Consider the following 52,963-nt stretch of genomic DNA (forward strand, 5'->3'; position numbering starts at 1 on the left):
TACCATCGACATTTCCGGTGCAATATACTTTAAGTCGAGAATAAATCTGCTAAGAAACGTAAACAGTTTACAGAAATCGAAAATACGATTTTTAAAATAATATATGTCAATTTAACAAGTTTTAAACTACGTATTTTTTACACATCTCGCCCCCAATTACCATAACTATTGGTCAAGTATTTTATTACATAAAGAAAGGACATTTTTAAGTGTAAATAAGCCAACCATACAAACAATTAAGTGTAATACTCTAGCACATAAACTACAGAACTCAAATTTCCAGTTTTGGTTACGCGAAATTATTTCTAAAGAAGATACTTTAATTTATATACACGTTTTGATTAACCTACACTATACATATACACACAAGGGCAATTCTTAAAGGGGAAAAAATACATTACGGTGATAACAAATCTAATGTTAAAATCCACACTATTCATTTCATTTCGAATTTTCGCTCCGTGAGGTTTGAAAAATATTTTATTTATTATATAGACATAAAATTTCCAAAAAAATAAATACCATGTTCACAAAAAACAATGTAAACCACGTTACATCTTACTATATCTCAGAGGCACTTCTTAAATATAACACGCGGGTGGTTTTATATTATAACCCCAGCTAGTTCTATGTACCAACATGCTATGGAACACCAGATTACTTAAAAAACAGAAATCCATGTTATCATAAAATAATAGGTTCTGCTACTATGGAACACCAGATTACTTAAAAAACAGAAATCCATGTTATCATAAAATAATAGGTTCTGCTACACTTAAGAGTTAGGTGAATTCTACAGCGTGTTCGGAAGGTCACTGTGCAGTTTTGTAATCATATTTTATTCAGTCTATTTCAAGCCAGCAACTGATAGCAGTGTTTAGAAACAAAATAAGAAGGATCCAGGCCTGTATTGATGACAACGGGGTGACTTTCAACATTGTTTATAATTGTCATTCATATTTACCTCCTGTATTCTATATTAAAACATATCTGTTAATAAATATACAAGTGCACAGTGACTTTCCGAACACCTTGTAGACGGAAGCGGCATTTTGTAACCTGATTTAACAGGATAGGGTCTTCAGTTACACCAACACGAGTGTATTTTTGTCATACTTTATTGTTATTTGTACTTTTTAGTTGCTGGATATATTAATGAAGCACTAGTCCATTTTAAATACATCCTTCTTGTTTGTACTATCATTTGTTATATATATTAACGAAAAGTACCGTGTGACACTGAGGAGAAAAAATGTCACACACAACAATCACAATGTGGAAGATTAACCAATCTAACTGTATAGTGTGACTTGATGCACAAAAAGATATTATGACATAATTAAGACAGTTTGCCAACATTCCAGAAGTGTTATACATAACATGTTCAAAAGAACTTGTGTTCTGTCACGTACATTTTCCAGTATTTAAGTTCTGTGTTCCACAATATCACATTTCATTGCTTTATTTATATATTCACCAGCATTACAAACTACACAATACCGTTAGCTTTATTCCGTTCATCAACAGTTCCAGAATGTATTACATTGATTTACTAACATATAATATACAGCACCACGTTTCTTTTTACATTTTAAAATATATTTAATTGAAGATGCAGGATTCTTTCTCAGCAACATTTTCTATTCGTGTGCATATTTTCTCTACACAGTTGAACCATCTCAAATTATCATCTTACATATTCAAATGTATTGTAGGTATCATTTGCACAAGTAGTTACAACTTACCAACAAACTACTTTAATCTTTTCTGGTTTATTTACAAGTCACTCCCAAGGTATAACATGATTCTAATTTACGAGGTCTGTTCAAAAAATACGCGGACTGTTTGAATTGCGCGGCTCCAGTTGGTTCCAGGGGAATCCACTTGGTGTCGCTAGGTTCGCACAGATCAGCTGATTACGACGCCATTTCCCAATTGCAGATATCTTCATCTGTGTATCAGCTACGCGGTTTCAAGTGAAGTGCGATTTTTTCGTTTGGCGGATTTCAGAATGAATGACCTGAAGGAGCAACGACTTGCTGTGAAATTTTGTGTTAAACTTGGAAAATCTGCGACTGAAACTTTTGCTACGCTTAACACGGCTTACGGTGATGTTGCTATAAAGCGTACGGCATGTTTCAAGTGGCATGAACGTTTTAAGGATGGTCGACAGTCCATTGAAGATGATGAGCGTCCTGGACGTCCTTCCACGTCAACTGACGACCCACACGTATAACACCCTTGTGCGGACAAATCGACGTCTGACTGTCAGGGAGCTTGCTGAAGAGTGTGGGATATCAGTTGGATCTTGTTACGAGATTTTGACCGAAAAATTGAAGATGCACCGCGTTGCTGCGAAATTTGTGCCTCAGAACTCGTGAGTTTTTGGCCAAACACTCGATCACTATTCTTCCCCACCCCCCCTACTCACCTGACCTTGCTCATTGCGATTTTTTATTGTTCCCCAAACTCAAAAGACCCTTGAAAGGAAGAAGATTTGAGACGATTCCCGAGATTAAGGCAAATGCAACGAAGGAGTTGGAGGACATTACAAAAGAAGCGTACTGTTTCAACAAGTGGAAACACCTTTGGGATAAGTGTGTGCGTTGGGGAGGAGAGTACTTTGAAGGGTTCCCAGACCTGTAACTTCTAAATAAAGTACATTTTGTTTTATGACGTCAGTCCGCGTATTTTTTGAACAGCCCTCGTATATTACTTACTATTTTATCATGGAAGAACAATATTTACTTATTTTGTACATCGTCAAATCTACAAAGACCAAAAAAACTTATGTAATAACGATATAAACACAACCATGAAAGTACTTGTAATAATAAAAATGAGCTAATTCTCAACACGTACATATGAAGTTTTCACAACATACAGTGAAACCTGCAGCAGTTTAAAAAACGCGTAAGGCAACAAATTTCTCAAGCATCTCTTTCTATTAAAGTTCTGGTTATAAAACAGACAGAAGATGAACAAAACTGGAGAAACAGTAAACAGATAATGAACCTGAAGGTTCTATCAAGCCCATATGTGATCATCTTCTAAGTACTAAAAACTATTTTCATTAAGCCTGAGTCGCTAATGAGTATGTGCAAACTTTCTCCGAGTGGTAATTAGAAGCAATTCATGTAAAAAAGTTTGAATATTTGCAAAAGGAAATATACACAAGAAATGAAACTACATAACCAAAAATAAATTGACAAAATCCCCACAATGAATTTTACCAAGACATCTTTAGAGGAATGTTGGGATTAGAAAATAATAATAGAATACGAAACTTTGTGACACATTAAAATATACGTATACATGTTAAACAGAAAACAAGCAACAATTCTGCCACAGTATTCAAGAATATTTCCATTAGCTCTAACTTTGGCAGTGATGAAACTTAACACTAAAATTCATTCTTTGATACATGTAAAAAACATATTCAACTTTTAACAAAGTACTTTGACAAAAAATATAATTAAGTTTGTAACTTATTGAATAGAGAAAAACTACACAAAAATGTTCTTCCCATACTTTATTTGATGACAAATAAATGACATTAACAAGTAATGATGGTTGTAAACATCTTCCTCACTTAAGATATTTAAGTCTTGAAAAAGAAGTATTTCAGTGAAACATTATGGTCTAAAAATATACCAGAACAAGTTCTGAGGTTTCTGGTAAAATATACCAGAACAAGTTCTGAGGTTTATGGTAAAATATACCAGAACAAGTTCTGAGGTTTCTGGTAAAATATACCAGAACAAGTTCTGAGGTTTATGGTAAAATATACCAGAACAAGTTCTGAGGTTTATGGTAAAATATACCAGAACAAGTTCTGAGGTTTATGGTAAAATATACCAGAACAAGTTCTGAGGTTTATGGTAAAATATACCAGAACAAGTTCTGAGGTTTATGGTAAAATATACCAGAACAAGTTCTGAGGTTTATGGTAAAATATACCAGAACAAGTTCTGAGGTTTATGGTAAAATATACCAGAACAAGTTCTGAGGTTTATGGTAAAATATACCAGAACAAGTTCTGAGGTTTATGGTAAAATATACCAGAACAAGTTCTGAGGTTTATGGTAAAATATACCAGAACAAGTTCTGAATGTACTCACAGAGAAAATTAAAAACACAAGAGGATCACTTCCTTCTACATAATATATGAAACTGCAACCTGCTAACCTTCCTTTAGTTCATATTGTCAACCACACAAAAATAGAATAAGGTTTCACAGCAACATCAAACAAGTAAAGGATGTTATTACAAACAACGGGTAAAGGATGTTATTACAAACAACAAGTAAAGGATGTTATTATACAATATGAGAGATTTGAAAAACAGCAATAAAACAAGACTTCACACATACCAAACAATGGGTAAAGGATGTTATTACACAATATGAAAGACTTAGAAAAATGCAATAAAACAAGACTTCACACATACCAAACAATGGGTAAAGGATGTTATTACAAACAACAGGTAAATGATGTTATTACAAACAACGGGTAAAGGATATTATTACAAACAACAGGTAAATGATGTTATTACAAACAACGGGTAAAGGATGTTATTACAAACAACGGGTAAAGGATGTTATTACAAACAACGGGTAAAGGATGTTATTATACAATATGAAAGACTTAGAAAAATGCAATAAAACAAGACTTCACATATACCAAACAATGGGTAAAGGATGTTATTACACAATGTGAAAGACTTCAAAAAATGCAATAAAACAATACTTCACACATACCAAACAATGAGTAAAGGATGTTATTACTCAATATGAAAGACTTAGAAAAATGCAATAAAACAAGACTTCACACTGATACCAAACAATGAGTAAAGGATGCTATTACACAATATGAAAGACTTAGAAAAATGCAATAAAACAAGACTTCACACTGATACCAAACAACGGGTAACGGATGTTATTACACAATATGAGAGATTTGGAAAACAGCAATAAAACAAGACTTCACCCTGATACCAAACAATGAGTAAAGGATGTTATTACACAATATGAAAGACTTAGAAAAATGCAATAAAACAAGACTTCACACTGATACCAAACAATGAGTAAAGGATGCTATTACACAATATGAAAGACTTAGAAAAATGCAATAAAACAAGACTTCACACTGATACCAAACAATGAGTAAAGGATGTTATTACACAATATGAAAGACTTAGAAAAATGCAATAAAACAAGACTTCACACCGATACCAAACAATGAGTAAAGGATGTTATTACACAATATGAGAGATTTGGAAAACAGCAATAAAACAAGACTTCACACTGATACCAAACAATGAGTAAAAAATGTTATTACTCAATATGAGAGATTTGGAAAACAGCAATAAAACAAGACTTCACCCTGATACCAAACAACGGGTAAAGGATGTTATTACTCAATATGAGAGATTTGGAAAACAGCAATAAAACAAGACTTCACACTGATACCAAACAACGGGTAAAGGATGTTATTATACAATATGAGTAACTTAGAATATAACAATAAAACAGGTTTCACAGTACTACCAAACAATGAGTAGAGCAAGTTTCTTATTACAGAAGACTAAAAAAAAAAAAGTATAATTTTTACTTTTGTCTACTTTCTCAATTTTACAATAAAATCCCATGTCCAAATGTACTCTCAAGACAACTGGTATGGGTATTAAAACTTTAATTAAAATAAAGTACAGGACAATGTTTAGACCTTCTTTGTTAACACAAAGATAACCTAACCTTTATCTTAATTAAAGTTTTAATACCTTGAGAATACATTTTTACTTCAAGTGGGTTTCTCGTCATCATGAATCAGACATCCAATACAAAGTGTATAAGTGAGAAGAGACAGGAAGGAACTCTTTTGAACCTGTGTAAAGAACAAATGTTGGTTTCAACACTGAGGGTGGTGAGGCAGAGCAATGACATATACGTACTATGCAATTTAAACATCAAGATTGTAACAAATCAAATACTACTTGTGGTACACAGCAACTAAATAAAACATAAAGAACACTGACAACAAATACTACTTGTGGTACACAGCAACTAAATAAAACATAAAGAACACTGACAACAAATACTACTTGTGGTACACAGCAACTAAATAAAACATAAAGAACACTGACAACAAATACTACTTGTGGTACACAGCAACTAAATAAAACATAAAGAACACTGACAACAAATACTACCCTCTTACACACATTTTGTTCTGTAAAGGTTTCTTTATCAGGGTAAAAATTCATTCTTCTTGCAGATGATAACTGAAAGCACAATCCCAGAGATGAAATTGCACCCACATCAAATTGCGCCCAGGTAGTTTCTTTAAGGATACTTAATAAAGGCCTCACTATAAGACAAGTAGCATCAGAAAACTGCAATATATACCAAAAAACATTTACTGACACTTTTATGTATATTTTATAGACAGTATATTTCCACCACTCCCAGTGCTTCATTCAGGTTGGTCTGCTTAGATGTGTTGAGAATTCTAACTGTCATATATCTCAATACAATCCTGAAAATTAGTTCATATTAGATGAAACAAAATGAAACTTTATTTTGCTGCTTTGGATACTGCATATTAACACTGTTAACATAAAATGAAATGCTCTTAACTATAGACATTTTAAAACAACTAATGAAAAACTACATGGTATATAAAGTGCAGGACAGGTGAATAACATAACCACTGTGGAAGTTTCAAAGACTTAAATCTTTAAGAACATTTGATGTTTTGAAATTGTGTGATCAAAAGTGCTTCATGGAAAAGAACTGTACAGTTGCCAAAAAGCCATAATAATTTTGTTGTTGTTGTATAGTATACATTAGAACATTTAATAATAATATATACAGTATTCCAAACTAGTTTTTAGCTATAAGGAATATTGGAAAATTAATCAATCTTGAATTACCCATCTGTAATACAAATATTCTTGTAATCTGTGATATCTAACCAGTGACATATAATAAATATTATACACACACATAAAACAATATTGGCACCTATGTTAAATCATAATGCAATAAACGAATATTTTTATAGGTCAAATTTATAAGGTGAAATAAAACCTATTATAAAACCATAATTCTACCTTCTTTAAAGTATGAAGTTTTCTCTGAAACTGAAAAATTACTTTTACATTGTTATAACATTTAAATACTTATGGTAATTTGATTAAAACCAATGGAAACCTATAATTTAATATTCATTCACATATTACTTATTTCACAAGACCTTTATTGCATAATAAACACATCTTTATTTGTTAAGTGATTTTCTGTAGTTCAAATGCCTAAACTTGAATGAAGTGAGATTTGCTGTTTTTAGGAAGGTATACATGAATCATTTATGTTTGTCTACAAATAAATTATCTTAAAACATATTAACAGTTAAACAGAAAAACGTAAAAAAAAACAACCTATAGCCCAAGGTTACACCTTTTAAAAACACTTGAGTTTAAGTTGTTTTATTTCATTTCTATTAAGACTTCCTGAACCTACGTGTTTCTCTAACAAAATGAATACTTAAAGATAGTCCCTAATGTTTATTGTGTAGATCATATATCATTCTTGAACATGTTATCAAACCTAACACTAACATGTTTACTGTTGTAGTTCAACACAAGACTCACTTCTAGAACAAACTTGATTTTTAATATTAAAATATTTTGTACAATTTTACTTGTATCAACCACCAAATCTGAACATGTGCAAACAACAGAAAAAAGATTCAATAACATTATATTACATTCTTTATGAAGAAGGTTATACAAACACTAACATTTTTATATTCATTATAAGGGTTTAATTAATTAAAAGGAATTTATTCATTCTTCAAGAACCATTTACATAATTATAAAAATTGTTCAACAAAAGGAAACAAACAGAATAAAATACACAAGTAAGGATCCTTATCTTGTACGGACTGAATGAATAACTTCTGTCCTACTGCAACTTGATCAGTACACTAAGGTGGCATTATTGCCACAGTATAAATGTCCAATAAAACAGTAAATAGAAACACCTGCATTCAAAAGTGCTTATTATGAAACCATAAACCTGAAAAAAAATCTGTCAATACTGCTAATGCAAAGGAATGTTGTTGTAACATTGTATCATTCACACACACAACACCATACACGTGTATTTAACAATCTGTCTTAGAGAACTGTTTAACTAGAACAAAACTTCTCTAATTGTTGAAAATAAAATAAAAAACAAACATTGAGCATCTTGGTAGTATATTAAATAAACACTTTTGGACTGAGATTCTATATGTAACTTGTTTTCTGAGGTAAAATGATGAACCAAAGAGACCTCTTAAATATTGTACTCTTAAAAAAAGTATGCTTATTTTGTGTATCATAAAACCCTCTGAAGTTAGATACGGTAAACAAAACAAAATGTTAAAACCAGTGCATGATGATATTGAGGTAACCCAGTAAATACAAAAGTTAAATGCACAAATTTTTCTACAGCTATTGGTCAATGTAACATAAAATATGTACATCTAACTGATGAAAGTTGTACTGTAATAACTGGAGCAGCTCCTACTACATAGTATTCCAATTTATCTCTACATCAGATGATAACAATCTCACTGAAGGCACAGAGTTTGTAGGTGGGAAAACTTCAACCCTCCTCCCTGATTATGGAGAACTCAAATGCTGGACATTAGACAAACTGTGAGCAAGTAAGTGTTGGTGAGGTAGTAGATGGATTCTTCATACCTGTAAATACACTAACATTTTACTAACTACCTTGAAAACCCAAGACAGTGTAATTGATGGTTATGAAGATAAACTTACCAGATTCATTTCCAAAGTCTGATTTGTACAGTAACAACACCCTTTCTAGTACACAGCTAGCAGAGAGTCTTGCCTCAGAGTCATGATCCCAACATTCTTCAATAGTGTTACATAAACTTGTTATACCCTGGATAAACAAGCCATGGAATTTACAATTACTAATGGAACGTTGAACAAGTCAATATATAATATTCACAGTTAAGTATACTCATGGTAGGTTTGTGGTGATCAGATGTCAACTGCTGTAATGGTTAGTGGCATGTATGATCACCTAAGTGCAATAGTTAATTTTTTTTGATTAATTAAATACTAATTACTAACTACTTTTTAATCTTTGTTTCAGTTGCTAACAAGTTGCCATCTTTATGGAAATCCTTACAAGGATTATTTGATCCTGAGTCTTCTTGATGGAAAATAAAACATGCATTCATGTAGATGATGACAGTTGAGACAAGTGATAAAGGCTAGTTAGTTATCAGTAATTAGCTTTAGGGCATACTGACAATAATACGTGTGCAGTGTTTTGTTCTCACTGAGGTGAACCTACATTTACATATGGTTTAAAGAATACACAACACTTTTGGAAGGATCTTTGACTAGATGTTCTTCAAATCCCTCTCAACAATAACACCTCATGACGAATTCAAAGTAGCATGGGGTGTAACCTCAATGAGTATATCCCCAATGGCCTTTGAATGAAAGAGGAATTCACTGTGTTTGGGAGTGGACGTTTCCACCAGTATGTTACCAAAACGAGGGTTTTTGACTAACTTTGGAGCTTTAGTCTCTTCTTAATAAAAAAGGGAGACATATGCCCTAAAGAGGTTGAAGATTGCTGCTATGAATCTTCAAGACACAGTCATTTACCTATGGTCTGTTTTTTCACTATTTTATTTTTATTTGGGGGATCCATAATAAAAAAAAGAATAATTTGGTGCCCACTGACCTCACCCACCATGAAGTCCAATGAGGGGATGCACTGAAATGCCAAACAAGGACACTGCAGCAATGTCAGGGTTTCATGAGCACTATACCCAAACACCAGCATCAGACACAATATCCACAACACCCACTGAGATTTTTCAACACTGTAGTACTTGGTTGACCCTAGTCCAAGTGGATAAGCTGACTGACCTTTGGGGTGGGGGCTACCACAAGGCCATCTGTGTACAGGAATTCAAGGGTCGCCATGCACGTCAAACATGTGGGTGGATGTTTAGATCCCAAAGCAGGTCCCTTCAACATGTATAGGAATCCACACTGAGGGCTTGATAAAGCATTAGACACACTTCAGGAATGCAATCTGTAGCTCAGCTTTCTTTTCAATGTATGCTGTGACATCCTCTGTAATAAACTTGGTGTAACTGACAGACACATGTTGTTTTACTGAAAACACAATCTCAATAGAGTAAAAAAATACAAGACTTCTTAATCTTTGGAAGTGACTATTTTCAGAAATGGCTCAAAAAGTCAGTTTTTTTTACACTGCTTTTTCGATAGCCAATTTGTAAGACATGATGACATGTAAATAACTTCAGACATACAATTAAAAATACTCAGGCAAATCACTGGAAGGGGTTATTACACAAAAGGAAACTGTATGAAAACTAAACTAAGATAGTAATGCATTTAATATCACACAACTAGTTAGATTTAAACAGAGATATCAGTTGCCAAAACATACTGTATGGTTATTTAATGTTTCAGGTAATAGGAAATTGTGAAGCAGCCTCAGTGTTAACACAGTTAGAAGAGAGAGATTCTGTTTGTTTTCTTAACACTTACAGGGTGTTTTTTCAGTGTTAACACAGTTAGAAGAGAGAGATTCTGTTTGTTTTTCTTAACACTTACAGGGTGTTTTTTCAGTGTTAACACAGTTAGAAGAGAGAGATTCTGTTTGTTTTTCTTAACACTTACAGGGTGTTTTTTCAGTGTTAACACAGTTAGAAGAGAGAGATTCTGTTTGTTTTTCTTAACACTTACAGGGTGTTTTTTCAGTGTTAACACAGTTAGAAGAGAGAGATTCTGTTTGTTTTCTTAACACTTACAGGGTGTTTTTTCCATGACGTTTTCAACTTTGGCCTAGCTTTCTTTTGTACTACAATTTCCTGCATGTCTTCAAGAGTTGGGTGCTGACCAACTTCTTCTTCATATGGGGGGGTGTATTCCCCCACAAGGTCTAGGAAAGATTAATTTAAATGAACAATTTACCATAATTTAAAATTGAAACACAAATAACCAACTTTATGATTAGAAATTGGTTTCTTACTCGCATGCAAGTTTTTCACATTGTCAGAAAATGTTTTTCAGTAGAAATTTTGAATTCCTTGACTACTTCTAAAATTTAGATAAAATATTAACCTTTATTGTGCTATCAAACATGTCAGGTACTAATAAACAAATTTCATAACCTGATCAAATTAGTGACATTTCGTAAAGCCAAAACAACACATACGGAAAATGTCAGCAAGATTATAGTGTTTTCAGGAACCAAACTTTTATTTCCATATAAACTGGATGTGTCAGCATATTCACTTACCATCATTGATACAGCATCTCGATAACAGCTCCCATAAGACTAGCCCACAAGCATACATATCTATCCTTAGAAATGCATCCCTGTTAAAACTGATGGCCCCTTCTAGGACCTCTGGAGCCATATATCTTCTTGTCCCAACCTAGAAATAAGTAAGTAATTCTATTTTATTGCATATATATATACTCAAAAAGAATACACTCCTATTTAAACAAATACCACATACAATTCAGAGCTATATTGTAATGGTTAGGAATCAATGGGTTTTTAAAAGAGTGTTACAATATTAAAGTGCTATAATGTACTGCCATCTCCTTAACTCCTCCTACACTAATTACATACATTTTCCTTAGTTTATTCTAACATGTCTATTTTGTTACACTTAACTTTGAAATTTCAAATTCAAGGTTTAATAACCTGGATGTTTAAGTGGTATTTAAGATGGCAAATGAAATGATGAAATACATAAAAACAAATGTTTCACTAATCAACAATTTATGCTCCTACATTGTAGTTTACAGGCTACCAAGATATTAATAGACTATGGATTACGTGCTGTTGAAATAATTTTAGGCTTGTAATGTTATACAAATACAGCTAACTTTTGTAACACTCAGTGATGACGAGAAAACTCACTTGTAGAGAAAAATATGTATGTAAAAACGGCTAGTTTGGCTGAGAAAATTCGTATGTAGAGGAGCGAACAACATTTCGACCTTCTTCGGACATCGTCAGGCTCCTCTACATAAAACTTTTCTCAGCCAAACGAGCCGTTTTTACATAGATATTTTTGTAACACCGTTTCTAATGTACCGAATATGAACATAAAACATTTTACTTTTGTACACAAAATGTTTATCTATTAGGAATCTGACTATAATAAAAAATCTATTACTAGTGTTAGTTTCTTGAATTTGTCATTTGCTAGAACATTGTAAATTGTGCTTTCCATTATTATTGATGAACTGCCACAAAACAGTTATATCAAGTAATATCTGATAACTCAACATGTGCAGGTTAACAGAATGTAATATTTGTTATTACATTTTAAGTACAGGATAAACACATAAAATAGTTTTTGATTACTAAAAGATTTATGTGAACAAAGAATTCATCACTAATTGTCCCTTATATAAAATATACAATTACACACAAAGTGATTAATAATGAGTTATTTATACTTTATAATAATACTTATGACGTTTAGAGTCTGTTGTATTACACCATACAGTAATCCAAATTCATTTAGACATGTGAATAACATAATGAAATTTCATCAAATTTGTTATTATATGGGCATTCACATTACAAGTTCTCTTTTAAATATCACTTCTCATGAAAACGAAAAATATATCTTTAACACACACATGTATATATGATAACCATAAATTTTTAAGCCATAATCAAAACACATTAAAATTAAACAAAATATGCTGCATATTTTTAAAAAAGACCCTAGGGTACAAGTTACAACGTGGGATTATAAAATGTATCGTAGGTTTGGAAGTGACTGTGGAAGTAGGGCCCACGTTGTGGTGGGGACACACAATCTATGAGTATTAACCTCCAATTGGTAGGCTCACATAAGAAAATTAGAAATTAGGAGGGTGAGACGTAGGTGCTCAAGCCCACAACTACATCACCCTTCACTGCCTGCAGACAGTTCTGGAAGGTGACTGTTCTCCCAAGTTAAAATAAGAATAAGATAAAGCATAAAAAGATGAAAAATAAATAAATAAAATAACAAATGAAAATAAAAGTACAAAAGTCTATTACATAAATACAAAGAAAATGAAATAAGAAAAATTTTACTAAAAATTATTTTTAGTTAAAAATAAGGTCATTTAAGAAAAAAACAAAACAAATGGTAGTACCTTAGTTTCCTTAGTTGAAAATAGCATTTTGGATTAATAATAAAAATATAAAAACATGTAAAGTCAAAGAAGGTACATTCATTGTGAGAACAAAATGTATCAGTGATACCATTGTAGTCCAAAAATGGTTAAACCATAGTTTGTGCCACTTTAGCGAAGTCGAATTTTATAAAGATGCAACAACAGCATACATCAGACATTTAAAGTATAAAAAAACAATATATTATGTACAATTGGAAACTAACTGAAACGTCTTGGTACAAGTCATTCTAAGTGAACAACCACAACATATACTAGTCATTTAAAGTATAAAAAACAATATATTATGTAAGTTGGAAACTAAATGAACCCTCTTGGTACACATAACTCAAAGTGAACATCAAAAAACATTTTTAAAAATTGCATTCAAATTTTAATTAAACTGTTTTATCATCAATGTACATAAATAAAGTTGTCATAAAAACATGTAAATCAATATTATACAGATTTTATGTTCCTAACTTTATAAAGAAATTTCTAAAACAACTCTTTTAGTAAGAAGATATTGTTTTCTAAATAATAACATGAAAATGTGATTTCTAATTTTTACAGCCTTCACTATTATGTTTATAGTCATAATCTATAAAATCAGGCCCACTTGTCACATCCTCACTTTCATAACACTGAGTAACTTACAACATGTGTAGTGAGATTATTAGCAACACGTGATTTAAAGTACAATAAACCAAAGTATAAACTAACTAAACTAAACTAACGTGGCAGGGATTCAGTTTAGAGAAAGAGAAATCAGAAGAGTTCTCTCCCCAACTGGGGTGTTCAGGAACTTTGTAGTTCCTCTTCGTCCCCTTACATGAGATATGTTTTAAAATATCCGTGGGATTTTTACTTTATTTTTAACATTTCAAAAAATGGAGTGGTGTATTTGTGAGTGAGAGGAAGAACGGGAGAACTGGACGAAAGCAGCGAAAGTGAAGTGAGCCAGACCTTGGCTCGAGGACGTAGTACACTGGCTGCTGGCGAATTGATTTTTGAAATTTACTGTGATTGATTAGATATATTTGACTGGGTAAACGGCCCTTTTCAGAATGAGGCTGGGACCTACAGGTCCGATGCCAGAGATTTTGCTGTGGGGAAACGGGAGTACCCCGAGAAAACCCACATTCACGGCCTGGGCGCTGAATAATCTACCCAGACCGTGCCCGGAAGTAGCTGGGAAAAAAAACAACAACAAAACTGATGAACTATATTGGTAGTATACGTGGAAACTGTTAGCTGCAGTCTTGTAGATCGGGTGGTAACTTCATCATGAACTTGTTTCCACACTTGAAGCCCATTGGTGCAAGTGAGAAACGTGGTAAATTTAAAAAGTATAAACTGTTCCAAGCTTTAAGCTATATAGACTGTTGGTTTGACTACCTTGCAACAACCAAAACCACTAAATAAATCTGAATTATCATATTTTTTCTTTCTAGATTCTAACAAAACACTACTGTTGTTTACTGTCAATAGACAGATAGAGAAAATTATATTTTGAAACTTTCACATAAAGAAAAGTATTTTTAATCTTAATATCTCACAAAACAGTCAATGTTCCAGCTCCATGTACTCAGAGAAAAAACTTTAGAGCTCAAATTCTGTTAACAACTGTAACTACATAACAAGTTATAGTACGAGAGCTCTGATGTTTACAAGGTCAGTCAGCAAGTAACAAAGTATGCCTGTTTTCTTGTATATTTTATTAGTTGGTGTAAGAAACACTCAACACTTTATACTGTTACATTCAACCACAAAATCTGTAAGACAGAACCAAAACATAAACTTGCCAAAACATCCAGTTGTAAGAAAATGCATTACCTGGCCATGAGTATCTCCTGAGGACTGCTCATTCAAGAAAACCAGGGCTAAGCCAAAATCTGCAACACATGCTGTCATGTCATTCTTTAATAGGACATTTTTACTTTTGAAATCTCTGTGTGCTATAGAGGGTTTGTAGCCTTCCAGCTTACTTTGTGGCAGTTCTTCATGCAAGTGCATGAGACCTCTTGCAATTGAGTCTGTGATGATTAGGAGTTCTTTCCACGAAACAACATTTGCCTTAAAAAAAAATCACTAATGCAAATGAAACATCTCATTACACCAAAATTAACTACCTGAAAAGATACTATGAGTTTATGGTAACAGCATAGTTGACTGGATATCAACCAATGTCAAAACTGGTAGCCTATACAATTCTCTAACAAAATCTAATTATTAAATAGTAGCTTTTTTCTACATTTGGGTTTTTTATCTGCTATCATTTACTTCTGTGTTTGTAGTGACCACAACATAATCCTGAGTATTCTCTAAGAGAATTTGGTGAATTATCCCCTCAACTGGAGCCCACAATTAGAACTTGAACTTATTTCAAGATCCAATGGAGGGGAAAAACTATTTATAATATGTCCTATGAATGTGGATTTCAAAACATTGGAGAATTATAAAAGAACAATAAAAATTATAATTCATAAAACTAATTAGTAATTCAGTGATTACAAGTATTACTAACCATGACAACCATTACCAGAATCTGTGATGATGAGAAAACCCACTTGTAGAGAAAATTATACATTTAAAACCAAAAAATCACCTTCACACGTTTTTGAACACTAGAAATTAAGTAAACACAACATAACCACAGAAAACACCCAAACACTAAATAATGAAACAAACAAACAAATGCAAAATTAAAGAAGTCTTACTTATACAACAACTAAAACCCAAAATAAACCAATACAAAGGAACACCTTTATACCTATATTAATAAATATAATCAAACATCTAAGTAAGCACGCCCTCTACATTCCTACACTCAGTTACACAACCTCCTTCAAACATGTGGTCAGCTACCGGTCAGTTACCACTTTCATTCTTCGTGAACCTGACGATGACCGAAAAAGAAGGTTGGAACGTTGTTCACTCCTCTACTAGTGCTTTCTCTACTCATACCAGCTGTTTTTAAATATATAACCATTACAAGATTTCTGTTTTACATATTGACAAAACTATTCGTGTAATACTAGTAACGACAGGTAACAGCAAGAAAAGGACTTTCATCAACAAATAACAGCTGTTGTCCATTATTTCAATGAGTAAATGTTAACCATACATTTTCTAAAATAGAAAAAAATTATGCTATTATTTAATAACATTGACAACATGCAAAACTTCATGAGGGTTATGGTTAGTAGCCTATAAAATCATGCAAATCTAATATTAATGAGCTGATATTTTTAATTATTATATGCTCATTTATGTACATTATGTGTTTGACTCCTAATCTAAAATGCTTGTGGAAGTCATGAGAAGGACTTTGTAAGTTTACACGACATTAAGACTTGAATCAACTATATGAATTATTTGTTCACTTTAATTGGGTATGTTATATAAATATAACAGAGTTATTTCTGCTACGGTCTCTCATATCTATGTGTCTAAGTTTGTTGAATTTAACTGGGCATGTTATATAAATATAACAGTTATTTCTACTACAGTCTCTCATGTCTACGTGTATAAGTTTGTTGAATTTAACTGGGCATGTTATATGAATATATCAGAGTTACTTCTACTACAGTCTCTCATGTCTGTGTGTCTAAGTTTGTTGAATTTAATTGGGCATGTTATATGAATATATCAGAGTTACTTCTACTACAGTCTCTCATGTCTACGTGTATAAGTTTGTTGAATTTAACTGGGCATGTTATATGAATATATCAGTGTCTAAGTTTGTTGAATTTAACTGGGCATGTTATATGAATATATCAGAGTTACTTCTACTACAGTCTCTCATGTCTACGTGTATAAGTTTGTTGAATTTAACTAAGCATGTTATATGAATATATCAGAGTTACTTCTACTACAGTCTCTCATGTCTGTGTGTCTAAGTTTGTTGAATTTAACTGGGCATGTTATAAGAATATATCAGAGTTACTTCTACTACAGTCTCTCATGTCTATGTGTATAAGTTTGTTGAATTTAACTGGGCATGTTATATGAATATAAGAGTTACTTCTACTACAGTCTCTCATGTCTGTGTGTCTAAGTTTGTTGAATTTAATTGGGCATGTTATATGAATATATCAGAGTTACTTCTACTACAGTCTCTCATGTCTACGTGTATAAGTTTGTTGAATTTAACTGGGCATGTTATATGAATATATCAGAGTTACTTCTACTACAGTCTCTCATGTCTGTGTGTCTAAGTTTGTTGAATTTAACTGGGCATGTTATATGAATATATCAGAGTTACTTCTACTACAGTCTCTCATGTCTGTGTGTCTAAGTTTGTTGAATTTAACTGGGTATGTTATATGAATATATCAGAGTTACTTCTACTACAGTCTCTCATGTCTGTGTGTCTAAGGTTGTTGAATTTAACTGGGCATGTTTTATGAATATATCAGAGTTTCTTATACTACAGTCTCTCATGTCTACGTGTACAAGTTTGTTGAATTTAACTGGGCCTGTTTTATGAATATAACAGAGTTACTTCTACTACAGTCTCTCATATATATGAATTGATTAAACAAAAGAAACAAAAAATCAGAACCTTCAAAAAATCGCTCAGTGATCCTCTTTCATGGTAAGCTGTAATTAACCAATATTCCAGCTGAAAGCCATCTCCTCTTCTTTCTGCTGCAATAAAATCTAAAATGTTGTTATGCTTCATCTGTGGAAGCTGGTAAATCATCTGTTCCATCTGCCAAGAGCTCTTGTCCTGAAATCACATTAATAATAAATTAAATCCTATACACCATAAATGAATGAATGTTGAAATGAACCACTACAACTGTCACAAAAAAATGGATACTACATGCAAGTATACATCAACTTACACTGTTTACCTGCTTGAAGCAACACTTCTCTGTATAAAGAATCTTTAAATATGTAACTCAGGGCTTAAAGCTAGTAAAGGCCCAGGAGCTAATGAGCCCCAAGAATTGGCAGGCCTGTAAAAAACGTCTGCTAGGTAGCCCAAATGGTTCCTTAAAATCAAAAGAGCTAATAAAAGTTTGACTCCAATAAACTGGTCCAAGCATTTGCCAGCTAAGCAAAACTTAAGACAAACGACCAGACCTTACCAAACTTCCGAACACTCATGAGCCATGTATAATCCACAAACATTGTCATTATGAATGCTTGTGCAAGCTAGCCATGCTGGTATATGTCTACAGCATGTATAGCCTATCATGTCTAACAAACAGGAAGTACACGTGTACATATCATACTTGGTTTGTGTATCCAGATAAAGTGTTTCAAATGGTTCACAGCCTTTGTAAAAGCTGTTGTGATTAAGGCACTCCCAACTCAATTACCCTATACAATAGGGTGCAAGCTGATGAGTGGTTAAGCCACAAATAAAGCAGCTCACCATTATGTCAGGATATTGTAATTCAGGGGTCCATGGATGTGATGTGCTAGGCAGTTTATGGTTCTACAGCTTACAAAATTGACATGTAAAAATGTTAGCATGCATGCAGTGAGCACCAGGAAAACATTCTAAATACTAATTGAGGCACAATTGAATAAAATAGCTGTAAAATCTAAAGATTAAATTATTATTTCAGTACTTTTGGTGACAAAAACATCTGATGCTTTCAAGACACTTTTGGCCTTTTCTAATACAATAAACATATTTTTGGCCTATGTTTTAACAGACATGATTTCAGTTAAAAAAACATAAAATTCCAAAATAATGAAATTTCCGTAACTTCTGTGTTATAGTCTGATTTATGTTAAATGCTTTCCAAATGAATAGGACTAAATATCCAGCTATGACTAGCCAATCATGAGGTGGTATTTTGAAAACTATAAGGGGTGCATTAATTATTGAATGAAACTTTGTAAAATGGACAGCAACTGCCTGTTGTGGAGCAACGTGTAAAGGACAGTGTTTCGAAAGTCTTCCGCCTTTCATCTTCAATGTATTAATTGCTATGGCAACAGATTTCACGTTGGCAAGAAACACATGTACGTAGAACAACTATAGGACGTTTATGCTAGCAGACTATTAACCCTTTCACAATGGGCTTATTATAATGTGCATGAGTTCGTCTACACATTTGCACACATTAAGTAATTGCACTGTAATTTTTGTGTATCTTAACAAAACTTGGTAGACTTTTAGTAAAGATTACAAGCATTTAGCACACAAAAGTCAGATTTTTTTTCATGTAATATTTTTGTTAAAGATTTGTTTGTGAAAAGTGTGTTTTGTTATTAGTCTGAGTGCAAAATTATTTCATGTGATGATAAAAACAAATATTCTTCATCCCAAAATCTCAAATATTATTTGTGTAATCTCTAAAATCTCCTAAATACATTTCAAATGCTTGCTTTCAGTAAAACTTTATATTCTATGTTATTTTCTATATTCTAATTATGTGGAGTCTATCACTTAACCAGCCTCGTAACCATTATAAAAAAATTACAAAATATAAATTATGCTTTTTCATGCTAAAACAGAAAACAAATATTTATTTTAAGTAGCTTAAGTCTCATAATACTACGTATTAACATATATATTTATTACTTTGACCTTTCAGTCATGTCTATCTAACATTACATAGCTTGCATTGACATGGTGTCTATGCTCTCAGGTCACAATATTCAATAATATAAAACTCACCTTTAGTCTTTCCTATATACTAGTGAACTAGTATTTTGTAATATACAGTAACATTTCAATTACACACATATATTTATACAGATTATTAATATTTAGAAATAAATTATTAAACTTATTTTTCTTAAAATATAGAACAATAAATCAAGAAGTAAAGCAAACAATTATCTCTTCTCATTACAACCTTTATGCTTGGTTGTTGCTGGATATAGGTTGCTAAGCCTTTTGAAATTTTAGAGCAAACAATTATCTCTTCTCTCTACAACCTTTATACTTGGTTGTTGCTGGACATACGTTGCTAAGCCTTTTGAACTTTTAGAGCAAACAATTATCTCTTCTCAGTACAACCTTTATACTTGGTTGTTGCTGGATATAGGTTGCTAAGCCTTTTGAAATTTTAGAGCAAACAATTATCTCTTCTCTCTACAACCTTTATACTTGGTTGTTGCTGGACATACATTGCTAAGCCTTTTGAACTTTTAGAGCAAACAATTATCTCTTCTCTCTACAACCTTTATATTTGGTTGTTGCTGGACATAGGTTGCCAAGGCATTTAAAAACTTTAGAGCAAACAATTATCTCTTCTCAGTACAACCTTTATACTTGGTTGTTGCTGGATATAGGTTGCTAAGCCTTTTGAAATTTTAGAGCAAACAATTATCTCTTCTCTCTACAACCTTTATACTTGGTTGTTGCTGGACATACATTGCTAAGCCTTTTGAACTTTTAGAGCAAACAATTATCTCTTCTCTACAACCTTTATATTTGGTTGTTGCTGGACATAGGTTGCCAAGGCATTTAAAAACTTTAGAGCAAACAATTATCTCTTCTCATTACAACCTTTATACTTGGTTGTTGCTGGACATAGGTTGCTAAGCCTTTTAAAATTTTAGAGCCAACAATTATGTCTTCTCTCTACAACCTTTATACTTAGTTGTTGCTGTCATAGGTTGCTAAGCCTTTTAAAATTTTGTACATGAAAAATATCAAATACTTTTAAATTTTATATAAACAGTTTAATAACCAAAAAACCATAAATAATTACAATGATACCACAGAATTCCACTATCATTTATTAAACTTAGTAACTACGATTTTTAAAAATTTAACTAAAAGAACATGGAAACCTTTTCACAGACTAAAACGGTGGGGAAACCACTCTGGGGACATTTTAAGCTGTTGGTTGGTTATTCACATGCCTTACGCTGTAGTAGTACAAAAGGAATCTTTTCAAAAAATAAAAAGAGCTGAACAGGGCCACAGTACAAAAGCCACCTCTCAGCAAAATGAAAAGACATGAAGTTGTTATATTACATTCTAGCTTGTCAATATTACTACTCTGAAATTTTATTTCCTAATTTGTATGAAATTATAGACTTAATATTTTGGTATGACAAACATCTAATTTTAAACAACGCTGCATTCAACATACGAAGCGACTCACAAAAATCTATATTTAAATGTGTTCTTTTAATATTTACTTTTAAATCAAGTTTGAATTATAATCTACAATTTAATTACAAACTTTCTGACATAAAATTTTGAATGCAAGTCAACAAACACAATGACATAATCTTTAAACCCAGAAATAATCAGTAACATGTTCAGATTCACATTTTCATCTTAACATACCTTAGAGCAGTGGTTCCCAACCTTTTTTATGCCCTGAACCCTAAAAAAATTTTAATATGTTCTCGCACCCTTCACAGTAATTATCTATTTAAGAATAAAGGTGAAGGTGGCCAAAACAAATTTTTATAATGTTATCTCGCAACCCTGGTTGGGAACCACTGCCTCAGACAATATTGCACCACCATCTTTGTTATAGTAACCATTCATTATCCCACATACATTCAACCCTGTAACCACTTTTCCTCTTTTTTACACACTTACAGTCCTGCTGCATTTTGTCGTGTTGAAATCTGTTTCAAATCATTAACATTTGGTTCTATTCATTTAGGAAATTCTTAACTATGGGCAATTTTGTGTGATTTGGGCCACTTTTACGCTGTGCGTTTTCCATAACTTTGAATATCTTTTGGCAACACTCATCTGTCAGGGGTAGACTCTCAATTGTAAGTATAAAGTCAATTTGCAACAATAATTATTTTAATTAAGAAAGGACACTACTTTAAAAGGAAACAAAAGAATAGATTACAATGGTAGTGATGGGTATATTTTCCTTTGTTATTTATTTTGATTGTTATCTCTATTGACACAAGTCATGGGTCAAAAACCATGCAGTCACTCTTGTTGACTTGCATTTAAAATTTTACTGAACTATTTTATGAATGTATGCCAATAAGTTTGATACGAGATTGAACATTTTAATTCAAAAGTTATTATGATTCTTTAGTTAATTTTTTAGTTTAAAAGTACAGAAAAGTAAAAACACCTAAATATTGATTTGTGTGCATCACACGGTATAATAAATACAGCATTGGATCACACTTGATGTTTGTGATGTCCAAATATAAAGTATATAATTACGAACTACAAGCACAAACTACCAATGCTGACAAGTTGAATAAGAACCTCCTATATTTTATATTTGTTGAAATATTGCTACATTTACTGACTCAAACACAGTGGACACAATCATCTGGAATGTTTCTGTACACCTACTACTGTTTCTGATGTGTGAAAAAGCAACTAAAAGCTTAGAATGTCTCCTTATAGGATTTTTTTTTTTTTTTTCATTTGGCAACAAACTTTCTTTTTATGCTAAAATTGAAATGGTAGGGTAAGACTTAAACTTGAAAGCTTCATATGTTTTTTTAGATGCAAATACAGCTTATTTACTAAATTTGATAAATTATGGTGAAATTCTAAGGTACTGACTTATGACTTTTGATTATTTCCAAATATACATATAAAAACCTAACAACATTATTTTGTTTCACATACCCTCCATGTGGAAAATTTGATAATGCTTAGCAACCTACTGAAAGCAGCTAACAAGTACAAAGTTCATAACTAGAAAAGATAACTATTTGTGACACCTTTTTATTTACTGTTCTGTGCTTAAAAAAAATAAGTAGAGTTTAAGAACTTATTTGTAAATAATATATATAAATATATATTATCATTGAAATGTGACTATTATATAAAATACTAGGCCATTAAACCAGAGTCAAGACAGATCACTTTGTAAAGGCTAATATTACATTCTTTGGTACAATAACATGAGTGCACATGCAATGTCATTGTAACTATTGTTATGTTAGCCATGCACAGCTGAAATGCCCATATAATAAAAATAATAAATATATATAAATGTACATTGTTATGGGATTTAAGCTATTTCGACTAAACATTTGTTTTATAATTCATATTTATTCTAGAATGAAAAAAAATATGGAACATATTTATTTTCTAAATTTTTATGATGATTATGAAATTGTTCAAATCAACTGAACCCATAAAGATTTGACAGAAGATAAAAAATAGTCGTTTTTTTTCTTACAAAATGCATGATACTTATCAGGAGCTTATAAAGACATGATACTTATTTGGAGCTTATAAAGACATGATACTTATCTGCGGCTTATAAAGACATGATACTTATCTGCGGCTTATAAAGACATGATACTTATCTGCGGCTTATAAAGACATGATACTTATCTGCGGCTTATAAAGACATGATACTTATCTGTAGCTTATAAAGACATGATACTTATCGGTAGCTTATAAAGACATGATACTTATCTGTAGCTTATAAAGACATGATACTTATCAGGAGCTTATAAAGACATGATACTTATTTGGAGCTTATAAAGACATGATACTTATCTGCGGCTTATAAAGACATGATACTTATCTGTAGCTTATAAAGACATGATACTTATCGGTAGCTTATAAAGACATGATACTTATCTGTAGCTTATAAAGACATGATACTTATCTGTAGCTTATAAAGACATGATATTTATCTGTAGCTTATAAAGACATGATACTTATCTGTAGCTTATAAAGACATGATACTTATCTGTAGCTTATAAAGACATGATACTTATCTGTAGCTTATAAAGACATGATACTTATCTGTAGCTTATAAAGACATGATACTTATCTGTAGCTTATAAAGACATGATACTTATCAGGAGCTTATAAAGATATGTATGTGAAATTTCAAAATTTTCTGATGCATAAAAGTATTTTAATATTAAAATTTGTGTATCAAATAGTCAACATTACAAAAGACAAAAGGAACAAGAAAAACATTACTTGAAAAATCTTATAATTTAACAAAAAATTTGATATTTTGCACACAAAAGCCTTTTAATGTTTACTGATAACTTTGAAAATTTTCTGAAGATACACTTAGTAATGATAAAGTTATAGAATGAAAACCATAACAATGACAAAGTGAGTATGAAGGTTATTCACTGCTGAAAGGGTTAGATGATGAGGGAAACAACTATACCATGTTTGAGAAACATGTATGAAATAATAATAACTTAGGTGGTCTGAAAAAACAAACAGTGGTAGTTTGAACTGTGCTTTTTCTTTCACAAAATAGGAACTCACAACAAAATAAACTGAGATATGTTGACAAGTTTAGTTTCTTTTAAGCAGCATCTGCTATTTCATTCAGCAATTTTCTGATAACTGTCAATACAGACTACATTTTACACTAATCTGAATGAAGGATCCTACAAATATGTTTTGTGGGTCCAGCTTGTTTCCTAAAAATAATTAAGCCAAGATCCCTGTTACTGCATAGAGCCTTATCTCAGTTAAAAATCCTTAAAGAATTTATCTATACACTTTGATTATATGTTTTGTTTTACACATCACTATCTGAGCTATAACTTTATTATCCACACCCAATATTGAAGCAAGGAAAGTTACCTAGTCAACACTAACCACTGAACACTCTTTGGATACTGTTTAGCACTGAAAAATGAAACTGAGTTATTATAACCCTGTGGCTGGAAAAGTATTGATGTTTGATATGAATCATAACATGCTGCAGATTGCCAATCTAACATTTTTAAACATCACGTCATGTCAAGCCCTTATGTACTTCGAAAAGATCAAAATACGTATGCAACCACACCATAGATTGTGAATAGTTTTAGTACTACTTAATACAACATTCAAACCTAAAAAATTTAAAGACAACAAATTTATGTAATAAAAATTTAAAAATAATTTGTTTCACCTTAAATACCATACCACACCAAACTTAACTGATGTTTTCAAAATATGTTCAGACTAAATGTTTACTAAAACATTTATCTTTAATTAGTGTTACTTTTCCTCAATTCCTCAAGTTTCTCTGTATAAAAAAATAATTTACACAAAATTCACCAATACTGCATACACATATACTGCCTAGACCTGGCCAATTGGTAGAATTTGCTGAATGACTGATTGTCAGGATCCTTAATCTATAACATTCAATTAATAATTCCAACATAAAATCAATAGCTATCAAGTATAGTAACAAACAAAAACACTAAACTTTTTAATTAATTACACTATTTCAGTTTGAGATGTTGTATTAACTCTCTTGACACGGGCTCGGTCAAGTTCACCAACCACGTGTCCTCTTTATACTTGTTCAAAGACTTTATACATTTGATACTAAACATTTAATATAGTGTGTATATCTTCATGAAATTTGACAATCTTTCATAAAACATAAATATTTTGCAACAGAATTTTTTTAGTGAAGTATTTTTGATAAACCAAAATAAATATTTGTTCAAAAATGTATCCAATATTTGTGTTGAATGAGTTTGTGTGCAAAGTGATTTTCATGTTAAAATAAAAAATACTTTTCTTCATCTCCCAAATTCTGTATTTCATTCTTAAAATCTAAATACATTTCAGATGTTTGTTTTCATCGAAACTTTACATTTTATCTGTTATTTTCTCTACCCTAACTCTATAAGTGGTTGGTCAATTTGACTGTAACTGACAACTGTCTGTTCGGAACACAATGTAATATATCATTTGACAGATGAAAAGCTTGGTTTTCTATTGGTTATACATAATATGGAGCTAAACATAAAGAGAGAACTATTTAAAAACGGAATGTGACAAGTGGGGCCTGATTTTCTATTTGATAGGTCTGAAACCAAATAAAATTAAAGGCTATAAAAATTATGGTTTGTTTGAACACTATTGATTTTATAGTGAGTAATTCACACTTAAGTTTGTAGTTACTGGAGGGGTGATGAATGAGACAAATGAGAAAAAGCGTCACACGAGAGGAAATTTAGGATTTTTTTAAAATACTGCCTAAAAGAATTATAATAATAAAACTTATATACTATTAAAATATGGATTATTAACTAAAACTTACACTATACTAACTGGTAAAACATAAACACACTAAACCTTGTGTCGCATGCAGTAAAGGATATCTGTGGTGATAAGTTTAACATAAAATGATAAATCACAATGGCTATATTTTAAATAGGTGAACAGAAACAGCTGTTACAACTCAGTAGCTTAGTTAACTGGTACAAGTGATTACCTATGAACAATTAATACGAATTAAGATCACAACAATAATCAACTAAAGTTAAGATAGCTGATTATTCAAGTGACTGAAACATTGCTAATAAATATGTTTGATGTTAACTATGTCTTGATGCCTAGTTTTTGTAAACACCAATAACAAAGTAGTTAAATTAAATTTTGAATGCAAGTCTCTCAAATGTTGTGACATGCACACTCTGACCTATCTATCAAAAACATTAAGCACAAATATACATTATAGGCCATCTGTGCTCTGCCCAATTTTAGCCTTTCAATGTTTTGTGGAAAGAATGGATTGATTTGATAGGGGGTCATTCCATGTCAAATCATCCAGATTTTGGAAAATTTTCCAGGTGACCCCCTCAGAATGCCTTGAAAAAATTCACGTGTTCATCTACCCATATAATAAAAAACTGCCAAAGATTAGATCAATATCTCTAATAGTTTCTGATTTACAGCTCTGTAAAATTTAATTACATTTTCAGACAACTTTGGCTGCTTAAAGCTGCAAGAGTAATGGTGGTAGAAGATGAAATTTGCTACACTTACTGAATTAATCTCACAAAATTCAAAAATGGCCTCAAACCAAGCTTATCTCTCTTAGAATTTTCATAGTAAGGCTGTAAAATCACCTGAAAACCCAAAATCATAAAAAACATTGGTTTATTCAATAAGCCATAGCTCTAAGAATAAATAAAATGCAAAGCTGAATTTTATTTTCAAATATCCTATAACATATCAGTTGATAAATCAGCAATTGTTGTACTTAAAAGTCTATTAGATCTCCTGTAAAAATATGTAGTTGCATGCAACTTATGTTTTAGCTAAAAATAGCCCTACTGCAGGCCACAGTTTGACCATGTCACCAGTTATTCAGCCTTTTCATATTTTTACCATATATTCTTACATCTCTGAATATGATCTACAAAAAAATTCAAAATGGTGTTCAACCTACTTTTTGAGTTATAATTTTTTAAATTATCCTCTGACCATACGTTTTTTTTTTAAAAAAAAATTAAGTTCAGGTGTGTTACTTTGTGCAAATATATCTATATAATTTTGAAAAATATAAATATCTGTCAGAATTTTATGAATCCCACTGAAATATACTAACCAGTCTTTTACAATGTTAAATAATGAAGTTGCAAGAAACTAGAAAGAATTAATTCATTTCTGAACAAGTTTATTAGTATAACTAATTAGATCTCATGGCAATGCAAATATATTGTGTATGCATTACAGTTATGCAGATATGGCTTGAGTTTAAGATTCATAATATAATAAATACAAAGGTAAATCAGACACAAAAAGCAAAGTGCTACAACAGGGAATAAGTGAGAAAGATTATAGCCACACCAAACTGAAATAATTGTGACAATGAAATGTTTCAAATACTGCTTTGGCGATAAATTAATGTTAACAACATCAAATAAACATTGCTTTGTTCAGACAGCTTGAATAAATTTCTGTAATTTGAGTTTGATTATGTTGAGATCACTTTGACTTAGAACATAGTGGCGAGCACTACTGCCTTGCACAGTAGGTGCACTTATCAGACAAATATGTTGGAAACGAATCCAGCTTTTATCTTTACGTGACCTTGCAGGCCATGAAAACAGCTCGTTCCTTGATTTCTTCATAAATGACACTAACACATTGGAATGTTCATCTGATCTATCTTTTATGTTTCCCACATACCGTTCATGATCATATATGCATGCCACATATTTCCCTGGCTGATAATTGTCACTGCTATCATTAGACCCTATTTGAGCTGCTACAGCATCATTTTCACTGCTACTACCAACAGTTACAACTGTGTACACATCATCTGATAGTATTCTCATACAATTGATTTGTATATAATACAACCTTGATTTTTTTTTTAAGATCATGTTCAGAGATGTAAGAATATAGATAAAGGCTGATTAGAATATTTCAATGGGATTCATAATTTTTTTCAAAATTATATGGATATATTTGCACACATTAATACACCTGAATTGAAGCTTTTTTTTTTTGTCAAGTAAACAACGTATGGTCAGAGGATACTTCAAAAAATTATAACTCAAAAAGTAGGGTGAACACCATCTTGTATTTTTTTTGTAGATCATATTCAGAGATGTAAGAATATGTGGTAAAAATCTGAAAAGGCTGAATAACTGGTGACATGGTCAAACTGTGACCTGAAATAGGGCTATTTTCAGCTACATCATAAAAAGTTGCATGCAGCTACATTGTTTTTACAGGAGATATAACAGATTTTTAATTACAACAATTCTTGATTTATCAACTGATATGTTACAGGAAATTTGAATACAAATTTCAGCTTTGTATCATATTAAGTCTTAGAGCTATGGCTTATTGAATAAACCAATGTTTTTTTACGATTTTGAGTTTTCAGGTGATTTTACAGCCTCACTGTGAAAATCCTATGAGATAAACTTGGTTTGAGAACATTTTTGAAATCCGTGAGATTAATTCAATCAGTGTAGCAAATTTCAGCCTTCTACCACCATTACTCTTGCAGCTTTAAGCAGCCAAAGTTGCCCAAAAATGAATTCACCAAAAATAAACAAAAATTAATTTTACAGAGCTGTAAATCAGAAACTATTAGAGATATTGATCTAATCTTTGGCAATTTGTCATTATATAGGTAGATATGCACATGTGAATATTTTCAAGACATTCTGTGGGGGCACCTGCAGCCCCCTGGATGATTTGACATGGAATGACCCCTGGGTCTTAGGATTAATTTCCATTACTACAAACTAACTAGCCTTGTCTTTGTTACTACAATGGTTATCTGCCACTACTTTTAATTTTCAGTTCTTCACTAAAGTGAAGGTAACTGACTAGCAGAACTTACTGTAGATTTTGTTTTGTTGTTGTTCTTAACTGCTGACTGAAATGAAGGAAACTGGTAGCACTCATCACTAAATTTGTGTTTTTGCTTCTACACATCATAATTTGTGTACACTATCACTTTAATCAAATAACCAGAAATTACTTTGATTAGTTTGAGACATTAATCAATTTAATCATACTTTCAAATAATCAATTAATTTAACCACAATTTGATATAGATTTAACCATTATGCAATACACTTGAAACCAAATAGGTCAAACACAAGAAAGCAATATTTTATACATAACTAAACTGATATAAATGGATTGTGTTTATCTTACATGTTATACATTACTTCTGTATTCATTAAAACATCTGCAAACAATATCTTATAGATCACTAAACTGATATAAATGGATTGTGTTTATCTTACATGTTATACATTACCTCTGTATTTATTGAAATGTCTGCAAACAATATCTTATAGATCACTAAACTGATATAAATGGATTGTGTTTATCTTACATGTTATACATTACCTCTGTATTCATTAAAACATCTGCAAACAATATCTTATAGATCACTAAACTGATATAAATGGATTGTGTTTATCTTACAAGTTATACATTACCTTTGTATTTATTTAGGCATTATGCAAACTTTAAATATAAGTTTATAGATCACTACTATAAGACTGATTTTTATATTACAAAGTACCATGAGTACTTCATTGTTATTTATAATACAAAGTACCATGAGTATTCACTGTTTTTATAATACAAAGTACCATGAGTATTCACTGTTTTTTATAATACAAAGTACCATGAGTACTTCACTGTTTTTATAATACAAAGTACCATGAGTACTTCACTGTTTTTTATAATACAAAGTACCATGAGTACTTCACTGTTATTTATAATACAAAGTACCATGAGTACTTCACTGTTATTTATAATACAAAGTACCATGAGTACTTCATTGTTTTTTATAATACAAAGTACCATGAGTACTTCACTGTTTTTTATAATACAAAGTACCATGAGTACTTCACTGTTTTTTATAATACAAAGTACCATGAGTACTTCACTGTTTTTTATAATACAAAGTACCATGAGTACTTCACTGTTTTTTTCCTTTTGGAAACAGAAAAGTAAGTGCCAAAGTACTCAAATTAGTAAAATAAACAATCAGAGAAATCAATACTTATTACTTTTATATAGCATAAAAAAATACAAAAATCACGATACAGTTAGATTACTTCATATGATGAAGACAAACTTCAGACTCAAACAGATTACACTTCTTATAATTAAAAAAAGGAAAAGATGAGTTTTATTTTTGGTTACTAGTAACATTTTCTCTTCACAAAAACGCGATACCATGCTGGAAAGTGATAAAAGTAAATCTTAGAAAACTACACGTTACTTTTGTGTACTTTAAAAGAAATATATTAACTTATACTCTAACTTTGGTACATATTCTTAGTGAGCAAAATGGAAGTAATACGTTATATTTGAAGAAACTACAGATTTATAAATTGTGTTCAACACAGAATTGTGCATATCGAAAAACGTGAAGCAACATAATAAACTGCCAATACAAATACACAAAAAAATTCTAGTTGTTGTTAATAATGTCACAAACTAACTTCAAAAGAAATTTGTTTTTCATAACCATAAATGATCAAAGCTTCTTTGTAGCATAATACAAGTTTTTTTTATCTATGTTTCATAACTTACTGATACTAGCAACTACATGAAGCTTTAGAAATATGATATTTATAAACAAAAGCCTTATCTATAGAAAGATTATACAAGCATGTCTAACTTTTATAAGCTAAAAAGATCTTACTTGGAAAGGAAATATCTTCACAGCAACAAATTCATTTAACATTTGTGCTTTCCATACAGCACCAAACTTTCCTTGAGCTTTAATCTCCATGAGCTGGACTGGCTTCAGGCTAAGAGGTGAAGGGGAAGGAAGTGATGGAGGACCAACAGTGGGAACTTCATTGAAGTAAACCATTTTACGGCGTCTGTAAGCCCAGTAGGCTGCAATGAGGACAATAGTAGTTCCAAGCAAAGGTGCAAGCGTATATAACAATGTGTTAAGTACAGGATTTCTGCCACTAGCTATTGGAATAGGAACACTGGTACTGGATCTCACAGCTGGAAAAATGTTCGTTTTTTTTTGTTTTTTTCTTACAGAAGTCAGATGACAACAAACACACAAATCTCTGTCACAACTGTATTTCAAATTAATTAGGAAAATGTTCTGGATATCTCAGTGAAGCTTCCCATGATAATTTAGGGTTTTATGTACAGTTTTTCTCTTTGAATTATCTAATTATACGACATCCCCATCAGTTTACTTTAAATAAGATTAGCCATTAAGTAGGTTACAAAATACAAATATTACACTATTAGTTTAGAAAACTTCTGTCATTTGTTTTCTCAAACTGCTTCACATTTTAATAATAAATAAAATGTAAACACACATTTAAGATGAGCTATAACTGATATGTTCATAAGTGCATCTTACATCTAACTCTTCTGTTTATTATAGACAATATAATGCATTAGTGGTAGCATTTTATTCGAACATTCCTTTGATAAAATATTGAGAAATTGTTTCTTTAATCATAAACCAAATATTACAAACTTATTTGTACCATGGAAAGATTGTAGTTAACTACAGAATAAGTCTTTCTAGATCCCAAATCTGCATGTGTTCTGAAAATTCAAGTAACTAATTCTATATTATAGCACTGCAATAATGCCTTGTTCACTGCATCTGAATGGATGACATAATTTTGGAAAAAATATTTTGTATTTAAGTTGTTATGAAATGAAAAGGTAACTTTTAATAGTTACCTTAGTGATTATATACTTGATGCCACCTTCATGATATCAAAGTAAAATAAACAGGACTCTCAATTAATGCTATTATTATCTCAATTTTACTGTTACTTTACTCAAGATAATTCACAAATGCTAGTCAAATAAAAGATTAAATGAGTATGTTATTTCTGAAATTCAACAGGAAGCTAAAGCAAATATTTAAGTTACCTAAACAAAACTATCTAGTTATAACAATCACTGTCATCTCACTAATCAGAATTTTTGTTTGAAGTACAGGAAAACAACAAGAGCAACACAGTTATAACAATCATTTAATGTATGATTCTACACTACTATTTTACTGTACTTATGAGCTTCAAGTTACAAAGAAATTAAATACTGAAACTTAGAATAATATTAATAAAATTTAAACTCCAACTTATTATAAATAGACTTTCAAAATAAGAATGAAAATCCATAATGTAGCATATATACGTAATAACTTGTGCCTGTCAAATATTAACCGAAACATACACATAAAGTTTCATATGGTGTGAAATCTTAATTAGAAGTCAGTTCTAAACCAAGAATACAATTAATGTGAAAGTAAATTAGAGAAATAAAAAATATTTTAACTCTTTTCAATGGGGTAAATGATTTACAAGGACCATTTAACCCAAAAATAACCATCAATTTCCATATTATACTTGTAATATGTTTTGTGCACCTTCGTGAAATCTAGCAAGATTTCATCAAACATTAGAAATATTTTACACAATAAGAAAAAAATTTTTTAAATTGGATTTTGGTTATGTATTTATACTAAAAATCTGATCATATTTATGGAATCAACATGGACTATTCACAACAGAATGACTGAAAATTGTGACAAGAATTTATCTTAAATAAATTAAGGCTTTGAACTATCTACACATATTTACTTAAATTTGTTTTACTGTCATTTGAACAATGTCTAACTAATAATCCTGTCTTACAAGATGTAAACCTCTCAGAAAACATGAAGCTTGTGTTACCATACTGAATTATTTAATATGAGCTACCTGTGACCATACCTAGTCAAGCATTATTATTTTCTGTTTAGTTATCTTACCTACTTTAACCTTATTTAACCTAACAAGTTTCTAATTTTCATCTTTTATTTTTCATAATAGCAAATTAAAAATACATGAGAAACGCAAAATACAGTATTAATCTTAGATGTTTGTTTTACGCTGTCATTTGCCAATGAAATTCAAGCCTACTGTTTTTACATTGGTTCTACTAGTACACTAAATAACTTTTATTTACTTATATAATGCATCTAACAACATAATGACATGCATAATGCTAATAAAACATCCTATAACTATTACAATTTAAACAACCTTCATACTATGACATAAGAGCTTTAAAACATTAGTCTTAACATTGTGAGAGAAAGTTCCAACCTGAAGTTTAAATAAGAAACACTACATACTGAAAGCAAAGAAATGTATAACATCATTTATAGGTAAAAACAGCTGGTTTGGGTTAAGAAATTTTTACATAGCGGAGCGAACCCAAACCAGCCATTTTTACATATATATTTCTCTAGAAGTGGGTTTTCTCGTTGTCACTGATTATTACATCATTTGTCTTTTTATTGTTTATAAATGGTATAATATAAATCAGAGAGAATTATTCCAAATTTGTGAAAGGTTACAAGGTTACAAATTTGACAAAAAACACAAAGACAACTGGACGTTTCACAAATATTTCATTTATTAACAACAATGGTTTCACTGGTAAATGTATCATTAGGTAGAGGATGACATTAGATGTACTTGCACGTAACAAGTGGGTTTGACTTTCTAGTCCATAAACAAAGACCAAAGTTACTCTTTATCTAATTAACACATAAAACAATAAAAATGGTGTAACCTGGGTGTTTCAAAAGATGGACCTTTTTTCTTCATGGTATAAACTTGGCACAAAAACACTGTTAATAAATCAAATTTTAATATAATACCTAAGCTCTTAATTTTATAAAGAAATATTTTTTTAAATCCTCAATCTCACCCTAATATAAGAATTCTATCATTTGTTCTCTAACTCTTCCCTCTGCTTTAATTTATTTACCACACCTCCTAAAAGTATACAAAAATTAAATGTAAATTATTCATTATAATACTGTTCTTGCTCAAGCAAAACATAATTTTCATAACTTTCGAGCTATTTAGTTACAGAGCCATGAAATAAAAAATCAGACCCATTTTGTCATGCCCACCTGTCACATCCTCTTTCACAGATTACCAATACTTCTCTCTGAAGTTTAATACTATATGGTTGATAAGCAATGAAAAGCCAGTTTTAATCTATCAAGTGATGTATTATATTACATTCTGTATACAAAATTGTCTATACTGCTTCCAGTTCATTTATTCCCATAGGAAACACATTAATGAGCTTAATTACATTTTTAACAACTATTTTCATATATTTAGAAAGCTAGAAAAGTTATTATAGTAATAAATATTGTCTACTTTTAATATTATTATTCTGTGTTCTTAAGTGCATTATTTAAGTAAATAAAAATTGAGTTTTGTAGCACCGTTAGTATAAAAAGTAGGGTTGAGTTTCATTAACAGCAAAACAAAAATTCAGCTAAGTATTATATTTCTTGAAAAAATTAAAAATTGAGTTTTGTAGCACCGTTAGTATAAAAAGTAGGGTTGAGTTTCATTAACAGCAAAACAAAAACTCAGCTAAGTATTATATTTCTTGAAAAAATTAAAAATTGAGTTTTGTAGCACCGTTAGTATAAAAAGTAGGGTTGAGTTTCATTAACAGCAAAACAAAAACTCAGCTCAGTATTATATTTCTTGAAAAAATTAAAAATTGAGTTTTGTAGCACCGTTAGTATAAAAAGTAGGGTTGAGTTTCATTAACAGCAAAACAAAACTCAGCTCAGTATTATATTTCTTGATTTTCAAATTATTTTCTACTTACTATTATAAGAAAAAATGAAATTTAAAAATCAGATAGTTATTAAATTACACATGATAAAGAAAAATAATAAAAACTTTTCATAACACATGCTCACTTCCAGCCTATCCCTCAAGTAATTCACTTCAGTACTGTAACCTAAGTTACACATTCACTAAGTAATTTACAATTTAAGCAGCAGAATTATTACTTAGACATATTTCAAGTGGCAATAAAATAATAACATTCAAGTAGAAACAGATTCATACTGCTATGAAATTTAAATTATTTTTGATAAACAAATGTAGTTTGACATTACAATCTTAAGTCATTCTAGAAATAAAAAAGTAATTTATATTTATTGACAAAGTCACAACAGATAAAATACAAGAATAAAGTTAGATATTTATTAAGCACAAAAGTTACAACTTTTGAAAAGTGTTTTTAATCATAACATGAAAATCAGTTTGCACTCAGAGCAGCCACCACTTTGAATTTATAAAGTTTTAGTGAAAGTACTTCGTTAAACATTATGTTGGTTTTGTCTGCAAAAGCTTTAATGCTTACTGAAAGTTTGCAAAGTTTGGAGGATACACAGAACACATCAGAAATTATAGTATAAAAAAACTATAAAAGTTAACTTGGGGTCATGAATTTGGCCACTTTGACCATGTCCATGATGAGAAAGTTAAATTTTGAATGTAATTCAATAGAAGTAATAATGTGCAATTTAACCTACCAGCAGCAAGATGTTTACTGAATATTCTTACTGAATTTTGCTTCATTCTTAAGTAAGTAAATTAAATAATGGATATCCAGTGGTTAATAAATTCAAGATACATCAGACAAAATCAATGGTGTACATGTACTGAAAAGCAGAAGTCAAATACATGAAGGAATTTGCTATTTTACTTTCTACAATGTGACACTAGTTTGAATGTTTTTATATATAAATGTCCACAAGATATATATATATATAGTTAAATGTGTGAGTATGTATATCTTATTCTTGTGGATATTTATATATACATATAATGTAACAATATTAATTCTCTACAGTTAAATAAAGAATAGCATCATTCTATACACCTACCATCTTCACTGGTTGAAATAATCGGCATTCTGGTCATATTGTTGTTGCACATATCACCTTCACAACAGCAAAACACCAAGTTTATATTTGGATCTTTCTTAGTCTTTGTACACTGTGATCCTGCAGTGCAGTCATGTTTGTTACCTACCCAGCATCCTAAAATGTGTAACAAATATAAAACTAGCTACATAAAGTTGTACAAATCTTGCAACACATATTATATCTTGTTCCCTTCGAGTCACATACTATCAAAACTTTTGTCTAAAAAAACTGACATTTCAGCCCTATTATTGACAAAATATATAATTTTAATGTAACAACACAATGAAAAAAGCTTAATGCAATAATATGCCCTCTTTCTATTTCATAAGCATTTAATTTCAGGTATAGTTGAACATCAAATACATCAAGCCAAAAAGTTAAAAAACACCTATATTTTATTATCTCTAAAATATTAATGAATAACTAGTGCATTACATGTGGTTTTAACACCTGAACTTATACAATAATGTACATTACTAAAATTAAACATACCCAATTATATATGGATTATATATGGTTTTAACACCTGAACTTATAGAATAATGTACATTACTAAAATTAAACATACCCAATTATATATGGATTATATATGGTTTTAATACCTGAACTCAAAGAATAATGTACATTACTAAAATTAAACATACCCAATTATATATGGATTATATATGGTTTTAACACCTGAACTTATAGAATAATGTACATTACTAAAATTAAACATACCCAATTATATATGGATTATATATGGTTTTAATACCTGAACTTATAGAATAATGTACATTACTAAAATTAAACATACCCAATTATATATGGATTATACATGGTTTTAATACCTGAACTCAAAGAATAATGTACATTACTAAAATTAAACATACCCAATTATATATGGATTATATATGGTTTTAACACCTGAACTTATAGAATAATGTACATTACTAAAATTAAACATACCCAATTATATATGGATTATATATGGTTTTAATACCTGAACTCAAAGAATAATGTACATTACTAAAATTAAACATACCCAATTATATATGGATTATATATGGTTTTAACACCTGAACTTATAGAATAATGTACATTACTAAAATTAAACATACCCAAGTGTATGTTTAATTTTATCCATACTAGAAATTGGCATGAAATAGAATTCAAAGTAAGTTATTATTTTAACTAATCCTACAAAGAGACTATTTAATTGGTTTACTGAAAACAGAATTTGAAGTTATTATTTTAACAAATCCTACAAAGAAACTGTAACTGGTTTACTGAAAATAATGTTTGATGTAAGTTATTAGTTTTCAATTACTAAAACAAATTAATCAAAGCTCTAAGAACTGATGCATGTAAAAAAGAAGATAAAAATCCATAATGCATCATATGCATTATGTATATGGCTCACCTTTTAATTTAATACTGAAACCTTCTGGTTTTATTTGCCAGAGTACGTAACACTGATTTCCTTTGTCAGGACTTAAGGACTTACAATCCTCTGTTCCATTGCAGCCAAAACCAAATCGGCTATTCTTGCAAGCAGTTTCATTATAATATTCACAATTCATAGAATCAGAAACCGTTGTTGCTCTCACAGCTAAATGAATATAAAGTTTATACAAATAACTTTATGTATTATTCAAGTTATAATATTTGATATTCACATGATGGTGTAAAAACTTAGTACTGTTGAAACTTTCCAAATAAACTGGTGTGGTACTAGTTATCCAAAAAACCAACTATTCTTGAATATTTTAACACCCTGAATAAAAATAAGCTACAGAACAAAACTCTCATGTAAATGAGTTCACACAGACTAAAAAACAAGTCTGGAATTGTTACGGACATTCCAGGACTAAAACTTATCAATCACTTAGAGACTTCATCTTACCATCTGATTAATAAGAAACACACGTATTACTCCAACCTACTGTATTTACTTAAAACACAAGTATTACTCCAACCTACTGTATTTACTTAAGAACTATTACATAAAAGTATTAGTTCATTGGAATAAAAAATATTAAAACTATTGAGTATGTAGAAATGTTCTATGAAAAGTAAAAAACAACAAATTTTTAAAGAAAGTAAACTGATAATATACAAATGGTCCAAAGCAGGCATTTTAAAATACAGCTTTCAGCTATACAGTTCCACATCCTCATATTAAATTGGTGAAATGAGTTTATTGTACTAGTTCTTTTGCAGAAACTTACTTGAGGGCTATCGGCACTGGCTGGTTATAATTTTGAAGCAACAGTCTAGATGAAATATCATTAACAACACCCACAACTAGTCTGTGGACTACTCTAACTGAATAGTGGGATTTGACTAGTACTCTTCCAATGCATCTGTGGCTTGTTTGTTCTTAAATGCTCCCTTACAAAATGGGCTATATGCACTCTGTCTACACAGGGTACTGAACCCTGAATGTTGACCAATAGGAGAACGGGCAGTGTGGCAGTAACAGAATGGGACCACAGATTGGCACATTAATCACTGTATTGTGATAACTTAATTTTTCTCTGCTTTTACTTGCATCAACTACCAATTCTGTTGAGTAAATCATCTCACATATGCATGTAGCTGGAAACTTCACACTCTAAAGCTAATTAAAACACACAAAGCACCTATACTTTACTAATAGGCTTCTAAAACAATTGAAAATTTGTGCATTTTTCAAAGGAATAATACAAAAAGTATATACTATGTAATGTACTACCATAAACATACTTAAAGATCTCTTTTACACACAGTCATCATGAGAAATAGAACATTATACGATATCCCTTCAGTGTTCTTCAATAGTGTTTCATTCTAGTGCTAAACAGATGGAGGTTGATGGTAAAAAATGAATATTTTTGCAAATGAAAAATAAAATAAACAAGAAGTGGAGTCAGGAGAATGCATACTTCCACCACACAACAATTATATTCAGATCCCAAAAAATTAGAAATGTTCATCATTATTAATAGAACTGCCAGCACTGAGCGATTTACAACTTATAAAGATGATAGTGGAGTCAGGAGAGTGCATACTTCCACCACACAACAATTATATTCAGATCCCAAAAAAATAGAAATGTTCATCATTATTAAAAGAACTGCAAGCACTGAGCAATTTACAACTTATAAAGATGATAGTTAGACACTGTTCAAGGAGCAATAAAACAATGTAATTATAAATAGATATACACTATCATGAACTTACAGCTACTTAACATAAAACAATGTAATTATAAATAGATATACACTATCATGAACTTACAACCACTCAACATAAAACAAAATAATTATAAATAGATATACACTATCATGAACTTACAACCACTCAACATAAAACAAAATGTAATTATCAATAGATATACACTATCATGAACTTACAGCCACTCAACATAAAACAATGTAATTATAAATAGATATACACTATCATGAACTTACAACCACTCAACATAAAACAAAATAATTATAAATAGATATACACTATCATGAACTTACAACCACTCAACATAAAACAAAATGTAATTATCAATAGATATACACTATCATGAACTTACAGCTACTCAACATAAAACAAAATGTAATTATAAATAGATATATACTATCATGAACTTACAGCTACTCAACATAAAACAAAATGTAATTATAAATAAATATACACTATCATGAACTTACAGCCACTCAACATAAAACAATGTAATTATAAATAGATATACACTATCATGAACTTACAGCCACTCAACATAAAACAAAATAATTATAAATAGATATACACTATCATGAACTTACAACCACTCAACATAAAACAAAATAATTATAAATAGATATACACTATCATGAACTTACAGCTACTCAACATAAAACAATGTAATTATAAATAGATATACACTATCATGAACTTACAGCTACTCAACATAAAACAAAATGTAATTATAAATAGATATATACTATCATGAACTTACAGCTACTCAACATAAAACAAAATAATTATAAATAGATATATACTATCATGAACTTACAGCTACTCAACATAAAACAAAATAATTATAAATAGATATATACTATCATGAACTTACAGCCACTCAACATAAAACAAAATAATTATAAATAGATATACACTATCATGAACTTACAGCTACTCAACATAAAACAAAATAATTATAAATAGATATATACTATCATGAACTTACAGCTACTCAGCATAAAACAAAATGTAATTTTAAATAAATATACACTATCATGAACTTACAGCCACTCAACATAAAACAATGTAATTATAAATAGATATACACTATCATGAACTTACAGCCACTCAACATAAAACAAAATAATTATAAATAGATATACACTATCATGAACTTACAGCCACTCAACATAAAACAAAATAATTATAAATAGATATACACTATCATGAACTTACAGCTACTCAACATAAAACAATGTAATTATAAATAGATATACACTATCATGAACTTACAGCTACTCAACAAAACAAAATGTAATTATAAATAGATATACACTATTATGAACTTACAGCCACTCAACATAAAACAAAATAATTATAAATAGATATACACTATCATGAACTTACAGCTACTCAACATAAAACAAAATGTAATTATAAATAGATATATACTATCATGAACTTACAGCTACTCAACATAAAACAAAATAATTATAAATAGATATATACTATCATGAACTTACAGCTACTCAACATAAAACAAAATGTAATTATAAATAGATATATACTATCATGAACTTACAGCCACTCAACATAAAACAAAATAATTATAAATAGATATATACTATCATGAACTTACAGCTACATAAAGGAATGTAGCTTCACGTTACAATCTTAAATCATTTTAGAGGGTTATGAGGTTGGTCAAATTGACTGATTCTGTTTTGATAGATTAGAGAAAGAAACAGATAAAATACAAAGTTTCTCTGCTAAAAACATCTGAAATGCATTTATCAGGTTTTAGGAATTACACAAAGAGAATTTGAGATTTTTAAGATGACAAAAAGTATTTTAGCCATAACATAAAAATGACTTTCCACAAGTATTATTCAAAACAAATACTATATATATTCATGGATAATTTTATATTTTAGTTTATTAAAAATACTTAACAAAAACATGATTACTTTGTCTGTGAAAGATTGACAAATTTTGTGAAGATACACACTCTATGTTGAAATTTAGAAATATTAAGTCTAAAAACACTAAACAAGCACAGAGATGTCACATTGTCAGTGAAAGTGACTAAGTCCATACTGAGAGAGATAGTACATTATATATTTATATACATTATTACTATTTACAATTAAGTTCTTAAACTCCAGTTATTTTCTTAAAACATAGTAAATAACGTATAGAAAAACAACTATTTATTGTAGCTATGAACTTCATATTCGTTTGTTCTATACCTTTAGTTGGTAAAAACTTCATCAATTTTCCAAATAGAGAAAGTTTTTTTAGGTTTTTATATATACGGTTTTAAATAACCAAGAGAACTTACTGTAGAACTCAACTATAATTTATCAAGCTTAGTAACTAAGATGAATTTGCTTCTAAAAAAAATATGAAATTTCAATCTCACTAGTCTTAATCCAACCACTTTGAATCTAGCATAACAAGAAATAGTTAGTGTTTTGCCTAAATATTTCAAAAAAGGCTGAGAAAGCCACAAGGGAGACATTCTGAGCTTTTGATTAGTTATTCACACAACAAAAATAGAAGCAGATGTACGTAAGCATTTCTAAAAATGGAAAGAGATGGGTGTTGCCACTTGTTTGAGTCAGTAAATGCAGCAGTATCTCAACAAAGAGAAAAGATAGGAGGTTCTTAATTTATATTCTATCTGAGCAATATTGGTAGTGTGAGTTCCTAATTCGTAACTATATATTTTATATTTGGATATCACAAACATCTAGTATGCACAAATGCTGTATTCAACATCCCATGTGACATACAAATATCAATACTTAAGTATTTTTTACTTTTGAATTAAGAAATTAGCTAAAGGATCATAATACAATTAAACTAAAATATATACTTTAATACCACATTTATTGACATATGTTCATAAAATAGAAGTTCAATAAAAGTTTGAATGAATGAAAGTCAACAGACACGATAGGACAGTGCCACTGACTCATAGCAATAGAATTAACATAGCTGCTACATGTACAGAACCACATCAAGAATAACAGTACATAGTCAAGGTAAAACAACATTTTAAGTCTTAAATTGTCTAGTGCTAAACTAACTTGTATTCATTGCTATATGGTTTTATTTTGAACCAGAAGTACAACTTTTCAGCACAAAATTATGCAACAGGAAGATTTTATCAAACATATTGAAAGGAAGCATGCCAAGTTAAAACATAAAAATTCTTGATTGGTAATAATATTTAATGTATAGTTTGCAGCCATTTCTGACTATTGAATAATCCACTTCCAATATTCAGCTCCCTTACATTTTTCAAACTTATGTGGCAATTTCACAGAGGATAATTGATAATAAATTCTGTTATCTCACCTCAAGTTTATAATGAAATTAAATATCTTAAATGTTGAGACATAAAATTTCATCCTTATATACTTTACAACTACCAAGTTTATTAAATATATTGTATGAAAACTGAAATTATTTACTTATTACTGTATAGTTCCATTCCTTCAACTGATCTATTCAACACATCTTCAACTAATTTATGTTTCTGATAAATTTCTCTGGAATGTTTATTTTTTTTAAATAACTACTTTGGCAGTTCAAATTCTGCATACAAGAACTTGTTCATTGTAAATTTGAGACAAGGAGTGAAAAGTAGATAGATATTATGAAGTCATTCAGGCAAAAGTTGAGGACAAAGAGTGGGACTTCACTGAAACATAACGTATAAAGACAGATGCAAGGTTTATATTCCTTACTAGCAGATACATTTAATACAATTCAAAGTTAAATAATACAAATGTGTAGTCAACCCAATTCCTTGGGTTAAACACTCTATGCAATATGACTGTCTGGGCCATTTACAGCCAAATTTACATTCCATGTTATTTCAATGGAGAAATTTTATTTCACTTGTTTTCAACCAAAGGAATCTGACTACAATGCATTACTGGTAAAAATACTGAGGTTTTGATGTAATGGGTACATCAAGGATAATGTACCAATCCTTGTACATTACTTTACAAGTATGTAAAGTATATAAAGTACAAGTATTACATTGAATGTAGTCTTATTCAGGTTTGCTGAATAACCATAAAGATGTTTTTCCACTAGATTCTACTATTCTTGTCATTTTACAAAGCAGGCCACTATCAAAGTGACCTTTATAACAGTTGTCATTTTTATAAGTGTCAAATGGAAGAACTTCAACTCAATTTATTAGAAAGAATACAATACAATCAATGCAGATATATATAAGTGATATAACCAAAATTTATATATATGAATCAAATAACAAATATTTACCCATACCTCCTTATTTTTCCACTTATGCTCCTACTTTCTACATATTTCTTTCAATCAGTTTACAGAGATAATCCAATTTATTTCAAGAAATTCTCTCACAAAAGAAACATTTCTGTTCTTAGTAAGTTTGTCGTTGTTTTTTCTCTCCAATGCGTAATGTTCAGCAGGTGAGAAGTTTGATATATCAGCAGTAATACTGACATGAAATTTTAGGATTAGCAAAACAAATTAATAATTTTCTTCTAATCTAATCTTGAAAAAAAAGAGCACTTTGATTTTTTTTTCTATGGCTTACCATTCAGAAGATACATAGACAAAAATTATCCATTTACATTAGTTTTAATGGTTCAGGCAATGTTGGTAGCAACAGGTTCTTTCAAAACTGGATTACTGCATGACATCCTTTTAACTCTCTTTACATGGACTAGGTTAATTTCACTGTTCATAACCTCTTTGTACTCATTTAGTCTTTATAAAATTAATACTTATAAATTTCAATATAGTGTATATCTTCACAAAATTTGGCAGACTTTCTGAAAATATTATAATTCTTTCACACAGAAAAAATAATTTCTTAGTAAGATAAACTAAAATCAAGATTTGTTTTAAACAGTCCATGATCAAAGTGTTTACATGTGCTCTTCCACATCTCAGTTACAAAAACCTCTTAAATGCATTTCAAACATTGCTTTCAATAACACTTTGTTATTTTCTCTACCTTTTCTTTATACAAGATTGATCAATTTGATTGATTTTGTAACCAAAGACATGGAATAAATCCAAATTACCCTGTTTTTCTTTCTAGAATTACTTCAAATTATAACATGGAACTACATTCATTTACTGGAAGTATCTCTAAATTATTAACAGTATATAATTAAACTTAATTGTTTGATTAATCTTTGAATGTAGTCTAACTTCATTATAAGTTGTAATTCATTTGGGGAACATGCCGCTCACATTACATTATCATTTTAAATCACTTGGGGAACATGCCACTCACATTACATTATCATTGTAAATCACTTGGGGAATATGCCGCTCACATTACATTATCATTTTAAATCACTTGGGAAACATGCCACTCACATTACATTATCATTGTAAATCACTTGGGGAACATGCCGCTCACATTACATTATCATTTTAAATCACTTGGGGAACATGCCACTCACATTACATTATCATTTTAAATCACTTGGGGAACATGCCGCTCACATTACATTATCAAATTACATTACCTATGAGCTGCTGGCCTGTGTGCATCACAAAATATTTTTATATTACTACTTACTTTACCTAATCTAATCTTAACAAACTTAGAAACATCCCTAATTTTGTATTTTAGTTACTTTTACAATGATAAACAAGTACTTTACAAATTGTTTTTCTTGCTTTTGATTCACGATAATGTGCTTCACTCTATTTTTTTATATTACTGGTAGTAATGCATTAAAAAGTTTATTTAATTAAATACTACATAAAACAATATAGATTAATAACATTCAAAATGTAGACAAATTTCATTACCCGTTATTAAACAGTTCTGGCTTTCTAACTATGCAACAAGACCATTACATGTTCATCCAAGCTAGTCATTACCTTTCCCATGGGAACATTGTTGGTACTGAGTGAAATTGACATTTAAACATTCAGAACATAACATTATATGATACATCACTTGATAAATAGAAACCTTGATATTCTATTCATTAAAGGTAATATATAATTAAATGTATGACAGAACTATCAGAAACTCTTGAAAAAGAGAATGTGTAAAGTGAGTGTGGCAAAAGGATGTCTGCTTTTCTATTTGATAGCTAACCAAACAAAACTGAAGGCTATAAAAATTATGGTTTCTCTGAGCAATGACAATTTTATAGTGAATAACTTATGTTTAATTTTGTAGTTACTGGGGATGCTGGATAAAATAGAGAAGACACTTAGAGAAAATGGGTCACACTAAGGGCAAAATTCAGAAATGTTTGGAATATTGCCTTCTAGAATTAAAACTTGTATATAATCAAAATATGGATTATTACGCTAAGATTTTATGCCATACTAATTAACATAAACAAAAATAGTTTAATAAAATTTTGAATGTAAGACATTAAAACCTTGAGTCATCTGCCATAAAAGATACCCTTGGCAATAGGGTTAATTCTATATAGTATTATTTCCCTGTACATATGCATGGAAAACTGCCTTCACTTCAATATCATAGGTATAATGCACAGTGGTGTAGTACAGCTTATGTTACACAGCAGTTTTCATTTCATTGTGAAACAAATTGTAAAAAATAATTTTTATACTTTATAAAAATCCCTTGGTTATCGTGATATTGAAGCATTGTTATTTCAGATATGATAACTCTTACATACAGCTGAACAATTAACCCTTTTGTGATAGGTCAGAGGCCATATCATGGCCTTTGTTGACTTGCATTTAAAATTTTATTAAACTACTATTTTATGAATTTATGTCAATAAGTTTGAAATCAAGTTGTAGATTACAATTCAAACTTTAATATTACATATGAATTAGGTTCTTAATTCTAAAGAACACACTTAAATAAAGATATTAATGAAATGAATCATATGGTATGCTGCATACAGAACTGGTTAAAATTAGGTGTCTGTGATATCAAAATACTAAGTCTATTGTTTCGTACAAATCAGGAACTCAAATTACTAATATTAACAAGTTAGAATATAAAACAAGAACCTCATTTTTAATATTTTGTTTTGCTGAAATATGGTTTATGTACTGAATCAAATACAGTGGCTCTGTTCACCTCTTTCAGTTTTGGAAACTGTTTTTTACAGACACTTTTTCAGTATAAGACATGTGAATAACCAACTGACAGCTTAGAATGTCCCCTTGTGGTTTTCTCAGCCATTTTAATATATAAAAAGGCTACAATATTCTTTCAAACTGAGAATTCAAGAAAGTAGGTTATGTCTTTAGTCTGCTCAAAATTCCATATTGTTTTATACTTAAAAACAACTTAGTTACTGAGCTTAATAAAATATGGTATTATACTATGATATTAGTATAGTTATTTTTGAAATAAAAGCCCTATAATCCAAGTGCTTTCAAAAGATGGACCTTTCTTCTTTGAAAATGCTCGGGTTATAGGGTTTTTATTTAATTTCAATCATTCTTGAACCTACATGTTTTTTAAAATCATGACAGTATACTTATTTATGATTTTTTGGTTATTCAACTGTATATATAAAATCTAAAAAAAATAATTTTGTTTCATATTCTCCACATGTAAAATTTTAAAAGGCTTAGCAACATATGTCCAGCAGTAACTGAGTTCAAAGTTCATAGCTACAAGTAATAATGGTTTGCTTTACTTATTTATTCATTACTCTATATTATATGAAAAATAAGTTTCATAACTTATTTCTAAACAATAAAAATCTATATACATATAATCTACAATAATTAAAATGTGACTACAAAATACTTTTTCACTAAAACACAGCCACGAAAGGTTCACATTGTAAAATTTAAAGGTCAGTTTTATATTATTGGATGCGATAATATGAGTGCATGTGCACTGCATCAACACAAGTTACATAATGTTTGCTAAACAGGAATAGAAGGTCAATATACAATAACAAATATATATAAATATATAACATTATGAGACTTAAGCTACTTACACTAAACATTTGTATTTTCATGTTATAATATGTATTCATACTAGTACCAAAAAAAAGCATAAATTGTATTTATTTTCTAATTTTTTTACGATGGTTATAAGGTCAGTCAACTGACAGATCCCACATAGTTAAAATGTACAAAATAAAATATAAATTATTACTGAAAATAAATGTTTGAAATGTATTTAGGAGGTTGTTAGAGATTATATAAATAATATTTGAGATTTTGGGGAAGAAAAACAGTTTTTTTTAAATAACATGAAATCACTTCACACTTGGACTAGTAACACAACAGACTTTATATTTTCACAATCAAGACTTCAGTAAAAGTGTTGTATTGATAATTATGATTTTGTGTGTGCAAAAAACTTGATATTTTATAAAAATCTACCAAAATTTGTAAAGATACACATACTATATCAAAAGTTATAGTGCAAATATTTAATGTGTGCAAATAAGCATACTGAGTCCACTACAAAAGGATTAAGTGTATTAGTATCAAATAAAATAATTAATTACAATCATCATTAACTTACTTAATGTTACAAAACTAATCAATATTAGGACTTCAAATTACTCCAACAACTGAAGTAATATTGTCTGAATAATTTTTCATTATTATTTTAGAATGTTTATTTGAATAAAACTGACTGATTCTCTGAAGAAGTTTAAATTACACTTATCATCCAACCCTAGTTATAATAATGAATGGTCAGAAATGGAGAGTTTTTACCTTTGATATGGAAAGGGCTAAAGACACTAAGTAATACATGTATGTGTAACTACAGAGTTAACTCCAAGTTTCTCATTTCCCACCATAAGATAATATTAATGATTAGCAGTATCACAGTCCATTAGGATTTAAACTGAAAACCACATATATAAACAACTAAATATAAAGAATTGCAAACCTTTTTGTTCTTTAACTGTAGACTTAATGAAATATTAACATAACATTTACCAGTGTTATCCACATGATTTTAAAACTGGAGTGAAATACCCTTGGATCTCAAATTCTAAGAGTGAACAATTAAATTATTAGTGTAAAAACTGTCTTGCCTTCATATTGTAGTGATAACCCCCCTACTGGTTTATTCAATGTGTATATACATGTGTGTGTGTGTGTTGATGTTCTACATGTAATTTTAAAGAAACACAAACTTACTACATTTCCTTAGTCAAAAATTAAAGTTTATTTTAAAAGAATGAATTAATTTCACAGCTATCGTTATCTTAAAAAAAATAAATTGTAACAGACCTTGATTTCAAGTTCTAGTTAGAAAAAGAAGTCCCATTGTGAAAATAATGAAAGTCACTAAGCTCCAAACAGGTAGTAATTCCATACAAAGGATATATTCCGACATTATTTTAATTTATGTCACAGATATTTACTTAAAACTTTCAGTTTTCTTACATGACTAGAAAAGGGAATTATTTGTACAATGTTTGAACTGTCCTAACAGCTTAGTAATATTTTATCACAAAAAAACTAATAGAAGCAAATCATGATCTTACTTTGGATTTTAATTTTTACTAACTCTATATTACAACTAACACTCACATACAGTTGTGAGCAAAATACAAATTTGGGTCAGGAAGTATGTGATATGCTTACAATCCATGGATATGCAAGGAAAAGACAATTTTTTTAAAATAGATTTTCAGAAAGCACTAGTTCAAGTTGTAAAAGTGCCTATTACACCAAACATTAGATATAATAATAACTGCATATGACTTCTGCTGCTTATGTTGCTCTAAACTTACTTTCAATAATACACAGAGTAAAAAAAATAATGTTTATCTCCACTAACCCCATAATTTTCCTTCACATAAATGTTTCTGACACGAAGAGTTGTTATGAACGTCATTTGGAAGTTTAAAACCAAACATCAGAAATCTTATAAAAATATAACTATTTAATTAAAATTTTTACTTTTCATAAATTTGATACAAATGTTCAAAATTTGTGAAAAACAGTCAACACCACATTTATTGTATTTTAATTTATAGACTTTCCTAAACTTACATTACCTTCTTCTTCTAACCAAATTTCATTATTTGTTATCTTTAAATTTCTATGTTTCTTGTTTGTTCACGAAATGATTTTTAATTTTGTTTTTAATAGAGAATAGTAGTGTGTGTAAAACTGGTCAACCATTTTAAAACTTGGAAATGAGTATGGTTGACTGTAATTAACAATGAGAAGCAAACTTCTGTAATATTTAGAATGGCAGATCTTCATCCTATGTATACTGGTAGTTTTATTTTTATAACTGATATCTATTTGTGATACTACATTAGATGTGTGAAGGCATTTGTTATCTGTAATGTTAGTCTTGCTGTGTTTGTATAGTTTATAAAAGATTCAATTTATCTAAAAATTAATTAAAACAAGAAGTTCCTCAGTTATGTGGTAAAGTAAAAAAATTTGAAAGGAAAATATTGAGAATATTGTTTAATTTGTTACATTATAAATTAACAAGATCATATGTCTATACTGTTATGTCAAATTAAATGAAATAAAAATGTACTCCTATACTAACTAAAGTTACTAGAATGATACTTCGTATTATATAAAAAATGATGTTAAAATGGATGGTTAATTATTTCTACTTCAATTCAATGATCATATATTTTAATTCTTTGAATATTGTGAACTTTAATCTTATGTCAGTTTGAATATTCAATCAAACAAAAAAAATCCAAAATATAACGAAGAGCTATCAAAACGTAGACCTTTAAACAAAAGTGAATTTTTGCAACTCCCAATTTTAGGTGGGTTTCTAAACATTAACCTTTTCTAGATACTTAAAAACAAAATGTTTGGGCACCCTGCAACATTTAAAAGTATAATATTGTATCCCAGCTCTTGTGTACTTTCCAGTATTCATGTTAGAAGATACTGGTGCATCTAAGATATACGTTTAAATATACAGCAAAATAAAAAAAAAAATCACTTGTAAACCCAAATTATGCATTCTTGCATATTAACAAAAAAACTAAACTGGAGGAATAATTCACAAAGAAAGATAAAAAAAATACAAGATACAATCAGCTGGGGATAAAGTTTAGAAATAAATAATGTTCACAATACACCATAATAACTTTAACAACTCAGCTGGCCAATTCAATGTTTTTTCATTTGACCATATCACTATCAATTTAAATATATTGCTTACCCATGACTATCATTGCACAAGACACACAAACATAATATTTTTGTAGAATGTTCACCATGGTTACTGATAGGAGGTAGATAACATGTTTACAGGAGCCCCCATCCAGTAGGCTTCTGCTACATCCTAAATATAAAGAAAATTATAGTTAAAACTTTCTGTTTATCATAATTTGTACACAAAATCTATTTTTATAGTTGCAATTCCTTTACAGAATAATAATAAAATTATGTCGATAAAGTAAGTGTAAGAAAGTTATTACATATATTTGAAATTAAAACTGTGAATATGTTTATTGTAATGGTTCAAGAGTTAATTTTATGTATCACCACGTGTAAATACGGAACTGGAAATACATTTCTAGTGATAAAGGGTTAATAAAACTATCATAATAATAACGTAACTGCACAGCAAGCATCTCCTTCATTTTTGTAGTAGTAATATTTAAAATAAAACTGATTTCATGTAGTGGCAAACTTGCGCCCAAGTTCAATGAAACACTTGAAAACCTTTTCCATGCACAATCAAATTTCACAAAACTTTAACTTTTATTGACAAAGTGTATAGAAAGACTTATTATTATTGTGTTCCCCCCGTTTTCCTATAAAAAAGGTAAAATATTAAATTTAAAGAGGAAACTAAAAACTGGATTAAATACCTTAACGAATTCCTAATCTGACATTCTACTCCCACGAAATAAGTGGTATTCATTAAGCCGAACATTAGAACTAATATTATTACACTTTTATTATACAACATACAGTTCCTACTAACCCTAAAGCGGCATTCTGTAAAGCCAAGTTTAAGGTCTGTTACACTATGAAGCCACAATTATTTAAAAATATAATTTATAAAGTAGTTGAAACAATAATTTAAATTCCACCAACATTTTCTTCAGTTTTATATTATTTGACGATCTTCTTTGTAATCGACTTCTTTTTTGTCTTGCAATATGGTGTAAATTTTACTTTAAACCTTAGCACCTCTCATTCGAATCCCCGGATGAACAAACATTCACTACAAAGTGTACACCCATAACTGGTTTACTAAAACGTACCCTACTCTTGTTTATTCTTATATTATTGGCACTTGAAACTTTATTTTTTTTAGGTGCAGTGAAATAAACTACCACAAAAAAAAAAAATTACGGCGTTTCGATCACTTGTATGATCATTCTGAAATACACAAGTTGTGCCTCGTGAGAAAATTATCGTTTGAGAGCATCAAATATTTGTATACATGATAGAGAGTTTACATAAATTTATTTTTCTGTACTTCAAGTATTGAAGATGTCTACCAATTTCAATTATTTAACTTGGGAGTAAACAGTTTATCAAATTAAAAATGGACAATGGTTATAAGTGAATTTTTCAAAAAAATTGTATTAAAATTCAGAAATATTGAAATATAGTAGCTACTTTTGTGAATGAATGACAAATCCTTCCCAAACCATTCCTTGTCAAAACGTTGTCCATTTGTCGCTTTTAATAAAGTTTCTTTCAATGCCTGTTCAAGCCGTCTCCAAACTTTATTCATAAATTATCATATTCAGCATTTATTTATATATTTTAAAAAAATCTGTTTGTTTTTCGCACAAAGCTACTCGAGGGCTATCTGTGCTAGCCGCCCCTAATTTAGCGGTAAAAGACTGGAGGGAAGGTAGCTAGTCATCAGTTCCCACCGCCAACTCTTGGGCTACTCTTTTACCAACGAATAGTGGGATTGACTGTACATTATAATGCCTCCACGGCTGAAAGGGCGAGCATGTTTGACACGAGGGGATGCGAACCCGCGACCCTCAGATTACGAGTCGCACGCCTTAACACGCTTGGCCATGCCAGGCCTTACAAGAATCTATATTTGTTACAATATGAATAAGATCAACGTAACAAATAAGCGTAAATACTCCCTGTAGGTTTTATATACAATGCGTATAAAATCAGTCATTTTTATTTAAATGATAAACTGCACTTTAGAAAATTTCACTTTAGTATAAAAGATTGGTTTGTTTGGCGTTTTATGGCGCAAAGCAACTAGGCTATCTGCGCCGACTAGAGGAAAGGCAGCTAGTCATCACCACCTACTCTTTCACCAAAGAATAATGGGATTGATCGTAACATTGTAACGCCCCCACGGCTGGAAGGGCGAGCATGTTTCGTATTACGGAGATTCGAATTCGCGACCATAGCCACCTGACCATAGTGGGCCAGTGTAAAAGGCAAAAACATTATGTGTCCAATCTCAACAGGAAGAAGCACAATAAAAGAGTAAAGTTATTAGACACTTGTATCTATATAAATATAATAGTATTGTCTGTTATCTGTTAAAGTACCTATTTCGTAGGGTGTGGATGAATCTTCAGCAAAATTGGTATGGAGGTTCATTAGATTCACGTCGTGTACATACAAATTTTCATTTTTGCATTTTTATGTTTATATGGACTTTTTTTTTA

At 30.1% G+C, this 52,963-nt stretch overlaps 1 protein-coding gene and 1 long non-coding RNA gene across 11 annotated transcripts; both read right to left on the reverse strand.

The window, feature by feature from the left end:
- Nucleotides 1–1,446: 1,446 nt before the first annotated feature.
- Nucleotides 1,447–6,311, reverse strand: LOC143238368 (uncharacterized). The gene is made up of 2 exons (XR_013020551.1): nucleotides 6,223–6,311; nucleotides 1,447–5,885 (listed from the first exon to the last, which is right to left on the reverse strand). It is a non-coding gene; the product is annotated as an uncharacterized LOC143238368 (long non-coding RNA).
- A 1,345-nt stretch (nucleotides 6,312–7,656) lies between these two features.
- Nucleotides 7,657–51,557, reverse strand: LOC143238329 (activin receptor type-2A-like). Of its 10 annotated transcripts, none has more exons than XM_076478439.1 (11): nucleotides 51,399–51,557; nucleotides 50,515–50,637; nucleotides 37,585–37,773; nucleotides 36,141–36,296; nucleotides 31,095–31,411; nucleotides 17,825–17,992; nucleotides 15,094–15,333; nucleotides 11,369–11,507; nucleotides 10,878–11,008; nucleotides 8,830–8,956; nucleotides 7,657–8,751 (listed from the first exon to the last, which is right to left on the reverse strand). In XM_076478439.1, exons 2-11 carry the CDS (start codon nucleotides 50,570–50,572, stop codon nucleotides 8,696–8,698), a joined length of 1,581 nt encoding a protein of 526 aa, XP_076334554.1. In that variant the 5' UTR covers nucleotides 50,573–50,637; nucleotides 51,399–51,557; the 3' UTR covers nucleotides 7,657–8,695. The 10 variants fall into 10 exon arrangements, with proteins under 10 accessions (XP_076334554.1, XP_076334576.1, XP_076334586.1 ...); XM_076478461.1 differs by having other exon boundaries at nucleotides 51,286–51,554; XM_076478471.1 differs by having other exon boundaries at nucleotides 31,095–31,294; nucleotides 51,286–51,545.
- Between the last annotated feature and the right edge of the window lie 1,406 nt (nucleotides 51,558–52,963).

Source organism: Tachypleus tridentatus, chromosome 2, assembly GCF_004210375.1.
Source record: "Tachypleus tridentatus isolate NWPU-2018 chromosome 2, ASM421037v1, whole genome shotgun sequence".
Taxonomy (NCBI): domain Eukaryota; kingdom Metazoa; phylum Arthropoda; class Merostomata; order Xiphosura; family Limulidae; genus Tachypleus; species Tachypleus tridentatus.

Coding starts and splice junctions, on each gene's coding strand:
- LOC143238329 (XM_076478439.1), bottom strand. CDS start 50,572: ATGGTGAACATTCTACAAAAATATTATGTTTGTGTGTCTTGTGCAATG. Junction 15,334..17,824: donor CACTGAGCGATTTTTTGAAG/GTTCTGATTTTT, acceptor TTTTTTTTTAAG/GCAAATGTTGTTTCGTGGAA. Junction 8,752..8,829: donor AGACTTTGGAAATGAATCTG/GTAAGTTTATCT, acceptor GTGTATTTACAG/GTATGAAGAATCCATCTACT.